This window comes from Salvia hispanica, chromosome 2 (assembly GCF_029641045.1).
Source record: "Salvia hispanica isolate PSC_SH4W2 chromosome 2, Shi_PSC_v1, whole genome shotgun sequence".
In the NCBI taxonomy this organism is placed as follows: Eukaryota; Viridiplantae; Streptophyta; class Magnoliopsida; order Lamiales; family Lamiaceae; genus Salvia; species Salvia hispanica.
Genome location: NC_142693.1, coordinates 61231739 through 61303381, shown reverse-complemented (window position 1 = coordinate 61303381; position 71643 = coordinate 61231739). Strand labels below are relative to the sequence as shown.

General features: G+C 36.0%; 7 protein-coding genes, 1 long non-coding RNA gene and 1 pseudogene across 13 annotated transcripts; 2 read left to right on the top strand and 7 right to left on the bottom strand.

Moving 5' to 3' along the window:
- Positions 1–4183: 4183 nt before the first annotated feature.
- ATJ1 (DNAJ heat shock family protein) lies at positions 4184–13404 on the bottom strand. Of its 4 annotated transcripts, none has more exons than XM_048100449.2 (19): positions 13302–13404; positions 13143–13221; positions 12931–13038; positions 12744–12835; positions 12467–12550; positions 12309–12347; positions 11780–11902; positions 11668–11709; positions 11492–11579; positions 11058–11122; positions 10852–10914; positions 10699–10771; positions 9111–9202; positions 7805–7876; positions 7633–7689; positions 5877–5925; positions 5733–5802; positions 5279–5365; positions 4184–4743 (listed from the first exon to the last, which is right to left on the bottom strand). In XM_048100449.2, the coding sequence occupies exons 1-19, from the start codon at positions 13350–13352 to the stop codon at positions 4713–4715; spliced, it is 1365 nt and encodes a 454-aa protein (XP_047956406.1). In that variant the 5' UTR covers positions 13353–13404; the 3' UTR covers positions 4184–4712. The 4 variants fall into 4 exon arrangements, with proteins under 4 accessions (XP_047956406.1, XP_047956407.1, XP_047956405.1 ...); XM_048100450.2 differs by having other exon boundaries at positions 4184–4740; XM_048100448.2 differs by having other exon boundaries at positions 4184–4703.
- Positions 13405–26756: 13352 nt separating this feature from the next.
- Positions 26757–28723, bottom strand: LOC125199488 (protein FAR1-RELATED SEQUENCE 5-like). Its single transcript, XM_089065253.1, has 2 exons — positions 27993–28723; positions 26757–27861 (listed from the first exon to the last, which is right to left on the bottom strand). The coding sequence occupies exons 1-2, from the start codon at positions 28625–28627 to the stop codon at positions 26757–26759; spliced, it is 1740 nt and encodes a 579-aa protein (XP_088921379.1). The 5' UTR covers positions 28628–28723.
- A 6368-nt stretch (positions 28724–35091) lies between these two features.
- LOC125198868 (bZIP transcription factor 44 pseudogene) lies at positions 35092–36037 on the bottom strand (annotated as a pseudogene).
- Positions 36038–43021: 6984 nt separating this feature from the next.
- LOC125209638 (uncharacterized) lies at positions 43022–44495 on the top strand. Of its 2 annotated transcripts, none has more exons than XR_007174341.2 (4): positions 43022–43106; positions 43248–43325; positions 44029–44123; positions 44295–44495. It is a non-coding gene; the product is annotated as an uncharacterized LOC125209638 (long non-coding RNA). The 2 variants fall into 2 exon arrangements; XR_007174340.2 differs by having other exon boundaries at positions 43248–43353.
- Positions 44496–50605: 6110 nt separating this feature from the next.
- On the top strand, positions 50606–54247 carry LOC125211392 (HXXXD-type acyl-transferase family protein). The gene is made up of 2 exons (XM_048111160.2): positions 50606–51130; positions 53191–54247. The coding sequence occupies exons 1-2, from the start codon at positions 50696–50698 to the stop codon at positions 54136–54138; spliced, it is 1383 nt and encodes a 460-aa protein (XP_047967117.1). The 5' UTR covers positions 50606–50695; the 3' UTR covers positions 54139–54247.
- Positions 54248–57685: 3438 nt separating this feature from the next.
- LOC125205409 (uncharacterized) lies at positions 57686–59305 on the bottom strand. The gene has a single exon (XM_048104320.2). The coding sequence runs from the start codon at positions 58710–58712 to the stop codon at positions 57846–57848; it is 867 nt and encodes a 288-aa protein (XP_047960277.2). The 5' UTR covers positions 58713–59305; the 3' UTR covers positions 57686–57845.
- A 716-nt stretch (positions 59306–60021) lies between these two features.
- On the bottom strand, positions 60022–61225 carry LOC125205416 (eukaryotic translation initiation factor 1A-like). The gene is made up of 2 exons (XM_048104333.2): positions 60912–61225; positions 60022–60412 (listed from the first exon to the last, which is right to left on the bottom strand). The coding sequence occupies exons 1-2, from the start codon at positions 61164–61166 to the stop codon at positions 60230–60232; spliced, it is 438 nt and encodes a 145-aa protein (XP_047960290.2). The 5' UTR covers positions 61167–61225; the 3' UTR covers positions 60022–60229.
- Positions 61226–62359: 1134 nt separating this feature from the next.
- Positions 62360–66294, bottom strand: LOC125205399 (BTB/POZ domain-containing protein POB1-like). Of its 2 annotated transcripts, none has more exons than XM_048104298.2 (6): positions 65917–66294; positions 65065–65208; positions 64284–64405; positions 64136–64199; positions 63547–63826; positions 62360–63434 (listed from the first exon to the last, which is right to left on the bottom strand). In XM_048104298.2, the coding sequence occupies exons 1-6, from the start codon at positions 66164–66166 to the stop codon at positions 62606–62608; spliced, it is 1689 nt and encodes a 562-aa protein (XP_047960255.1). In that variant the 5' UTR covers positions 66167–66294; the 3' UTR covers positions 62360–62605. The 2 variants fall into 2 exon arrangements, with proteins under 2 accessions (XP_047960255.1, XP_047960264.1); XM_048104307.2 differs by having other exon boundaries at positions 65065–65187; positions 65917–66293.
- A 3432-nt stretch (positions 66295–69726) lies between these two features.
- Positions 69727–70746, bottom strand: LOC125204498 (uncharacterized). Its single transcript, XM_048103175.2, has one exon. The coding sequence runs from the start codon at positions 70710–70712 to the stop codon at positions 69915–69917; it is 798 nt and encodes a 265-aa protein (XP_047959132.1). The 5' UTR covers positions 70713–70746; the 3' UTR covers positions 69727–69914.
- Between the last annotated feature and the right edge of the window lie 897 nt (positions 70747–71643).

Here is a 71643-nt window from a genome sequence, read left to right as displayed (position 1 = left end):
TCCATACACTGTCACACTGACCTCCTCTATTTCGATTTTGCTATCATTTCTATAAATATTCTACTAACTTCATCTCTCTCGAAACTTCATCTAATCAATGATTTTTATAAGATGTTAGTGCATATATATATTATCGCATGAACTGAAATGGGTAATGGAAATCGAGAGTGGCGATTATGAATATTAAATAAAATGATTACAAGATAAATCACGAGCTAGCCAAGTCACGTATTTTAAAGTCTTGTCAAATTAATGACATATTGTTACATGTTCATGTTACTTATTTCCCACCTAATGTACATAAAATCAATTCAAAATCTACCTAATTACTGTTTAAAATTTGTGATAGTACACAATCGGTTAAATTTACGCATAATAGAAGCTTAATAAAATAATAGTATTAGGAAAAAGTGTTGTTTGAATTTATTTATTTTGTAATTGTACCTCAACGAATCTGAAATTAATACGTATGTTATTCATTTCCATTGCTAAATGACGAGTAATTGTCAATGACACTATCAATGCTAAAAGTTGTGAATTGCAAATATGAGACTATGAAAGTTTGAATTTTTTTCCCTTCTAATTTCATATTAGTAGTATATGAATTTGTTCATTACTTCATTTATAATATCCATAGTCTTTGTGAATTAATGGGTGAATTGGATGTGTATGTAAAAACAAAAAATGGCGGTCACCAACTTTGACTAGAAAGTAGAGTTGTATCATGTATGGCACCCCTACCACCACGACCCTACCCTAAACCCTACTCCAATCCTCTCACATTTTGATTTTGTCGTCGAATGATGGAGTTGTAATTGAACCCAAGTTGGTAATGAAGTAATGTCAAATGTCGGCTTCATAATACTCCCTACTTAGTTTAGTGAAACTAGCAAGTTAAACCAACTAAATCAAGATATTTGGTTCGTAGACGGATACAAAAAATAATACTACTATTATCGATAAGGGTTAAGTTTTCTAAAAAAAAATTTAAAAATTTAATTCTAGATGATTTAAATTATTAATAAGAATTTAATAGTAATATATGTTAAATTTGGATAAATATATAAAAATTTTATAGAACAAAAATAAATTAAAAATAGTAGTTTAGATGAGGGCTCAAGTCCCTAGTGAGCACCATATATATGGCTCTGTCCATGTAGAGTGGAGGGATTTTTATTTAAGCACATCGGGTTCATTTTATCTAAAAGCATATTTCTGCAAAGAAAAATTAACTTATTATTATTTCTTTTAAATTTATTTTTAAACAAAATTAAATTGAGAATAAATGGAGTATGAGAGAAATGAATAAGAAATTAAATAAATAATATCATCCACCAAAAACAGTTTTATTGGCGGACAACATGAGTTTTGACGAAAAATTGGTAAAGGACGAGAGATATCAATATAAATCGAGTAAAGTATTAGAGTTAAAGATAAAAAATAGTAAGCATAAATTGAGAATAACTTTCCATTCTTAGTATGCGACTAATTTTAGTAGACAGATAAAAATAGAAAGATGAGACTATTTTTCGTGGAATGTGAATAGAGAAGAGAAGTACCTGCTCCATTAAACATTGTAAAATAGTAGTATTCCTTAAAACAAAAAATTGATATTGGTTAAAAAGTCTGAAAATAGTGCAAAAATACTCCAAATATAATTAAGTCTTTTGTTTAAAAACATCTAATGATATACTATTTTTATACCAAATAGTAATGAAAATATTCCCACATTATCAAAAGACTTTTTTTAGTTGTTCGTTTTTTATTCAATCAAAAGGATGCTTTGCTGGATATAAGATCATTTGAGCACTCATAATCAGATAATTTTGTTAATGAGAAAAATGATTCAATGTTGAATCCATAACAAATTTACCAAATAAGAAAACTTGCAAGTTGATTCAAGCAACGTAGTAATGATTATCTAAAGCTCACGCGTCACGTCTGACTTTTTGACAATATGCAGACATAGCAAAAAAGCATCCTTGCGACCATGCCAATGCTTCCCTTTTAGACCAAGGATTGCTTGGAAATTTTTTTCTTGTCATCACAATTTGTAACTATTAATTTCAATGCATATTGGGTTAAAATTATACTTTGGAGTAGTATATCACATTTACAAAAAAAAGTGCTTCTTAATCGTAACGATATTGAAGAATTTTATGCCTAGAAAATAAATGTTTTAATGATGAGCTTTTAACTAAATAACATATCACACTCTTTTCATTTATTGTATTGCATCGGACACCGAACTTTTTTTAATATTTTAAACACTCCTAAAAATACATAGTATTATTAGAGCATCTCCAATAGCGGCTAGCCGGTGGGCTAGCCGATTCGCATCGTTAGCCGGTCGGCTAGTCGAACTATTGGAAACGGCCAGCCGCAAATCGGCGAAAAAATCGGCGTGGGGTAGCCGATTTGAGGGCGCTGGCCGATGCGCTGGCCGCCATTGTGGCGAGCCGATCGGCCAGCGCTATTTTTTAATTTTTTTTATGCATTTTTTTATTGTATTTTTTTAATGTATTTTTTTATGCATTTTTTATTGCATTTTTAATATATTTTTTTATGAATTTTTTTAATTATGTAAGTTTAAAATAGGCACACAGAAGACGGGCTAGACCCAATACAAAATTAAGACCTAAAATAGGCACACAGAAGACGGGCGAGACCCCCGTTCGGCTAGCGACAAACTATAACGGATTCAAGGCATACTAACATTTTTAATGTATTTTTTTAATAAATTAATGAGTAGAGTGGGGCGGTGGCTCGTGTGTGGAGCCCGGATTTTTTTTATTATGTAATTTTTTTTTTTTTTTTAGTTAATGTACTTTTTTTATTTAAATAAAATTAACGATTTTTTCCCGTATATGTGTCTTAAATTTAATTCTCTATTTTGTGTTTAATTCCGTAAATGTAGTTGTTTTTAAGGCTAGCCTATTTGAGTAAAATGTTGATGTGGCAGGTAGATTTTTAGTGCTGATGACGTGGCAGAGAGAGAGTGGCCGGCCTATAGCTGGCCTATTCTTATTGTGGATGCTCTTAGTAGCCTTTTCAACTTTTTTGATAAACTCATTTTACCTTTTTTGTCAAATTCAACATAAGAAGAATGTTGAGCAAGTATTCCAAAATATTATCAGATTAAATACGAAACACGAATCAAATCTATAGAGCAAGGGAGAAATCGGGAGCACAAACCAACAAAATGAAGACAAAAAAGCTCTTCCATGATCTCTCAGTCTCACTGGTTTGATTGAAGTAACCCTTTTAAAAATGTCAATAAAGAAACTCATTGTAACATCCAACCTATCTTCAACCCCATGTAAAATTATTAATTAAAGAAGCTCATTATAACATCTAACCCCCTCTTTCAATTCATTATATCTTTATTATAAATCCATGCAAAAATGTAGTAATGATAGATTAGTGGCATTTGATGTAAAAAAAATGTAACCTTTCCATTATAATAGATTCAATCTCGAGCAAATTAGATAATAGTGTTGGAAATTGCACAATGATGAGTGTTAAAAAAAAATTGAGAGGGAAAATGCTCATCAGAACATAAGAAAAATCATCCATTACAATGTCGCTAAACCATCTAGGGAAAACTTCTATCAAACAAGTTGAGGTAGATTATGGGCAACTCTATTTGCTGATATATGTATATATCAAACGAAAGATTTAATCAATAATTATAGTTTGATAATTAAGCGGGTTAGTCTCATAAATGATTATCAATCTTTGATATTGGTATCAAATTGATTACTAAAGGTTTATTTATTTCAAAATAAATAGTAGTAGTACTAAAGTATACTACTTTATACTAGTACTTATAGTTTAATTCAATTTATTGAATTATTTTTCATATGACAATTAAAGTGACACCTAACCTTTGTAAAATATGCCTAAAGTTGGGATATAAAATGCAACAGTTATTGAATTAAAATAATTATTATATTCTTATTAAGAATAACAATCACTTTTATTAAGAATGACAATCACTTTTGTAATAATCAATTTTAATTCTCACCAAATTAATTTAGAAGACGTGATTATGTATTTATTGGAGTCCATACTAAAACCTTCACTTGATCAAAGTGAGTTTATTTCCTAAAAACTAAATAACCCAAACTAATCTATAGGTAATCTTTTAAGTCATGACCATTACGTACCAAAGAATAAGAAATCACGATAAAACTCAGGTACGTCATTAGTAACACCAATTTACAAGACAATCTCTGGGATTCCACAGCTTCCAACGGGGCGTCCCGGCCGCGCAGTATGGAACAACAGAAGTTTCATGTGTATATCAGTATATCATTCTTTCAATGTGAGAGTCGTACAATATTTGTATGAAGAAAGAATGAAAGAATCCAATATCAATGTACAAGTGAAGCAAGGCAAAATGATGTTGTTGGTTACTCTTGATTCTTACAAGTGAAGCAAACCTCTTGAAACCGAGTCCTTGATGGTAACTGTTCAAGAGCTAAGAAGAATTTCACCACTTCCTCTATTCGTCAAACAAAATTTTTGTAGACAGAGATGATTGTGTAGATTATGCACTGGTTTGCCACTCAATCTCTATACGCTTGTGCGTGTAGTGGCCCTAGTTCAAGACTTTGACGAGTACTAGCAATATCATCGTCAATACGGAGAACTCCAGTACAAACTCAGGCCAAGCGGAACGTCTCACCCAATACTGCCACCTGTACAGTTCAACCAGTAGATAGCCGCTGATAAAGCCTGCTAAGCATTTCCAGATTATGCACCATATTTAGAATGGTGACTATAGAATGAGTATAAAAAATTTGGGAAAAGTTCTGGCAAGTTCCTAGGTTAAACGAACCCTAAAGTGATAATAAGCTTCAACGACTTAAAAGCTTCTGAAAAAATAAGTTCCTTACTCCCATCTTAGTTTCTCATGATATTATAAGCAACAATCAATTTTAAGAAGAAAAAAACCTACTATGATATGTCAATTCCAGCATATACCCTTCAAGTTTCATATTTCTGTAGCTTATAAGCTCAATTATTCAAGGCTCTTGAACATGCATATAACTTCTTTGAAAATCTTATAAGCTGTCTAAGATAGCCTTAAGCCAAACACCCTCTTAGTCATGCCAAATTATGTGCATGTCAGCTCATATAATAAATTCCTACCCGCGATAAATGTCAATGCTTAAAGACCATGAGTCCCAGATGCCAAAAATTGAAAAATGAGAGAGAGAGGGAAGGGGTTCAGTATGCTGAGTCGTTATAAAAACATGAAACATAAACTTACCAACTGCTGGAAGCAGATCTGCTATCTTCATCAGATTGTTCCTTCTCAAATTCTTCTAGTATTACACGTTGTCTCTCAGTTACGGTGCTGAGAAATGACACATCGAAAAAAGTGGAGCTTAACATTAAATCTACTTCTCTTTTCAGAAGAATTCTTAGAATCCAAGAGTAAATGCACAAATTTTCGCAAACAAAAATGCGAAAAAGTATAACACTTCAGAACTAGAATGATCACTGTTGTGGTGTTCTGGAGGAACGATTTTCATTGTTATCAAGACAAACTAAGAGTGAAATATTTGTAACCGATTATATGAAATCTCCTAGTCAGAAGACTGTCTAATCATCTGTGATTTTAGCATACACAATAAGTCCATAGCCCCGGTGAACCTGATGCTTGCTTTCGCTTCGACTAAAAATAAAAATGCACAAGAAAGTAAGAAGAAAGACAAACTTACGGAGGAAGTTTTATGCAGAAGCGTATGTACTGATCTCCATGGGTCACCATGAAACCACTCTTTGGCAATCCTATAGTGCATAAAACCCATCAGCAAACCTAAACCAAAAGCAAAAGGTAGGCCAAATCAGGATAGAAGCCATACCTTGGCCTCTTAACTTAACCAATTGCCCATGTTGAACCCCCCGAGGAATCTGCAATGACAACAACCGTTGAGCAGAAGACAAGATTTAAATTTTAAGCGTTACCTGGAAGCACTGATCAGATAAAAGAGAAAACTCTCACCATAAACCGAGTGAAATATATGAAAAATGAAAGGGTGGAGCAGGGTTTTAACAATAATCCAGTCTAGAATCATTTCTTTTGAATAATTTTGTAATTCATATAATTAGGCTAAAGAGGACTTCTATTTTTTTAGGGTTTCATAAATAACTTATTAATTCAAATTATCCCACTAAGGTGGTTCATGTAGTTTCCAGTGAAACTGCTTTGAAATCTACTAACACCTTCATTTCCACTTTCGCATATATATTTCTCCAATTTAGACCAATACTGTAATGGTTTTAATTTTAAGCTTCCTCAAAAAGGTCCAAACATATGGAAACATTGGTATATACAAAGGATCCTCGTTATGTCCTATGACTATCATTGAAAGTCTTTCGTTGCACACAGAACACAGAGAATCAGACTGATACCTTCCTCCTTATGTATTACAATGGTGTTCATCTTGGAAGCAACATTCAGGTGAGATAAGTAAAAGGAAATGATGAGAATAATATGTACACTTCCTCCTTTTATCAAGTGAGAGAAGTATAACTAGATAATCATAAATAATTCATCAGGAAGCCTAAGGATTATCAGGTTATCCTTTTTAATTTGGAACATAAATTCTGCATTGGATGTAACTGAAGACTTAGATGAGGTATAACAGTATAAAGAGAGATTTAATTAGGTCACATCAGATCAGCAGATCTTGGTGACATTTGGATGGCTTGGTACTTGGTAGCATTAGAAACGGGAAATACTTGCATGCTTTTACCCACAGACATGTTTTGGGTACATTCAAAATACTACTCCTCATGGAGAGTGCTGCTCATGGACCCATTGCCCTGGAGTCCTGATATTGGCCTAACCTCTAGATTTTAGGGATTCATAAACCAATATTAGAGTACACTCCAGTAGCATTGACATAGAAAAACAGAGTATAAGGCAGGAGAATACAATGTATGGGAATGGCAGAAAATTATCTGGACAGATTATGAGTTTGATGCAACAAACTTCTGTACAAACAAATGGCTTTCGATGAATGTCTATCTGTCATGTCAAACGCTTTAAAAGTTTGGACTCTGATTTTACTAGCAAGTAGCAACTGCCACCCACATGGCCTGGTGACTTGAATTCACACATATAAGGGAGGGGGAAGAGAGAAGAGCTAAGCCAATCTCCAAGGACAGGAGAGCTAATCTCAGTTACTAGGCACAAAGAGTGGCGAATTTCCAACACCATCCCACGGAAAATTGAAAGTAAAAGATCCAATTACAAGCAAAAAAAACCAAGGAAAACCTGGTTTAGTGATTGGGAAATGAACATAACTTTTCTATCTCAATCACAAACTGTGGCCCCATTCATGATTAACCAGATTAACTTCTTAATGACATTCCACATCAGTCTGGTTATCTTACTATGTAGGTATCTAGAAAATTATGTAGCAAATTATGTTAAAAAATCCAAGATATTAAATTCAGAAAAAAGGAAGTATAGAGAACACATATATGTAAAATTAACAAGGGAAAATAAAATAATGCAATTGAAAACATGCATGAAATCTAGAAGAGAGAACTGGTATCTTGTATAGACACATAACAAAAGTGCCATATCAGAAAGGGAAGTAAGTATCTTACTGTCAATTGCTTTTTTCCGGAAAGGGTAGGCACATCAACACTGCCACCAAGAATGGCCTGCATGGCATTAAAAGAAAATTTCAACTCGACTGCAGTAGAAAAACAAAAGCAAAAGGGAACCCTTCCTATATTAAGACGAAGCAAAAACAAAAGAGAATCTGAACAAACTGACTTGTGTAAGGCTGATATATTTGTCAACATAAAGATCAGCACCATCTCTGGAAAATATGGGATCTTCTGCAACCTGAATCAAGAGATTACCAAATACATAAAAAAAAATCAAAATAACGAAATAACATTTAAAATTATTGACTTGAAAGCATGGCACCTCATCAAGTAATATCATAAATCATAATAGAAGTCATCTACACCAAGCCAAAGACCCACAATGGCAAAGCAACATGCAAACAAGAAGTCCAATAAACAATTTGTTGCATAATTCCTTCCAAGAAACATTGTTGGAAGTAACCAATAAGTTGAAAAATCATCCAACTAACAAAACGCTGGAGAACCTTCTTCAAGCCTTCAAGGAGAATACCAGAAGCAAAAATGTTTGATCTAACAGTTAAAACTGGTATCTAACATCATTGGAACTCAGCCAACCTAGGAGAACTGGAGAATAGGAATTCAGTTTTAACAATAACTTGCCAATCCTACAATGTTGGCTGTATTGACGGTAAAATGTTAATCTAATCTTATGCTAGTAATCTTTCAAGCTTACAGAGCAATGATGTCATTCTCAGAGAAAACAGTTGTTCACTCTACCTCTCTCATTCCTAGTTCAACAATATGTATGACCTTGGAGAGAATAACCACAGAATCTATATACAGATTGCACCTACAGAATTCATATGATTCAACTTAATATCCATTGTAGTATTTGTGTGCATGCTTCGTTAGAGCCATAGGCAAAGATGAATCACACACCAATCTTCCATAATTCACAGTTATTAAATCAACAAGTTAAGCACATATACCATGCTACATACAGAAAGTCTATCATAAAACAACAAGAGATGCTATATGCATAGAATAGTTTTGCAGAAAATCACAACTGGCAACAAACTATATTGTACTTGAATCAAATCCATCTAGGAACCTCCCCCGCCCACGCACAGACCTTTTCCATAAAACTATGCTCAAAGGAAACCCTTTGGAAACGTACAACGAAGATCCTGAGAGTTTCTCTTATTCTATTTTTATGCTTTCAAGTAGGCTTTTCCTTTGGCCACCTAAATGGAATTAGTGTAGTGACACTAGGTGCTCGCTCACGTTGTAGTTCTTTTGTTCTTTTTCTGGAGAGATTCTTTTTCAACCCAGAAAAGAAAATCCATATGCCCAAAAGGTTATTTGCAATCAAAACATATTTCAAAAATACAATTTAAACCAAATATGTTAGGTGATCATGTAAACTTAAACAAAGTCTGTTTTTTTGTTAGGTATTGCAAATAGAAAGGAGAGCTACAGAATGGTGTTGCCTTTATTTTAATAATTAGGTCGCCAGAAGTGCTTCCCCATGCACCAGAATTACCAGCTCTTGCTACACGAACTGTATCACCAGCATCCACACCTAATCCCAAGAAAATACAAAAAAAACGCAGTGAGCACAAGCATCATGCATACTTCAGTGAATATAGAGAAAGTACAGGGGACATAAAGACATAGACGCTGAAAATTAAAGTAATAAATCCTCCCCCTCTTTTGAAATCTACTGGTCTACTGAATTCCAGGAAATCAATGCATCATTCACTACACATGGTTTGCGAATTAAGTTACTACATTGTAAAATAAAGTGTATCATTCAAGTCCCGATGTTCATCTGTGGAATGCTAGTGAGGAGATATTCTTAGTCAAGATTAACTGCAAAACATAGTAACCTACAAAACTTTAACATATTATGCAATTTAATCCTTAAAATTTTAATTTACAATTATATTCATAAGCTTTCTATTATTTTTAAAATTAATACACCATTGATATCTCTCCATTCTCCAATCAAAAATCATACGGCGCACAGGCACAGTGGCATTCAGTCCATGCGTGCATGTCAACTCAATTTGTACAAACATCAAATAGTCTATCAACTAAGAAGCTTGTGAATATAATTGTAAAACTGAAAGCTCTGGATTAAATTGCATTTAGTGGCAAAATTCATGTATATTTTGGCAATTAACCCTTCTGGAAAAGCAAATTTACAAACTGAGGACTCAGCAGTTTCCCTTCATATTGTTTAGTTTACCATGCCCATTCTATTGCTTCAAGTACAAAAGATAGAGGACAGTGCTATTCTCCTGTCGGCTTTGCTGTGAAACCTCAGCAAAGGTTCTCGGAAATGTCCCATTGCTGTAACTTGATGAATATATCCCTCTGAGACGAGAAGGCACCTAGTATGTAAGCCTTGATCTAATTAATTGTCCTCGGGGACATTTCACTTGATTTATTCAAGATATTACTAAACGCCAGGAGTTGTTCCAACAAAAAACCTATGAATTCTATCTAATCGGCATATATACACGGCCTTGGTTCTGACTCAAAGTGCTAGCCACAGCTTATGTTTCCAGATAGATTCTTGAGGGCATCCTAGCATACTCCTAATCGCCCACTAAATACAGGTAGCAATTTTTCCATCAGATCCAAAGTGACAAAGTTACATAAACTATTAAGTAGTACTCCCTCCGTCCCCCAAATTTTGACACACTTTGACCCGGCATGGGTTTTAAGAAATGTAATGGAAAGTGAGTTGAAAAAGTTGGTGGGATGTGGGTCCTACTTTTAAAGTATTAGTTGTATAATAAAATGTGAGTAGAAATGAGTTAGTGGAATATGGGGTCCACTACCAAAAATGGTAAAAGTGAAGTGTGTCAAATTTTCAGGGACGGACCGAAATGGTAAACTGTGTCAAAATTTGGGGGACGGAAGGAGTATTAAAAATTAAAAATATAACTAATGCATCAGAAATGGTTTGCTAGATGTATCAACATCAGAATTATAAGATTGCTAAGATAAACAAAAGGAAAGAAGGATGTGTGAAACTATCAACCAAATTAGTGCTTATGTAAACCTAACCTGCCGGTATAGTTACTCGGGCATCCCTGACTCCTTTACACGCACCTGATCCTCCGCAAGCTGTGCAGTATTCCTATACATGATTTTGTTTCTTACTTCTTTTGGATATACAAAATATGATAGAAAAGAAGAAGTAAAAAACTATGAGTAGACCTTGATTATTCGTCCAGCACCTTTACAAGTACTGCAAGTTGTGGTAAAAGGCGGTATTGTCACCTAAAAAACCAGTAACAAGGTAAATGAAAGCCATAAATAAGCGCTCGTACAAATTTGATATTCAACGGATATCATATATACAAAAATAGAAAATGTAAAAGTGAATTGAAATGCTCCGAGAGTATCAATCAGAGAGTACTCACTCTTCCAATGCCTCTGCAAGTTGGACACATAATTGTCTGAGCATCCAAGGGATGGCCTCGGCCACCTGAGAAATAAGATAAATTGGTAAAGAAAAGGTCTTAAGCCCAGAAGTGACAGCAGCACTAGTGAGTTCTACAGCAACAATGTACACCATTTAATAGAACAGGGAAATTAATTGCAACCTCTGTCCAAGAACTATGGACACAGTAACTCTTTACACGGAGTAGTGGAACTGGACAGGGCAGGGATCACCACATAGGAATTGAATAAGCTGTTAATTCTCCATTACTAATTATCTATCCACAAGTGAGACACAGAGCATTGGTAACGCTATTGACTATCCAACTCAAAAACTTTAATTCAGGGGACATAAGTTCAGTTATAATGTTTTAGCTAGTAGTAATAACATGTAACTGCTCCACGTTCTACTCACCGCAAGAATCACATGGCACATCTGCATCAAATGAAAAATGCTTAGTGCATCCGTGAGCAGCTTCAGAAAATGTAAGCACAAGTTCCACCTAGGATCCCAAAAAATAAGGTTTAATTTGCAGACAGCTGAAATTACATACATGAGGCAGCAACAGTAGTAGTATATAAATAATGTACCTGAATATCGCCACCCACATTTTCAGTTTCATTTTCAAAAATCTGTGGATGGAAAAGGTGTCATCAGAAACCCTTTTTAATCTATAATACAGCAACAGAATCACAATAGTACCTCAGAAAAAATTTTGTGAAATGAATCAGAGAACTGAGCTCCATGAGCATGTCTAAAGCGACTCGAGCCGGTGTTAAAATTATCTGAGCTCCTCGTCCCATTTGTTTTTGAACTCCGTCTCAACTGTTAGAAAATTCATTTGCTTAATTTCAACACATGCATATACAAACTTTAACACTAAAAACAAAGGATAAACAACAATAATCAATCAAAACATGAGTAGTCATCAGATAACATGTCTGCTGCAAGAAAGTAGCATGGACTAAAGAATAAACTCCTATATTTAAGTAAATCTGAGACAGACAGATAACTAAACTCTTTTATGCTTTTGGGCCCAAAATGCCACCATTGTTTGATACTTCCTCACACTCTAAACATGATTTCTCTTTATCCACAAATGTTATCCAATTCTTCGCCATAAAACAAATAACTTAACCATGGAAAGGTAGGAGAAAAGATATCGTAGAACAACTAAACACAAAAACAATCTAGTAACTAACACCAATGGAAAGAAGAAAGTAGTATTTACCCTGTCATAATGTGTTTTCTTATCAGGATCTTTCAAAGTCTGCAATCACCTTCCACAATAAAATGGAACAGGTACATTATTGTCATAGAAAATCTATGCATGACCAAATAAGTTCTCGGTTTAATTAAGATAGAGCAAATGTTAATAGGACAGGGGACCTCATACGCCTCTCTTATCTCTTGAAATTTTCTGCTTGCGGAAGGATTATTCTTATTGGCATCAGGATGGTACTTCTTCGCCAGCTACACAGCACAGAGAACCAAATTGCATATGGTCATTGTTCATATAACTTCATATAAACATACTGAAAGATGAAAAAAGAAGTAATCTAGAGATGCTAAGCATACAATTTCCACTACTGAACGGAGAAAAGTACTATATAGGACGAGATAACAAATAACAACTAAAATACCACAATGATCAAACAAGTCTTACAGCACGGAAAGCCTTTTTAATCTCATCGACCGTGGCATCTCCAGACACGCCAAGAATCTCATAGTAATCACGTGCCTCAGACCGACAAGCTCCTATTGAAATGTATCACAACATGATCATCAAAATCCAAATCCTACTACAATATAAAAAAAATTCAAACTTTGTCTGTTGACTTTGAAATCAAAACCTGTGGCGTGGATGAAACGCCTTGAAAACAGCATCTCATTATGTGCAAAACCGGCCAGACATTCCCTATAACCGAACTGATATGCAGCGGGTGAATGATTCCATCGACCTTGACATTAGTGATTATCAACAAAATGTTCTACTTTAGTTGCAGAATAGTATCAAATTGAGTAAATTAGTACACCTACTACAGTCAGATTTAGCAGTTCTTACATGGAGAATGAAGCAATGCCCGCTGTAAATTGGGTATTTTCCCACATAAGATTCCATCGGAGGATTTAGCATAAGTTTTCTGCCGAAGCCGGAGAAAAGGATGAAATTTTGACAGGAAAGTGATGAATTGTTAAATTTTAATGAGATTAAAGCAATTACCAATAGTTTATCGGCGAGTGATTTGGGCGAAGACGCCAGCCATCGACGCATGCTTGAGCTTTACGGCAATATAGGGAAAATGAAATTGGGGAGGGGTTTAAAGCTATGCTTAAACCCTTTAAGAATTTTTTTTTTTTACTTTTTAACTGAATGATTATTTTTATGAAGATATTTTCTTTTCCTTTTAAATCTTACTATTCCCTCCGTTTCACTATAGTTGAATCATTTTAGCATTTCGGAAAGTTTCTTCATAGTTGAGTCATTTCATTATATGGTAGTAACTTTTTCCTCTTTCTTACTTTACTCTCTCTTACTTTATTCTCTCTACTTTATTCACTTTATACTTTAGAGCATCTCCAATAGCGGCTAGCCGATTCGCGTCGCTAGCCGGTCGGCTAGCCGAACTATTGGAATCGGCCAACGGCATTTCGGCGAAGAAATCGGCGAGCGCACACCGATTTCCAGGCGCTGGCCGCTGCGCTCGCCGATGCGCTGACCGCCATTGTGGCGTGCCGATCGGCTAGCGATCGGCCAGCGCCCATTTTTTTTTTTTTTTTAAATTTTTTGAAAAACTATATATACGTGATTTTAGTTTCATTTTCATTTGCACCACTTGTTTTAACGAGTTTTCTCTCTCTCTAAATTTTTGTACAAGAGCAACATCGAGCGATGAACAACAACAACGAGTCCAGTCCGGCGACGAGCGGATCTCAAACTCCCACGGTACCCGTGGAATCTGGATGGGGCCAGATGGGCGGGTAGATGGGCCAAGGGTTTAACGTCCCTTGGCAGCAGTTGATGGGGATGATGGCGGGAGGGTGGGGGGGGGATGCAGTGGGGGATGGAGGGCGGGGGGCAAGCCAGCAGCGGGCAGGCAACGCCGGCGTGGGGAGGTATGCCCCAGATGCAGCAGCAGATGCTGCAACAGATGATGGGGATGATGACGGTATGGCAGGGAGGGATGCAGCCCGGTATGCATCCCGGGATGCAGAGATCACCAGGGGGGACACGGTCTATCGTCCCTCTCTTGATTTTTTGACGGCTTCGTCTCACACGTCGACCCCAGTGGAGACGCAGTTCACTGGGGATGACCGTTTCTCATTGCATGAGCTGGGGATCGATATCGGGGAGGCGGACACTCCCGTTCCAACGGGTCGGGCCGCGCCAAAGAAGAAGAAGACTAAAGGGAAGAGCAAGGTGGTCGGCGAGTCGTCGCAGCCGGCTGTTGACGACTGCCCCACACGGAGGAAGTGGACGGAGGATGAGTATGTTGCCCTGGCCAAGGCGAGGTTGTCGGTTTGCGACGATCCGCTGGTTGCGAACAACCAAAGGATCGTCAACATGTGGGCTAAAATTAGAGCAGCCTACAGGAGGTACTGCCCGCACAGAAAGGACTACAGCGGGAAGGAGTGCCGGAAGGGGTTGGAACACATCAGGGCCGCGGTCGGCCGATTTTCAGGGTTGTACACCAATGCCCTCCGCATGATGACTAGTGGGCAGACTGAGGAGGACGCCCAGAGGGTAGCGGAGAGTCAGTTCCCCGTGAAGGGGACTTATAAGGAGTTCACCTTCTGGGAGTGATATCTGGTGCTGAAGGACTCCGAGAAGTTCCGGGCGGGGGTCGAAGCTGGGTGGGCAAAGAAGCAGAAGCTGAACTACTTCGGCGATTACAGCGGCAGCAGCGGCGGATCCCACGACCTCCCTTCGGATGCTGAGGAGTTACCGACCCCTCCATCCTTTGCTCGTCGCCCTCGCTCGGTTGGCCAAAAGCGGACGCAACGGACAGCGAGGGGATCCTCCCCCCTATCGCCCCAGGAGGTCATCTCGGCACCCTCCCCCACGCGCGTACACATTATTCTCGCGTCAAAAAATGGAGGAACGGATGTACAAGGTCTTCCAAGAGTGGAGGGTCGCAACTGACCCCACAGAGAAGAGGTTTCTTCGCTCGATGCGCGACAACATGCAGGTGGATTTGGATTCCACGAGGGCACTGATGGGGGGCTCAGACGCGGGCTCAGATACCCCCACCGATGTGGAGGTCCGGGGTGGCAGCGGCGAGGACGGCAGCGACGGCGGCGATGAGGAGTAGAGAGCGTCGGGGCTCGTGTGTGGAAGCCCGTTTTTTTTAAAAAAAAATCATGTATTTTTTTTATCTATGTACCTTTTTTTTAATGAAATGAATGAATTTTCCCGTATATGTCTCGTAAATTTAATTCCGTAATTTATCGTAAATTTAATTCCGAAATGTAGTTGTTTTTGAATTATTTTTATTGCGGCTAGCCTGTGGCTAGCCTATTTGAGTAAAATGATGATGTGGCAGGTGGAATTTTAGTGCTGATGACGTGGCAGTGAGAGAAAGTGGCTAGCCTGTGGCTGGCCTAAGAGCATCTCCAATGCAAATAGGCCAGCCATAGGTCAGCCACTCTCTCTCCCTGCCACGTCAGCAGCACTAAAAATCCACCTGCCACATCAGATTTAGGCCAGCCATAGGCCAGCCGCAATAAAAATAATTCAAAAAATACTACATTTACGGAATTAAAATTACGATTAAATTATGGAATTAAATTTACGAGACATATACGAGAAAATTCATTAATTGCGTTAAAAAAGGTACATAGATAAAAAAAAATTACATAATAAAGAAAAAAAACTATCGCCGTGCAATCCTCCGTGCCCACAACTCTTCAATTATATCCTTTTGGAATTGAATATGAGCATCCACTTGGCGCATGTCGGCAAATTCCTTGAGGCGGCCGGCTTCATTGAGAGGTACCCCACGTCGTACGCTAGAGGTGGCCGTTCCGTGGCATGGACCGACTTCATCGTCATTGGCCCAACTAGTCAGTTGTACGCCTTCGTCTTCGACGATCATGTTATGCAGGATAATGCAGGCGTACATTATTTGGAAAACGCATGTGACATCCCACAAACGCGCTGGACCCTTAATTGCCGCCCATCGAGACTGGAGCACACCAAATGCGCGCTCCACATCCTTGCGCGCTGACTCCTGTCGTTCCGCAAAGTAGGCCTTCCTTTCATCACTTGCGTGCCTGATCGTCTTCACAAAGACAGGCCACCTAGGGTATATCCCATCCGCCAAGTAGTAGCCCATATCATGCCGGTTGCCGTTGGCCACAAATGAGACGGCTGGACCGACGCCCTGACACTTCTCGTTGAATAGGGGCGTCGAGTTGAGGACGTTGGGGTCGTTGTTCGACCCGGTTACCCCAAAATATGCATGCTAGATCCACAGCTGGTAATCAGCTACGGCCTCAAGGATCATCGTGGGATTCTTTGACTTGTAGCCGGTCGTGTAGGCCCCCTTCCAGATAGTCGGACAGTTCTTCCACTCCCAATGCATACAGTCTATGCTGCCTAACATCCCGGGGAACCCATGCTTCTCCCCGTGCATCTGCATCAAATTCTGACAATCTTCGGGAGTAGGGCTTCGAAGGTACTGCTCACCGAAAATGTTCATCACGCCCTCACAGAAATACTTTAGACATTCCAGGGCTGTCGACTCACCGATGTGGAGGTACTCATCCCACATGTCTGTCGCGCCTCCGTAAGCCAACTGCCTGATTGCCGCCGTGCACTTTTGAATAGGGGTGTGGCCGGGTCTGCCAATCGCATCGTGCCTGGAGCGGAAACACGGATATCGACGCTCCAAAGCGTCAACGATACGCATAAACAACTCCCTGCGCATTCTAAAACGCCGCCGGAACATGTTTGAGGGAAACCGCGGGTTCTCTGAAAAGTAGTCGTCATACAGCCGCTGATGTGCAGCTACGTGATCCCGATCAATCACTGCTCGGTGGTGGATAACCCGTGGAGGGCGAGGTTTCACCTGTTGTTCCACCCTACGCATGCACCGCTCCATCTCGCGGTTCATGTAGACATTCATAGCCTCGTTCATCCTCCGTTCGTACTCCTCAGCATCCCCACCACTACCACCACTGCTACCACCCGCGTTACTCATCGCTCGATGTTGCTCTTGTACATAAAGTTAGAGAGAGAGAAAACTCGTTAAAACAAGCGGTGCAAATGAAAATGAAACTAAAATCGCGTTTATATAGGTTTTAAAAAAAAATTAAAATTAAAAATCGTCGCTGGCCGATCGGGCCGCCACAATAGCGGCCAGCGCATCAGCCAGCCACACGCAATTGGCTAGCCTTGGCCGGTTTTTTCGCCGAAATTCGGCTAGCTTACTCCAATGGTTCGGCTAGCCGACCGACTAGCCACGTGAATCGACTAGCCGGTTGGAGATGCTCTAAAGCCATTGGAGATGCTCTAAAGCCATTGGAGATGCTCTTATTCTCTTTACCTTTTTCTCTCTCTTACTTTTTTATCTATTTATTTAACACACCCAACATTACTTTCTAAAACTCCGTGCCGAAAAGTTTCGCCTCAACTATAGTGAAACGGAGGGAGTATTATTGATTTATTTGTGGTTGAATAAAATAATTACTTATATGATGAATTTGATAAGGTAAAACCACCCATTCGCATGTCTAAATTAGAGATGACAATGGGATATGTATTCCCTCGTTGTCATTTTTAAACTCAGATTTATTTAGTAAAATTTAGATGCTATATTTGAATTAGTGAATCATGCTTGATAATCAAAATCAATAATTAGCTATCAACTTAGTTTCAATAATAATTTTTTAACAAAATACTGTTGAATTTTCAATCAAATTACTATGTTAGAATACATTTCACTATTTCTCATTCAACTAAATTTTTCTTAGCATTCCACCTTTAGAAACTGTGAATAACTAGATTAAAGGCCTAGTCCCATTGTCACACCCAATCCTATTGACGTAACTACTTATAGTAAATAAATTCAAATTTTAAGATAAATAATCCACTCGTCATGTAAATAAAACACATATTATATAAGTTCATAATCCAACTATTTATCAAGTACATATTTCAAACATTTTAAACTGTAGTGGGACCCTCTTACCACTCTATATACTATACACTTATTTACATGCAAAAATGATGAGGAGGAGAGGGTTGTTAAAACGCGTCAGCCGCCGACCCTGATAACATGTGGAGTTTGTATAACTCACATTAACCGAAACATCACTGATATCTTATTCCTGAAAAATATTAGTGGTTTATATGAGCCACAACTCAGTGCATATAAATTTTCACCTTTAATTTCACATTCCAAATATCAAACACATTCTTTCACCAACATATATCACCAAAAGTAATAAATATCATAAACAATTTAATATTCATATGCATATGCCTCTCCGTCCTTTTCATTATTCTGTGACAGATCAAGCCTGGTATCTGCCCGGGATTTCCATTGTACATGACCCGTAGGTCCCTTATATTTATTTGACCTTTCCACGAAGGTTCCTCTTTGATTTGACCTTTCCACGAAGGCCCCCTTTGCATATTTTGACCTTTCCACGAAGGTCCCTCTTTGCATATTTTGACCTTTTCACGAAGATCCCTATTTGATTTGACCTTTCCATGAAGGTCCCTCTTTGCTCTTTGTATTGACCCATATGTCTATTATCATTGTATATGACCCATAGGTCTATTTTCATTTCCATTGATATCAGATCTAGGGCAAGATTGTCACATATCATCTTTAATTCTATGATTCAAATAATTCCAATACCATGTGCAAACATATCAATTGCATCAATTACATATTTCTATCATATAATTAATCAATTAACTCCAATACTATGGATAAATATATCTATTGCACAAATTACATATCCACATCATATTACACCATCAAAATCAAATTACATATAACCATTTTAGGCTCACATCATATAGTTCAAATATTCACTCCAATTTAAAATATAACAATCATCCATATATAACATGTAAAATTAAAAGTGTGATTTATACACACCTGACTATGACAAATAAACTAAGCTCCTGATTCTGATTTTCAATCCACGGCCCTCCATTCCTTGAATAATTTTCCTTTTCCTCTACTTTTTTTTTAATATTGTTATTCCTTTCTTTCTCTACTGATTCTTTATTTGGATTATTTTTTTATTCTTACCACTAACCCTTGATAGACGTGTATATATATATATATATATATATAGAGTCCCATTATCCACAAATCCACTCTTAAAGACCGAACCACCGAACCCTACCAAATTAGGGCTTTTAGATCTATTTTTTTATGGATAAGATACAGAAATTTATAAATTATTTTCGTCTTCATCACGAGCCTATTTTAATTCATCTGAAGGTAAATAAGTCATACTAACATGCTATGAAGATTTAACTTCGTTCCAGAATATATTAATTCATTCTAGTAGGTTTTTACTTCATTCTAGTAGGTTTTTACTTCATTCCAGTAGGTTTTTACTTCATTCCAGTACGTAAATGTGGTTTCGCCGTCGCGTGCCGTTCTTTCTCTCTACAATATCAATCACCAACGCCATGACGCTAATATGGTTTAATAAACACATGGAATAATGTAATAAATTATTGGAATGAAGTATGTGTAGAAGCATTTGAAGTACAGAATGAAGTAATAAACCTATATAATGAAGTAAAATGGGCTTGTAATGAAGCCGAAAAAATTTTCACAGCAGCACATCTCATCAAAAAAACTAGATCTAATGACCCAGATTTGGTCTCTAGTTCGGTCTTTAAAATTGGTTCGACATTGATCACAACTCTCTCTCTCTCTCTCTCTATATATATATATCTATATATATATATATATATAGGGAGATGATCAAAACAAGTATGTGTTTAAATCCAGAAATGCAACCCAAATCTTGGCCCTGGGATTAGATGATCTAATGGTCAATAATTAACCCAAAACACGGAAGGTCATAATTAAGTAGTTTTAGGTCATATTATAAGATTTGGGTTTATGTCATGTTAAGATCATTTTAGGTTATGCTTTGTTAGCATAACCTAAAAATAAACTTAACTATGACCTAAAAATGCCTTACGTATGACCGTGTTCTGCATTTCTGTATTTAAATCTGGTCTTCATAGATCAAAACCCTATATATATATATATATATATATATATATATATATATAGGCAGATGATCAAAATAAGAATGCATTTAAATCCAGAAATGCAGCCCAAATCTTGGCCATAGGATTAGATGATCTAATGGTCAATAATCAACCAAAAACACGGAAGGTCATAATTAAGCAGTTTTAGGTCATATTAAAATATTTGAGTTTATGTCATGTTAAGATCATTTTAGGTCATGCTTTGTTAGCATGACCTAAAAATACACTAACTATGACCTAAAAATGTCTTACGTATGACCGTGTTATGCATTTCTGTATTTTAAATCTGGTCTTCAGAGATCAAAACCATATATATATATATATATATATATATATATATATATATTGAGTCCCATTATCCACAAATCCACTCTTAAAGACCGAACCACCGAACCCTATCAAATTAGGGCTTTTAGATCTAGTTTTTTATGGATAAGATACATAAATTTATAAATTATTTTCGCCTTCATCACGAGCCTATTTTAATTCATCTGAAGGTAAATAAGTCATACTAGCATGTTACGAAGATTTAACTTCGTTCCAGAATATATTACTTCATTCTAGTAGGTTTTTACTTCATTCCAGTAGGTTTTTACTTCATTTCAGTACGTAAATGTGGTTTCGCCGTCGCGTGCCGTTCTTTCTCTCTACAATATCTATCACCAACGTCATGGCGCTAATATGGTTTAATAAACACATGGAATAATGTAATAAATTATTGGAATGAAGTATGTGTAGAAGCATTTGAAGTCCTACGGGAATGAAGTAAAAATCTTATCCAATGAAGTAATAACGTTTCTGAATAAAGTAATAAACTCACTTGAATAAATTGCATTTTTAAATGTTAATCAAGCAAAAACCCACGTCAATGAATTTGAATGAAGCATATGTTGAATCATTTCAAAACCTATTGGAAGCAAGTAAAAACATGTTATAGTTTCAAGGTATTACGTACAGAATGAAGTAATAAACCTATATAATGAAGTAAAATGGGCTTGTAATAAAGCCGAAAAAATTTTCACAGCAGCACATCTCAGCAAAAAAAACTAGATCTAATGGCCCAGATTTGGTCTCTAGTTCGGTCTTTAAAATTGGTTCGACATTGATCACAACTCTATATATATATATAATATATATATAGGCGTGTGATCAAATACTAACTAAGTTACGGTAATAACTAATAACTAATATCAATTTTGTATGTTAAAAACATCAACACAAAGACATAAATTTATCAATCTTCTTGTGTTGATAAACTTATGTATTTGTGTTGACATTTTAAATTTACATATTATATTGATATAATTATATCTTTGTGTTGATAATTTTAACACACAATATTGAAAGTTATTAGTTATTACTGTAAATTAGTTAGCACACTAACACAACCATATATATATATATATATATATATATATATATATAGGGGTGCACTAGGGTGCCACCATAGTTAAAATAACATCATACCACCAATATAGTCCGTTAGATCTCATCTATGGACGCCTAGGATTAAGTTTCGTGAAAATACACGGGTTTGCAGTCTACTGCATTAGATATTGCAGTCCACTGTATTAGATATTGCAGTCGTGGTAAACTGCAATATTGTTGTGGTAAGACTGCAATATTCAATGAACAGCACTGCAATCTGGAACGTAAAATTAGAAATTTCCTATTTTACCCCTCCGTGTTTTTACACGTGGCAGCATGACAAGCACACGATTTTCAGATCCAATGGCCTAAAATGGTGGTATGGTACCGTATTACAATAAAGAGGGTTGTCATCTTAGTACATCCATCTATATATATATATATAGGGGAGCATTAAGGTCCTATTACCCCCTAAGTGTCTTTCCTCTTCTTAATATCAACCATTAGATTGATGGAATGGATGGAGTAGATTAAAAGTGACAATATGATCCCGTATTGCATTATTTGTCCATTTTCGTGCATTAAAAGGGTAAAGAAGTAAAACAACATAATACATAATCGGTTTCAAAACGACAGGTCCGAAATTAACGCGGCATTTTCATCGACCTCTCAACTCCCCTCTGTCTCACTCCATCCCATCAACACTATTTCTGAAATATTCTCTCCTAAATCCACAAAACCCTAGCCGCCGATCGGTGAATTAGAATCAAGTTCTACGAACGCCGGCCGCCTCGAACGCTCCGTTGGTGCACCATTCCCGCCGTGGAATCTACGTCGCTGGACGATTCCCTACTTGAAATCACTACGCGCTCTTCGTCGTCGGAAGTCGAAACATCTCCTCCCAAAATCGAGGTTTGGTTCTATTTTTTTTGTTTGGTAGGCACAAACAGTCCTAAACATCGATTGAAGTCACAAACACTCTGAAACATCGATTCTTAGTTTATAAACGAAATAATGCACAAAATTCTTTGGCTCGATCTTGTTGGGAAAGTTGAAATTGCGGTTGGTAAGGATAGGGTTTTGTTCATCTTTGATATAACAATTACTTCTCTGCTTTGGATCTGGGTTTTGCCGTAGGTGTAATGCAAAAAAGACGTTGTTGTTTTGTTGGAGACGTTGGTATTGTGAGCATTCCATTTATTGTATTCTTGTTTTTTCGGGCATTTTTGTACATTTTTCAGCATTTTTTGGGTGAAACCGCACGGAGTTAAGGGTGAAAACTCACCGATTTTTCCCTATCGTCGCGCAGATATACAATGACTAAAAGACAACGCCTTTACAAAAGCCAGCCAGAACAGAATGAAGGTTATGCATCATTCCATCATTTTTGTGGATTATTATTCATGTTTGTGCATTACATCTTGAGTTCTGTCCATTACAAAATAAAAGGCTTGCAATACTTACTTAAACGCATAGAGTAGATGCAATTTATGTTCTGTGGTAATGTGGCATGTAGTTGTTGGATGCATCCCTTTTGCATTGGAATGCTTGGGTTTATGCATTATAGCTTCAGTTCTGTGCATTGGTAAAAAGATGACATGCATTACTTACTTAATCGCATAGGGTATTTTGGCTATTTTGTTATGTGGCAGCTTGGCATGAATTTGTGGGATCCATCCCTTTAGCAAATCATATGCTGGAATGTTTGTGTTTTGTGAATTACAGCTTCATTTCTGTGCATTGACAAATACATGGCGTGCATTACTTACTTCAACGTATAGATTGTTTGATCCAAAACATCTTTTCACCTGTTCTGGGCAGGTTCCAAGCACCGTCGGACTGAGTTTGACCAAGCCGTAGAGGATGTTATTCCCATAGGATTAGCTGAGAAACTGCGGAAAAGGTTAGCCGAGGAAGAGGCTGCAACAAGTTCACGCAATGAAGAATTGGAGAAAAAGAAACCCAGGGGGAAGAAAGCCGACCACCTTTACTGTCGTCAAAACCCAACCGAGTTCATATCGTGTATACAAAACCTGACTCCCGGTTAGAAGGAAGCTGTGATCGAACTGGGATTCGGCGCTGTCCTAGAGTTCAACATCAGGGAGTACCCAGGTTACCTAGCTTACCGGGTGTTGAAGTCGTTAAATCTGGCTTGGTGTGAGATTCCATTATCTGGTGGCGACCGCCTAACACTAGATGAGGAGGATGTCCACCTTACATTGGGCTTCCCGAGAGGGTGGATTCAGATTGCACGCAAAGAAGAATATCAATCAAACTTCGAGTTCAACGATATGGTTGCTGCGCGGTGTAAAAAGTCTCGGTACAAGCTGAACGCGACAGATGTTGCAAATATGATTACGGAAGAAACTGATGGTGGTCCGGTCTTCAAGCGTCTATTCATGTTCTTACTTGAGAATGCCTTGATGGAGACTCCGTCAGATGGCAATTGCAAGCCAAAAATACTACACTTTATCGACGATGTGGAGGCTATCAGTGACATGAATTGGTGCGGTTACGTCTTATCCGTGCTGGAAGTCACTTATCCGGGCTGGGACAAGGGGGATACTGCATACTTCACCGGGCCAATCCATTTTCTTTTGGCAGGTAATTGTGGCATTGCATTATATGTTACACTACATGCATTACTTTTTGCTGCATTAATGAACCCAATATGTTGCATTAAAATAGCCTTTACTGTGAATTGTTTTTGTGTCAGTGTGCGTACGTGGACCGTGTGGTTCACATACGGAGGCGAGTCGAGCGTGCTTGGCCCACAATAAAAGGTTGGACAGCGGAGACCCTCAAGCAAAGGGAAGATGCAGAGCTTGATCAGTTCGGAACGGGGAGGTTAGAGGGCCGCATTGACAAACATCAGTATCTTATCGACGAGGAAGCAAGGAGGCTGGACGCTATGGAAAGGGGAGTGAGTGGAACCCCCAGCAGGAACAAGGCGAAGAGACTCAGAGATCGTTTTGTCGCTTCGAGTTCTTTGATGGGACACGCCATTTCGCGGTGGGTCGACGATTTTAAGCAGATACCTATTGAACTGCTTGAAGATGGGTGCTTCCGATTGGGGAGTCAGATTGGGTTGAAGTTGTTAGGGATGGAAGATGAAAAGCCTGTGGAAGATGAGGACATCATGACGACACTAACACAAGTGAGGGAAGACGAGGAAGAGTACAGTCCCGAGTGGATTGCTGAAATGGAGAAGATGATGCAGGCATACGACAAAAAGAAAACAATAAGCCGGGGATTTGATAGGCCATCGTTCGTCTTGGATGGATTTGATTTTCCGGACCCTTTTGCTACGCAGAAAGAACAACGGGCAGAGGGTTCTTCTAGGGAAGAGGAAAACACTAATGCCGAGGAGACCGGAGCTGATGGTGTTGGAGGTGAGCATGATGGTGTTGTTGTTTTTTGTAAAGTTTACAACGCCTTGTAAACAGAGGTTTTTGCTTTATTAAATCATAATTCACGCATTATTTACTTTTGTCAGGAGACAAGCCTAATTTGGATGTTGGATCTGGAGAGGCATCTGGGACAGCCGCAGGTGGTGTTGAAATCAGCCATGGGGTAGGAAAATTACATCATTGAATGTGTACTAATCCTTCATGTTACAAAATACCTAACTGTGATTCCATTGTTTACAGCAGGATGAGGCTAGAGGTGATAGTGAAGGAGGCTGCGGAGATAAAGGCAAAACAAAGAAGGCGAAGGGAAAACAAATCCTGGAACGCAGTGAGATTCCATCTGATAAGGCTGTAGGTCGTAAGGAGTTGAAGGGAAAACGGGCTGCCAATACAAAAGTAATTCCTTTAATAAAATATTATAATAATAATGTTGTGCATTATTTGACAGGTTGCGTGCATTGAATTCAACTGTTCATTCATTAAAAGTATTCATTGGTTGCATTATATAGGCTGTATTAACCATAACAACATGGTGTGTATAATGCATTACAAGGTGTTGTTAGTGCGCATTATTTAGATTTTTTGTTGAAGTATACAATACTTGTTATGCATTAAATGCTGCAAAGGGTATTGAGATTGGTGTGGGGGAAAAACCAAAAGAACCTGAAGTTCTTGCTGGAAAGGAGGCTGCTGGAAAGGTGGGTGGCGGAAAGGGAAAGGGTGTTGCTCCACAGGTTGTGGCTGGAAAGGGAAAGGGTGTTGCTGTGTCGGGCTTGGACACTCCAGATGGTGATTTTGAGGTATGTTGAATTTTAAAAGTGGGTTTGCGGATGAACTGTATTAACCCTGTCACCTATTATTGCAGGATCCCGGGAAGCTGGCATCATCCCGTTTCAAGACAGCCAGTCTGGCTGCCCGTTCTCCATTCCACAACCGGGCGATTACACTAACGGCAAAGCCAAACTATCCGGACAAGTCGCTATACTATTGGGTGTTGAGCACAGCCGAAGTGAATAAATAAGTTTTTTAGTTTTGCTCGACTATTTCGTGTGAAATGGGTAACTTATGCACACTTTATTATTGTGCAGGGAGACGGTTGTCTACGTAGACGACTGTATCAAGACAATGCAGCTTGAATTCTTGTCGCTGGCGCCGTTCAAGCGCGTGAGCTCATCCATTGTAGACACTTGGAGCGCCCACTTGAATAACATGGAGAAGCTCAAAGCTCCCGAAACAGTTGCTAGGGTCTTCTTCTCGACAAAACCATGCGTTAGTGAAATACCTTGTCCCCTAGTTGCTATTCAGTATTGCAATTATAAATAATTAACTTGTTTACCACATTACACTGTAGAGACACACCGTGATTGATACCCCGGCTGAATGGTCAGAGGACCAGTTGAGGGAGACATTCTGGACTCGGTTGTTCGATGATGTACTTGGAACGGGAATCTTCAGATGGGAGAACTTTGACATGGTGAATTCTATTACGCTTAAGCCATCTGATGTACATACGTTAACCTAATTTCATTTGTACAGTTTTTCTTCCCGGTTTGGGGTTCTACACATCAGTATGTGGTGTGTTTTGATCTGCCGGATGGCAACATGAACATCATCGACCACACATTGGCTGACTCCCACAAATCTTTCAAGGCAAAATAAAACCGTAGAACAGGGATATTCCTTGATTGGTAACAGTCTGCCTATCGTCAACGGTGGACCTTGTATCTACGGTGGACATTGTATCTACAGAGACATCAAGTCCATGTACGGCCTTGGCTAAGGGAGTCTTCATCCATCGGCTGTTGCAGTACATCTCTGGAATTTTTGACACTTCATTGTTCCTGAATAGGAAAAAAATATGGCAACACAAATAGCCCTGCCTACCGAACAATTTGCAGTCGCACGAGTATGATTCGTCAGTCTTGTCGTGTGTCACGGAATACGAATTCCGTCGGCTATCCCCAAGCTTGTAGGTGTCAATCGTATCTGTTGATGAAAAACTAAGCACACGGCATCTGTCATTCCCATCAACAATTTCTTCTTGTATCTTCCTGAACATACTATCTGTGTAAATCGTCGCAGCATGTTTCTCGAAACCCAACTTAGTGGCCAGTATGGGCACGGAAGTAGCATCGTTGTAGTCCAGCTTTGTTCTAGCATTCCGCTGAAAGTCCAGAGCATTGTTGAAATACAAGTATAATTCGGCAAGGTTCGCTCGGGGCTTCATAAAATGTTTGTAGAAACTGTTTTCAGATTCTGATATGGACGTAGTCCTAATCATCGAACCAAGTGGGAAATCTCTGAAGTATGCTGGTATCCACATCTGTCTATACTCGTACAATGTGTTCAACCAATCAACGTCTTCCAGCTCATAACGCTCAATCACTCCATTCCACTCCTCTTCAAATTCATCGGGTTCAAGCAAGTCCGACCAAACGCATGCATTGAATTCCTTCTTGAAATCTTCGTCCCTAAGCAACCTGCCTGGAACCTTGGAAGCCAACTTGTGCATTATATGCCACATGCACCAGCGGTGTCGAGTTCCTACAAGAACCTCTTGAATAGCTGATCTCATGCCCAAGTCTTGATCGGTCACAATCATTTTGGGGGCTACACCCATGCATTCGACGAAATGTTTGAACAACCAGGCAAATGCCCCTGTTTTCTCGTTGCAGACCAAACCAGCAGCAAATGTTACGGGTTTACCATGATTGTCCTTCCCCGTGAAAGGTGTGAAGATCATGCAATACCTGCGATGCACACAGGAATGTAGCATTAGCATAATTAATTCGGAATAATGCATAACGATAAAGTTGTAATGCACCTTTTTGGCTTTATAATGCACTCAGTAAAGTACAAATAAACAGAATATAATGTATACCTGTTTGTGTTGTAGGTGGAGTCAAACGCCACTATGTCACCAAACATATGGTAGTTCATCTTCATCAAACCATCACACCAAAAAAGGGCAACCAACTGGTTAGCAGCATTAACTTCGTAGTGATATGTGAAGGCATCCGACAACTCCTTCTTCTTCGCCATGTCGTCCAACACCATCTGCACGTCACAACCGTGTGCGAATGCTTTGATGTCGCGAGATGTATTCCTGATATCCCCAAGATTGCAACCGACTAGATCAAACCCACCGAGGATTTCCTTCAACACCTTAAAGGTAAGGGTGGGGCCTATATTAGCCTTGGAACAGTCAAGAATGAATTTGTGATGTACGTCATCCAACTTCCGGTTTAGTGTCATAAACTGCTGATGCTCCGACTCCACCATACAATGGTTGTGAACCTCGTTGAACTCGTGAATAATATATCCCGGTATTCCTGCTTCGGAAAAGTACTTGAAGGATATAGAAGCTTTACAACCACATCGCTTGGAAAGCCGCCTGCGTTTAAGAGTAAAACCAGAGCGTGCATTCACATCGTCTTCCTCGTTTGACCTCTTGCAGCCCTCCCTATTGCATACCACATAATACCAAGTAGTAACACCATCCGTCGCCTTCCTCATACCTTGCTTTCGCGTATCAAACCCAACAGCGCGGGCATACACATCATAAAACGCAAACGCAAAATCTAGGGATTGGAACTTCTGACCAATCACAGGCTTCAATTGTGGAGAACATTCAGGTATAACAAACACTGTACATAAAACGAAAGAAAAAACATATAAGAAATTATTATCATTACATGATACAAATCGTACATTACAACTTAAAAATAGTGCATTAGAATACAATATTTGAACATTACATACGACGAATATTACCACACTGTAGCCGAGACAATAACTAAACCCTAGACAAAACAATGAAACGCGTCGACTCCTAAAATGTCAACGAGATGAACGAACTCAAAACCAGATAAAAAAAACAAGCATTCGTGAATTAGGTTTCATTACATGATATAAATCGTACATTACTGATAAGAAATAGTGCATTACAGTCTAATATTTGTACATTACATACGTCGATAAACACCATACAGTAGCCGAGAAAATAACTAAACCCTAGACAGAAAACTGAAACTCGTCGGCTCAACAACATATTACACCATGACCACCCATTACTGCTAAACCCTAGAAGATTATATTAAACTCGCCCAATACATTCACACACGACAGAAAATAAACAAAACCCTGCGAATGATTAAACGCAAAACTCCTAAAATATGAATGAGATGAACGAACTCAGATTCATAATAGACATGTGAAGACCTTAAATTACCTTCTTCCATTGTTGGAGAATAAGAAAAAAATCACAAACGATGGAACTTTTTCAATTCTTTTGATTCACGAATTTCTCCAGATTTACGATGCATCCAATCTTATTAATTCCTCAGTGATGTATTGATACAGAAAGATTTTTTGGAGAGAGAAGAAAGATTCTGCTAATTCCATGAAAAAAATCGATGAAGTATATTGTGAAGAGAAAATCAAGCAAGTTTCCATAACTAACTCCATTGTGAATTCCTAAAACACCCTACACGATTTTTTTAAGCATTTTAATTAATTACATGTGGCATTATTTATGGTCATAAGATCTTTAAATTGAATGACCAAGATTAAAAAGGAGAATAGAACATAAAACCAAAAAAGGATATGAATACATCCCTATATATATATATATATATATATATACATATAGGGGTGCGTTAGACTCCTTTGCACCCTAAGTGTCCTACTTCCTTCTTAATCTCAGCCCTTGGATCCTTGAATTGGATGGTTGTGATCAATGCATTATTAGTCTATAATGTTGCATTATTAGTCGTTGTGCATTATTAGAATGAAAATGTGCATTATTAGTCTATAATGTTGCATTATTAGCCGCTGTGCATTATTAGAATGAAAATGTGTATTATTAAATGACACGTGGCATTAATCTAACCGTCAGATGACAAAATCGTGGGGCTAAGATTAAGAAGGAAAAAGGACAAAAGATATGAAAAGGATTTGAATACATCCCTATATATATATATATATATATATATATATTCATAGGATCGGTGGAAATTTTAAAATTAAACCGACATCAGACTAATCAAAAATATTGATATGTGTATACACTGCACGTATTTCTTAGCATTACACTTGTGATGTTTTTATCAGTTCTATATACACACAAGTGGCCTACACATATTCATATATAATATTTAAAAGTTATGTATTAGCATAAAACAACATATATACATGTCAACTTTCTTTTATTACGTAACTACACTTAATTTCCATGCATTAGATACAAGTTTGCACATATATATAATGTCACACACACACACACACGTAATTAACATGCACATTTAACTTTACTATACTAAGGCAAAAATATATGTTTCACATATAATATATAATTATATTTATTTTAAAAATATTCTAGATTCAAAATTCTCTATAAATATATTCAACTATCATCTTATCAACTGATACATCCTCTATGACACACTTAATATTTCTATAGTACAAAGGACAATATAATGTGCAATGACAATAAAATATGCTAATATGCAAAATAATGTATGTTTCGGGTTAGGGATGTCACAATTCTTCCCCTCTTTAAGAATTTTGTCCGCAAAATTCATTCCTCTCTATGTTAACGTACTCAAAGAAATTGCTAACTCGTAAATAAATGTGAATATTTCTTTCTCATCTTTTCCTCTGTTTCCCATGTCGCCTCTTCGACTCCATGATTTTGCCAAATAACTTTTACCATTGGAATATCTTTTCTTTGCAATTGTTTCAGCTGGCGGTCCACTATATTGATATGTTCTTCTATATAACTCAAATTTTCAGAAATCTGTATATCGGTTTCTTTCAGAACATGTGAAGGATCAGATCAATAAAGCTGAATCCTACTGATGTAGAAAATATTATGAATCTGTGCCAACTCTGGAGGTAATGTTAACCTATATGCCAATGGTCTAACTCTTTCAACAATATCTCACGGTTCAATATAATGAGGACTCAACTTATCTTTTTGCTCGAATCGGATGACTCCTTTCTGAGGTGAAACTCACAAAAAGACTTTATCAAGACTGCGATAGTAAATCGCGGATCTCTGTCAATATATAAGATACTAGAATACTATATAAGCGTTCCTGCAGATAATGATGTCAAATCTTCAAAGCAAAATAATGTCGCTAATAACAGATTTTGAACAGAATAAGAAACTCCATGTACTTGCGATTGTTACGACGCATAAGCAATAAACTTTCCATTAAGTCAAAAGATAACCAATTCCATGTTTCAACGCATCACTATAAATAACATAATATCTTGTACCTGCGGAGATAACCAAAATAGGTGATATATTCAACCGAGGCTTCCACTCATTAAAACTCTTTTGATATGCTTCACTCCATATAAAAGAAGAATTATGTCGTACTAGCTTCATTATCAATTGAATAATAATCAAGAAACATTTCCACTTGAAAACCAGTTCAATCTTTTGTAGATCCACTTCTATTCCACGACTTGACACCACGTGTCCCAACAACATGTTCTAGCAAAACCTCACATTTACTCAACTTAGCATAGAGTTGTTCATCTCGCCGAACTTGAAATACTGATGTTCCAGTAATGGTTGAGAGACTCTCAAGTCTTTGATTCTCGATAATGAATATTTATTCTTCATTGTCACTCGATTGATTGCCAAACCAGAACCGAACCGTGATGGTATTTCGCGTTTCCGGTTCCAGTTCTGGTTCTAAAACCGGTGGTTATGGTTTCAGTTCGGAACCGCCGTTTTTTTGGCAATTTTTTACGATTTTTCACGGTTTCGAACTACCGGTTTCCGGTGGTTTTTTGCAGTTTCGGCTCGGTTTCACGGACCCACCCGGAATCGGAGGTTCCGGCACGGTTTCGGTTTGGAATGGTTTCACGGTTAACCATCCGAACCGTAAACTTTGGGCCTCTCTAGTCCCATGCCACAACCGTGGATGCCGCTGTTGTTGTTCGACCATTGTGTGTGTGTAGTGACAAGCCTATAGCCTTCAAAAAACCACGCAAAGACATATTACTTATGTTTCTAACTCTACTATTACTCCACAAAAATAGATATATATGTCATATGTGTTAGAGTTTGTATACTAGAAATCACGTTTCGAGTGGTTGAATACTGTAAAACTCTTATTTTATTTTCCAATGAATAAAACAGATTATTTTTGTCATAATGTTGTTATGTGTTACATTTAATGGATGTTAATGCATGTTTAAATGTATAAGTTAACTTAACAAAGTCTAAGTCTTTGTTTTAGTAGACCGGTTGTTGGCGCCGTCCACTTTAAGGTAACACAGTCAGTTCTAAACAAAGAAAAAGATGAATTTCACAACCTAGTTGGAATTTGACTATCCATCGAGAAAGGTTGCACTGTCAATCCGCATATTTCTAAGCCTTACTGAAATAAGATGACATTGGTGTGGTATAGCACTGAACGGATCTAACAGCAAGACTTGCCCTTATGCTATCTACTGAAAGGCGATGTCTTGATAAATATTTGTTTCTTAATCAATGTAGGTTAGCATTGAGCATACGGTATTGATTATGCATTACTTTGACTTATCAAATGGTGTGGGTTTTTCGTAACCCAATGATCCTGATATATTGGGTAGTGGTGATCAATACCTAGCGGTGCTAGGATTGTTATTATATTGAATCGTGCGCGAGTTGAGTCTTGTTTGATAATGTCCTCAAGAGGAGCGCGAAACAAGGTTTTATTATTCGAAACCTAGCTAGTTGGAGTTTGATTACTCTATGAATAATAAATAAGCTTTTCATGCTAAGTCCACTCTTGGAATTAATAAGAAGTTAATTAATTAAGTCTATAGCAGATATTAATTAATTAATGGACATTTTTATCTTAAGCGCGGGAAATGAAAGATAAACGGAAACCCGGATTACTTGTAATTTCGGATTTGGATGGGGAGAGTTCAATATTACTTCTATAGTGGCTTCTCGTAATATTCCAATTATAACTTATATTAAATTGTGGGTTCAATTTAATTAGTAAAAAGTAAATTGGATGAGCCCATATCCAAAACCTTCCATAAATCTCTGTCTGGGCCCAAAAGGAACTTAATATAAATAGGAGAATAAAGGAGACAGAAAAAACACATTTTATTTTCTCAAAATTTTTGAAAATTTTGAAACTCCCCAGCTGAAGGAGATTTCGAATTCTACTCCTTTTCCCAAAAGGATTTCTTCTGTCTTCTTTATTTAAGTCCTAGTATTCTGGTGAGATTAGCCCACACTGATATCGGAGTGAAGTTCGGGAACCAGAGAGAAGATTTGTGCTCTAGTATTCAAAGCGTCACGTGGAGAAGCAGCTACCCATCTTCAATTCTTTGGAGAATTAATTAGGTATTTTTCTGCTCCGTAGAAAAGCATGTTTTAGATTTCAATATTCTTAAAGGATGATTAATTCAAGTTATGAGCATGATACATGTGAGAATTATGCGAATAGATTTTGTCTAAATAATCTTCTAAATAGATCTGATTATTATGTGATTTATTGGTGTGATTAATAATTATTAAATTATGATAATCCATGCATGTCACACCGCTTCCGCTGCCAGTTCCATGAATATGTGCAAGGCGTACCTAGGTGGAATCGGACAACATTGGTCAATCTCACTGCTTGTTTATGGCTACACTAAGGGGGTATTCGGTTGGCAAGATTGTATCCGGGATTAAATTTGTAGTGTGTTTGGTTCATGAGATTCAACCCCATGACTCAATCCTGTGGATAATCATGGGATAATTAGTCATAGCTAACCCCCTATAACTAAAATAATCTCACAACTCAATCCTAGATTATATCTTTGTATTATTTTATCTTGCAAACTGAACACCACCTATGAAAACTCCACTAATCGACCTCTAACTCCGAAGCGTCACTATTTTCACCTTAACCTTTTTTTTTAATTTTATTGTGTGTTTTTCATAGTCTCACCATGGTGTATGACCAGAACATATCTCTTCGTTTTGTAGATAGAGATACTTTTATCGTTGACAGTTTTGTTCTAGTAATTGATATTCATTCTTACTATTTGAGCATTATTGCCTATCATTCAAAACGAGAGCATATTAAATTTGTAGTAACTTTATATTCTCTTTCTTCTTATACTTAAGTAGTGACAATTGATTAGTGTTGAACATAGTCGATTAGTCACATATTCCTAATTTTCTACAATCACGTTGATGTAAACCAAACTAGTAGTATTTCAAATGGAAGAAAATTGAATTCAGTAGGTAGGAGAGGCGACAACAAAAGAAAAAAAAAAAAAACTTCCTTAGTTCAACCAACGATAGATGACGCCGGCCTTCTATGTCTAATACAAATTTGAATCTCGTTTTATTTTGTCTACCTATATTCGTACCATATAAAATTTGTTAGAGGTCAAATGTCTAAATTTTACTGTGACGTTTTTCTTAACTACAAGGATATATGTATTCGTATGTCAAAAGTGATATACTACTATATTATGTACTTTAACATTTTGGGAGGAGTTTGAAATCCTTTAAAAATAGCCTCCAAATTCAGAAAAGGCGACACTATACACTGACGGATGCAACTCAAAATATTTATTAGTTGGCTCATGACGATGAGTTAATTACACGGTCAAATCTATTTTATTTGATCAATATATATACACTTGTTTTCAGCCATTTCAAAATAAGCGTCTCGCCACCCCGACTTCATAATAAAGTAAAAATAAATATCTTATTACATTTGTTTAGTCTATTACCCGTACTAGTAAATAACGTGTTTCATCTGATTAGACAGAAAATTTTATGAACTCAAAATAAAATAGTATGAAGATTTAAAACCATCTTAATTTATTTATGGGAAAAGATAAACGTACATAATTGTACATGTACATAATATTGTTACTTTGTTGATTGTGTTGTCTTATAGTTTTTCTTTTTTTTTTTTTTTGTTTTTTGGTTCGCTAATTACATTAATAAAACTATAGAAATATTACTGAAAATATCGACAACAATCATTAATAAATGATGATATTCAAATACAACAGAAGACAACCACTAATTAAAAAATAAAACAAAAACCCCCAAATCACAAATCCATCAATAATCAAACATCTCCGCCATGATTGGGTGGTGGCTCAGCCCCACCGAGTTCCACGCCCCGCCGTCGCCAAACTGAAACTCCTCCGACTGAAACATGCATCCTCCGACACCGGAGCTAGCCGAGCCGATGTAGCTGAGGATCTCATCGAGAGATCCGAGCCTCTGCGTGAGCTCCATCATCTGCGCGGCGAGCACCGAGTTCTCCGCCTCCACGCTCGCGCAGCGCTGCGCGGTGGCGCCGATGCTGCTCAGGATCCGCGCGTTCTCCTCCCGCAGCTGCTGCGCCTGCGCCATCAGGTCGTCCAGGTGCTTCTGCTTCCGCATCCGCGACCGCCGCGCCGACTCGCGGTTCGACTGCATCCGCTTCCGCTTCCGCTGGTCCATCGCGCCGTCCAGATTCTCGATCGACGACGTTCCGCTCGATGTAGCCATTCAATTTCAGAGAGGAAGGGGATTGATTGATTGATTGATCGATTAATTGAATTAATTAGGGTTTGGAAATTGGGGGAAAGTGTTTATGAGAAAACGTAGAACCAGTAGAGGAAGACGACGGAGAAGGATTGGACGAGATGGTTGCGGCGGCGGAGGGAGGAGCCGATCACGAAACCGGATCGGAGAAGCTCGCTCAGAACGGGAGACATCAATTGATCTCGAACATTACCATTTAATTTTATATTTTTTTTTGAAGTGATTGTATAGGAAAATGATGTGTGGTTGATGTGAAATCAAGCAGAGTAACGATGGGATAAGAGAAAAACAGAGGGAAAATCAAAAATAATAATGCAGGGGAAAGAGAAGGGAGGCTTTGGAGAAGGGTGAGGGGTTTGATTTATAGAAGGAAAATGTGCAGAAAAATAAAAGAAAAGAAAAAAAGAAATGGGAAAAATGAGGGAATCTGTCTCGTGATGAAGCATGTGGGGCGGAGAAATAATGTCATAAACGTACAAGTCCAGCTGTATACGGTCACTCAAAACGATGAATAATTGCATTCATCTCAACAAACTAGGATTAGTTTGTTTGATGTTTAGTCTCAAAATTTGATCGGTTAGAAAGGGCTTTATTAATTACCTACTACTCCCTCCGTCCCACTTAAAATGCAATATTTGAGAATCGGCACGGGATGATCGGTTAGAAAGGGCTTTATTAATTACTTACTACTCCCTCCGTCCCACTTAAAATGCAATATTTGAGAATCGGCACGGGATTTTGTGTAGTATTGTTTTGTGAGTTAATGAAAAGAGAGTAAAGTAAGAGAGATGGAAAAGTAGAGATAGAGTTGTTTTCATTTAAGGAAACGTTTCATTTTTAATGGGACAACCAAAAAAGGAAAACGTTGCATTTTTAATGGGACAGAGGGAGTAGTTAGTACTCCCTCCGGCCGCAAATAGGAGTCTCGTTTTTTCATTTTAGTCTGTCCGCAAATAAGAGTCCCGGTTCACTTTTACCATAAATGATAATAAGGTCTCACCTTCCACTAACTCATTCCATTCACGTTTCATTTAAAAATACAAGTGGAACTCTTATTCCACTAACTTTTTTCCATCCACTTTTCTAAACATTTCTTAAAACCTGTGCCGCCCATAAATGAGACTTCTAATGGCAGACAGAGGGAGTACTAAACTATTTTATAGTTAAAACAAGGCTACAATATACTTTAAAAATAATAGATCGAGTTAGACCGAAAATTAAAGTTAGAGAATATGACTCAATAGAGCAAGAACAAAAATTAAAATCAGAGAGTATGATTCAATAGAGTAAGAGCAGAGTGACAGTACCATCTAACCACTCGGCCGAGTGGAGAAGGTCAATTAGTCTAAAGGTGAAGATTCGGGCAAGTGGGATTCCTAAACTATCACGACTTTATAATTTTGAATTTTATCTAATTTTGATTAGATTGAATATGATTAAAATATTTATTTAAATTTATATTTTATGTTTAGACTTTGCTAATTATTCTTGTAATTTTTAACTGCTTATAAGGTTACGACTTAGGAAATAATTGACACCTTAATTTTATAAAGTGGACATATTTGATGTTTAGGAAGCATGTATCTAATAGCTGAGCTATTAGGTATACATGCTAGTGATAAGACAAATGTGTTGATTCTAGAAACCCATGATTTAGGTGATCCGATAGAAGGTATACACTGAAATAGTGACCTTTTTAATAAAACTTGAGTCATAATAGATGAACATTAGATGTATTTATTAGATCTAAAGAGTGGTCATTTAAATTGAAGTCCTAAGATTCCTCCACATTATCTATTTGGATAGCTTTTATTTATTTGTTTATTTTACTTATTTAGTCAAAATTAAATATTTTTATTGATTACTTAAATAACATAAATTGATTAATGTCGTAGTACTGCAATTGATATATTATAGTCGCAACGTTCAAAAAATAACAATTTGTAAGTGTAAAAATTATAGACTAATAAAAATACATCAATTAGTCAATCAATTTTCATTTTAAAAAATCTTTATTATCGTTCCACTGATCATAAATTGATACCGGTTGAAGGGTTGAAATAAACCCACAATTAATTAACCCTATATACTATTTGTACTATTAAATGTTATCGGTGAAGTATTATGATTCGAAAGTAACAATTTATAAGTATAAAATGCCAAACTACTGTGATTCTTTCACGATATTGTATTATACCTAATCATCTTAATTCCACATGTGAAGTGTCGACTATGATTATATTTTAATTAATTTTTAAATGTACCACAATGCTAAACATGGAGGGTCAAAATTCCTTAATCAGTCAAAACAACCTTTCGGAATCGCCAAGGAAGACTATTTTTACAGTTTGCTACTCACGTTCAGTGCACCATCACTATCACTCCTAATTAATTAATCAATTTTTATGACTTACTTTTCAAATTTTCTTGCTAACCATCTTCTAAATGCAATATTACACCTACCCGCCAAACTATTCATATGTACTATCACCGACTTTTGATTTTTCTCCATTTGATTAATTAGCCTTTGATGGATTTAATTAACACAAAACTTATCACGTCTCTTTTTATAATACTATTCATATAGTACTATCATTTTAACAACATATTAATTTGTTTTTCATATCAACAATTACGGATTTTTTCTTAATGTGTATAGCGAAAAAATAAAATAAAAAAAGGCGTTTCAATATGATTTGATCTGGATCTAACACGTTCAGTTTAAGAATTATTTATATATGGTTCAGCCACTTTGTCCACAGCTGAGGCAACGAGCACATTATGATTCAGGAGTATATTAATTAAAGTGTGACAATTAAAATGGCAAACTAAAAAAAATACTATAAAATTGATCAAATTTTGGCCTATATCGCAATTTTAAAAAATTAGCTAAAATTACTCATTTATTTACAGTGAATTTATTGATAAAAATTGTACTACTCCACACAGAAAATGACATCTTTTAGTTGAATATATTATGTACGTGATCAAATATTTTTCTCATTAATTAATTACTGCAAACAAATCAAATTTTATGATTTTTTTATCATATTTTTAAAATTATTAGACAAACCAAAATTTAATTAAATTTTCATAAATTTTCTCGTAATATGCTCTGAAATTAATAAAGCAATTTGAATCACCAGACGATTTGAACAAATATATTGGATTTTTATATCTTGCTATACAATAAAAGTTTGTTGACATGCGAAAATTCAGAACAAGGTTGCAGATAACTTTTTTATTAATTATCGTTTTAATTGTGAAACTGTATTTAATATATTGAGTTACCCATAGTAATTTGTTTTATAATAATGACGTGCAAATTACTAAGTGAGACGACCCGTCAAACGTGACACTTCATTTTCCAAAGGGTTAATTTTGTTCCAATTATTAACACTTCTATAGAAACGTGACACGACCCGGTCAAACACTAATGTTTATTTGCTATGGAAAATAGGAAAATTATGTTGCAAAACGTTTATTTTTACTCCACACCCCAAACTTAATCGCATTATTTTTTAAAACGTCAAAGTAAAATACACCTACACATACACGTCAATCTACAAGAGAGAAAAGTAGAGTGCTGCACTTAGATTATTTTCTTAAATTATTTTGATTTTTATGGAGTTTCGCAGTGTGGTTTTTTGTGAAATATATTCATGTAATTGGCATTGATCACGTTAGCACAATTTATTTAAATAAACTAAACTAATAAAAATGTGAACCTAATTAACGAATTTAAAGTAATAACGAGATACTAACTGTATTTTCTTTTAAAATAAAATTTTCAATTAACCCAAGTACGAATAAATTTTCACCAATTATTATTAGCTTGCCGATTACTAAAGTTAAAGTTCTGATTACAAACTACTAAAAAAATACAATTAACTTGTCAATTACGGAGTATTTTATGGGATATATACTATCTTCGTCCACAAAAAATAATCCTATTTTTTTTTTCCGTTTGGCTCGTCTATAGAAATTAGTCCCTATCTATTTTCGGTACATTTCTCTCGCTAATAAGGTTAATTCAAATTTTCACTAACAATACTTCGACCACCTTTTCTCTACATCTTTTTCTTTATCAATCAATATACTTTTCCACCCGCGACAGAATCCAATAATATTAAAATGAGATGAATAACTATATCGGCATGCCAATCATATAAATTTCATGTTAATTTAATCAGTTGCCAATATAGATTTCATTAATAGTAGATACTACGTATATTGAAAGAGTATCTCCATATTTTTGCTTACCCAATAAGTTACATTGCTTCTTATCTAAACAAAAAAGTTGTGTCTTTTCGTACTTTTTTTTTTCTCTATTTGTTTCGTTAATAGTTGTTTTGTAGTGATATGATGGCTGGCAAAATCTTAGGCTGTCTAGAACATGTTATATGTATCTCGACAACTACGACAAAACGTGATCAAAAGTACTAAAAAAATACTTATAATTGTTCTCTTTCACAATTGATAGAAAAATCAATTAGATTTATTGAGTACTCTTCGTTCAAAGATCGCACAACCATGAATGGATTAACGAAATTTCTATTAGCACCGTCTATTATCCACTGAAACTACAACCAAGGAGATGAGCTTAGAGGTGGCATGATGGGGCTCTCAATAGAGCAACCAAACCATTATACCTATTAAAATTGGAGAATTGGTCGAGGGCATTGCGTCCGAATGCCTCTAATCTTATCGATATGAAGTTGTTGGGTTGTTCACCCCGCATCATGAATAGAAAATGTTAGGTGTGTTTAGATCACCCTTATGCACACAAACATTAAGGGTTTTGATTTTTTTTTTTAATGGCGACATCTAATTTAAAGATATATGCCATGGCAGATTCACTGTTAACATTGATCTACTATAAACTGGTAACCGGTGACAATTATAGATAAATCGATTTTTACAATTTTCTTTTTGAAAAGATGATTATTTAGTTTCCTTAACTGGACAATGTTGAGATTCCAAAAGAGTGGTCCATATAAATAGCAAATCTTTTGCAGTAAAAAAGAAAAAGAGAACCAAATATCTCAATTGAAGACAGAGGTCCACAAATTTGCAACTTGGTAAAAAGCCGTTTGTAATTTAATGCATGGAAAAGACAGTTCTATTTTACAATTTGGTGTTGAATTTCACATGTTGCATTTCTGTTGCGAATCTCTTTCTGTGTGGGTAGGGGGACCTCCATTAATTTTGCTAACCTAATCTAGAGATTTTGCCTACTTTATTTTTAAAAACTAATTAAAATGCCTTAGGGTTTAGGGTTAATCATACAAGGAAAACATCATACCAAGAAACAACATTTTACTATTTTAGATTTGAAGTTCTTGCATCCTATGCTGGCTAGACAATTGAGCATATTATTTTTAGTTGCAGATTCTCGAGTAGTATATGGTATCACTAATTTGGGCTCTTGAACCTTTCATTTTGTATGCCCTGTGACTTGACAAGAAAATCGGGAATGTCATGGTCTACATTATCGTATAGTCTATTTGAAATATCAAAAAACATAGTCGCCTTTCAGGATAACAAGTCAATATGAGAGATGATAAAACAACACCTTCTTGACGTTGGGCACGAAGGTTGGTGTTCGAATTTTCCTTTCATGAACCGTAATTGACAGACAAATGATGCACATAGGGATGACAAAGGATGGATGGACACTCCTTTCATCAAATTTGATAAAAAGTTGTGGTGCTCCCTCTTCTATGTGACAACATGGTCCATTTGGTGGCTGAGAAACAAAATTGTTTTCCAGAATATTGTCCCAAGTTGGAAAACTGAGAAGAGACTCTTGCTGTGGAGGCTGGGTTCGTGGGTTTAAGGGATGGTGTCCAGAGTTTCCATTTTTACCGGAACAAATTTATGAGGAGCTGAGCCTGGTTAGAAGATGGATTGACATCAAGCATAAGGCTAAGTTTGCAATCAAAGACCACTAATGAGGTTCGTCTTGCCCTCGGTTTGATGTAATGCTTTGTTGGCCTTGCTTTCTTGGTTACTTGGTGGCTTTTGCCTTTGGTGTGAGCTGTGGTGTGGGCTTTGGTCGTTTGATTGTTTTTGCTTTTGGTTTTTGTGGGTGCTTAGTTTTTTCGTTGGTCGTGGTAGGTTTGTTTTTTTTTTGTTGGGGTATTGTTGTTGAACCCTTGCTCACCATCTTTTGGTTTGAGCCTATTTTTATCAAAAAAAAAAGGTAAGCATAGGTTTTTTGGATAGAATTTTCTTTATCTTTTGTTGCATGATTTTGCGCTTGTTAGCATCTCCAGTGGGCGGATGTCCCCCACGGACTTCCACTAGGACTTCCCAAAAACACCTCCTGCCACGTCACTAGGACTTCCCATCTCACTGCCACATCACCAAGACTTCCCCTGCACAATCCGTCCTTCCCATCGCCCTTCCCAAAAAAAATAAATATTAAACTCGGACGTCCGCGACACGCCACAATGGCAGACGTCCGCCCGCCCGTCACCCTTACATCCAAGGATATCTGGTGTCCTCCCCGGAAGTCCGTATCCGCCATGCTTCGTTCCAATGGCGGACGTCCCCGGCGGACGTCGCGGAAGTCCGACCGGACGTCCGCCGTTGGAGATGCTCTTACATACTCTTGCCCCGTTGCCCGTCCTCTTCGAGCTTTTTACCAAAAAAATATCTTTTTCCAGTGTTAAATAAATGCCTTATACTCCGTATAAATTACAGTTAGGAATTCTATGTTAAGCATTCATAATGATAATATTCAATAATAATATTTAAAATTTGTTTAATATATCCACGGTAAAAATATTCTAGTGAGGCTCACTAGAACACATCATTCTGATTTTTTTTGCATGCCATAATTAAATGATTTTGCAAAGTTTAGGCATTTAAAAAACAAACTGTAGAGGAATCTAATCATCTTAAGCATGTGATGTTCCATAGATATTTTACAAGATTTCTGCCAAAAGGTATCAGAATATTATTTACTATCATTGACCGTACAAGAATTGTACACTTGAATTTAGTACCGGAGTATCAAATTCATTATAAATAACTGTCAAAGTTTATAATAATAGGATAATTAATCACAGTTCAATCGATAAGATGTTAATGTTTTATTAACTGAAGGTTCAAATTATCGCAATGAAAGGAGTATTTACTATTCATTAAATATGGAGTATCTCATTTTGTGATTCATAGTAAAAATATGGAGTATTTACTATTCATTAAATTTGTTGGAGGGTAGAGGCTAGGATATAAAAATGGATACATAGAAAACGACTTTACTTCTAGGCCAAATATTTAATTTTTTAACAATTTTTGTAGGCTAGCCAGAAGCTTAAAATTTATTGAATGAGAGAAACAGTGGCGTCCAAAATATAATTGACTTCAATATATCATCATCCAAAACCGACACAAAAAGTGTAGCTGGTGAGATTCTCATTTTTGCCGGTAAGATTTGATTTCAGCTTCAAGTCGATTGAAATATGATACAATTGAAAAATATAGTAACCGAACTAAGAAGAGACTTATTCTTTGAAGGCTTGTAGCATGGACTAAAGGATGGTGTTTGAATTTTATTTTTTTCACCAGGCTAAGTGTGTGAGGACTTACTTAAAGTTAGAAGATGTACGAAGCATAACCACAGAAGCAACTCTGGTAAACATAAAGGTATAATGGAAGTTCGCCCTACTTCCTGGTCAGTTTTTACTTAATGGCTTTGGTTGATGTTTGTTAGTTTTTGGTTTCCTTATTTTGCTTTGAGAATGATTTTCTTAGTCCTCTCTTGGTTACCCTTTGTTTAGCTTGCTTGTTTTGGTTTGAGGTGTTTTTTCTTGTTTTTCTTGGACTATTTTGTTTGTTCTGAACTTTGGTTACTTTGTTCACCAATCTTAAAGCGGTTTGAGCCTTTTCTCTCTTATAAAAAAAAAAATTGAAAAATATAGTAATAGATCGTTTTATGCATGTATATTCTTGAATTTAATTAGAGGCATAAAAGAACCTTTGAGTATATTCATGAGCTTTTTCTTTGCATGATGAATTTCAACTCTCCCCTAAATGCGCTTATATAATAAGATTTGCTTATCATACACAAAACCAAAATTATGAGACACGGCGCAAAAATAAAAGATACAAAGTCACATCCTTATCCTAATTTGTTGGGTATATATATAGAGAGGGCCTACCTCAAAATAAGATCTATTTACAGCTAACGAACTTTGATTCACAAAAAAAGGTATATTTATAAAACTTTGGGTAAACACCTTCGTGAAAAAGTTGGGAAGTTTGCTTGTTTGATACCGCTGATATAAGACTAAGACCATTTATAGACTAAAAATCCGGTCATATTATACGTGCTTGTGTGATTATGTAGACCTCGTATCATGTGTTATATGCGGAGGCAAACGTTGTAGGATAGAGATCGATCGGGGCGGAAAATGGGCTCGAGTAGCTATCGAATTCGATCAGGTATAACGACGTATTGATCTAAGGCATTACTCTATTAAATTGGCAGAATTTGCTTCGCTTTGAAATTCCCTTGTAGCTGGCGACTAGAAATGCTTATTTAATTCTCGAAAATTGTCAATTGACGTAGTTTAGGGCTTTAATTTGGTTGATCTTTACCTCGTGTGTTTTTAGGTTGTTGCTTGAATCTTCTCATACGTTTTAGAGCTATTGTGAGATCACTACTCTCAAATGGATGAGGTTGACGAATAATGTCAGGACGTAGAATGGATGTTGCACCTAGTTAAAAAAAAATATTGTATTCCTATGTCGTTGTTTTTTAAGTAGTTATGATTAGATATTTGCTTTTCCTATAGATTATGGATTTTGATTAGATCCGATTAAGCATAATAATTTATTTCATTAATTCAAATCCAAAAGAGATACCAATACATAATCAAAATTATATTTCAAATCTAATCGAAGTAAACAAACCCAAATTAACCAAGAATAGTTACTAACTTTAATAGTGATCCAAAATCAAGTCGTGTCCAGTCTAGTTAAATTTTAAAATGTTGGCCCATCACAAAATAATACCACTCCTAGTACTAGTACAAACTTTTAAAGTTGTGATCCAAATTGTGCTTATTTTCTCTCGTCACAACTAATCATTTTTAATAATATGAATTAACCATTATCTATTTGACTTTACTTCAATCATATTTTCTCAATTTCTTAATTACTTTACTGATTTCATATTAAAATTCGTATTATTTTATGAAAGTGGTACGATAAAAATAAATAAAAATTTTTGGGTGCACCTATATCCGCCGCTGACTATGGATTAATAAATTGAGTTAACCTTTCATTAGCATTCGTTTGTAAGTTAAAATTATCATCAAACATATCGCCACATTTTTTCAGCTTAGTGCTCTTTAGTTAGTCGACAATAAATTTAATCCAAAGTTGAAATATTCTCATCCAAGTCAAGATATACTAATGTTTTTATTTATATATGATCTCCCACTAACTAACTAGACCACTTTGTAGATCCACTTGAAAGATGCTCTTGACAACTTTTTTCATGCTTTTCTTTTATTTTCAATAACAAAATTCTTACATCAAGAGACTTTTTGGTGGGCCGACATTCTTTTCCTTAAATTAATTAATCAACCAGATCTAGGATAATTTTAATTTTGACATGCGTTGAACTTCTTTTCCCCTTTTCCCTACTATCATTATAATTTATTTATTTTTATTTTGTTTATGAGTATATGTGTTATGTATGTATTTGTGGTATTATGACTGTACTTGTTATTAAAATAGACATACACCGAAATAATTTGGTAAGGTTGTTCATAATTTAGTTTAAATCGTAAATTAAATTGGACAAACTGTATTTGTACGGTTTAGGGGTGAGCAACCGAAAACCGAATATCCGAACCGAACCAAACCGAAATTTTGAAATTCGGTTCGATTTTTCGGTTCGTTTCGGTTTTAAAAATACAAAAATTTCGGTTTTTCGGTTTTGTTCGATTTTATTTCATATATACTAATAGAATATAAATATATATAATATAAAATTAATAGAATATATATAATATTTATTATATAAAAATATATTAAAAGAATATATATTATATATATGATATAATATACTAAATTAATAGGATAAATATATATAATAATATATTTAAAATATAATTCGTTTTTTTTTTCGCCCAAACCGAACAAAACCGAAAAACCGAAATTTTTGTATTTTTAAAACCGAACCGAACCGAAAAACCGAAAAAACCGAACCGCATTTCAAAATTTCGGTTTGGTTCGGTTCGGATATTCGGTTTTCGGTTGCTCACCCCTAAACCGTACAAATACAGTTTTTCGGTTTTTCGGTTTTGTTTTTAAATTTCGGTTTTTCGGTTTGGTTAGGTTTTTTAAGTTCGGTTTTCGGTTTTTCGGTTTGGTTCGGCTTCAATTTTAGCCTAAATTCGGTTTTTCGGGTTCGGTTCGGTTTGGGCGAAAAACCGAACCGAAACCCGAATGCACACCCCTAGTACGGTTTTATTGTTAACAAAAATATTAGTATTTGGATTGTAATTAACTTCCAAAGGAAATTATTTAAATTGATCTTATGTTTCTAAATTAAATTTAATTTTAGCTTCATATTTTTCCGTTTAGGGGAAACTACGTACATTTATGTGGTTTGCGGTCATTTGTATAATTTTAATTTTTATCGATAAATAAAGAAAATTTTAAAGGTTGTATTATGATACGAAATCTGTAAAAGTCTTGGAGATGATTATGCGTTTTATTGCTGGATTTACTTAGAGTTCTTATCCTACTTCTGATGTTGACTCTAACCTAATTGAAAACAGGAATTAGGTATATTTTCTTTAGTTTGAATTCTCATTATGATGTGACTTTATTTTCTTTTTTTGCGCCTGTTTGTTGAGGGGGGAAATGTGTCTAGTTATATTATTTTGGATGTGGTAAATTACGTATTTGTGTCTGTGGTTGAATGACGTGTCAGTTCTTAGTCTCTCCGATAAAAGTTTTGTTTTATTGATCAAAATGTAGTTGTCAATATTAGAAAGAAATATTCTATTCTAAAGATAATTAAGTTCCAACTATTTTAGAACTTCACTTTCCCAATTCTAACTTAAATCGCACCAACGCAAAATACGACCATGACAGTGAATCACAACTTAATTAAATGATACTACTAAGATGTTTCTCATGCATTTAATAAATTGGGAATTTGAATGATCACAAATACTAATTCTTTTATTTAATTGATAAAACTATTTTCTACACTCAATCAATTGGGAGTCTAATTTATCATAACAACTAAATGACTTAACTATTATTGATCTTCTTAGAAAGACCACAAATTGAGGTGAGAGCAATAGTCATTAATTCAATATGGAGAAGTAAATAACCAAGGCCAAGTAAATAATGGGAAAATTAAATAGTAGTAATTGCCAAAAAAAAAATTTATAAATTTTAGCCAAATTTTAATTCGATCCACAACTTTTTAAAGAATTGGTTGTGAACATATTGAATTTTAATATTTTTCAATTTCCCTACTAGGTATAATTTGAGCGATATTGTATCTGGTTGGATTCTAAGAAAATATCTACAAGGAAGAGACAATTCGAAAATTTTGTAATTTTCCTCAACACACTAAGCAATTAAATCAACCAGGTCATCAATTTAAAATAAATGTGTGCCAAATCAACATGTTACAAATAGAAAAACAAAATATTTTATCATGATAAAGTTGAGAAAAATGTTAAAATTATGATTTCTATGGCTGATTTTTAAAATTATGGGATACACCAAATCATAAGTTTCCAGAAATTTTTCCCTCTATTAAATTACTCTCTATGCACACAAGACTCAAGACCTATATATATTTAGAGCAAAACTAATACTTCCTCAATGTAATAATACAAAAAATGGACAAATATTAAGGAACCTATTTGTTTGGCTATAAAATGGGAGAATCTAAAAAGAATTTTGATTATTATAAATTGAAAGGAAGGATACGTCATTGCTTAAGCCATAGAAATGTTCTTCATAGTTATTGTACAAACGCATTTGTACCATAGCTGTCAAATAAAAGCCCACCTGAAGAAGTGCAAGTACCAATCTCTCCTTTTCTTTGAAAAATGTTAAAAGTAAGTTATGAAATGTTAGTGTCATTTGTATATATTAATTTTTAAATAAAATATGAGTGGAATGAGTTAGAAAAATATGAGACCCTATTATTTTATCCGTTCTTTATAATTTGTCACTATTTGATCCAACACGGATTTTAAGAAATGTAATAGAAAGTGAGTTGAAAAATCAGTGATTTATGGGTCCTACATTTATATAAAGTATTACTTTTATAATAAAATGTGAGTGAGAATGAGTTAGTGGAGTACACCAAGGGTGGCGAAACGGGTTACCTGCGGGTATCCGTACCCGATTTTAGCCAAATTTATTGTCCCAATACTTGTCCTTCAACATACCGGGATTACCCGATACCCATGTCGGGTATCCGGTATCCGACCCGACCCGAAATCCTAATAAAAATTTTGAAAACCATAATAGCCGTAAATGTTCCCTAATTTACTTTATTAATATTGATGATAAGCTTTGAATAGATTGAGAATAAAAGTGAGGGGATACTCTATAGCTAGTTCTGGTGAGTTTTCAATTTTATGTTCATTGGAATATAAAAATGTTTCAAAAGAACTCTTAGATTATATAAAGTACTCCCACTATTCTGCCTTAATAGAGGCGTTTCATTTTCTTCCCTTATTTTAGAAATATAATAATATAAATACTCTTCTGTATATTATTATCTTATTACTTTACTTTTTCTCCATTTTAACTGTTTATTTTAATTTTTCAAAATGAGTGCGTATATGGATATTATTGTTTAACTATTTACTTTTTTTTCCACTTTAACTATTTGAAACGCCTCTATTAATATGGAACAGAGAGAGTATTAAAAGATGGTATATGGCTAATACTAATAATAACGGGTATCTGCTTATACCCGCTACTCGCAAAACTCTAATATACACTACCCGATCCCGTCCCGTTTTCCGTTATCGTCGGGTAGCGGATACTCGATACCCGGTGGGTAACGGGTCGAAATAGGAATTACCCATTACCCGCTACCCATTTTGCCACCCCTAGAGTATACTATCAAAAATGGTAAAAGTGAAAAGTGACAAATTTGTAGGGACGAATGAAAAAGGAAATAAGCGAAAAAATTTCAGGGATAGGGGGAGTACCATTTATGAAAAAAGTGAACCATGACTCCTATTCGCGGACGGTGTAAAATAGAAAAAGGGGACTCCTTCGCGAACGGAGAGAGTATAGGAAAATCTGTTGTTTAGAGTAGGATCGAAAATACACGAAGCTAATTGTGAGCTTGACTCGAAAAAAGCCCGTACGAAGCTGGATTCGACTGTAAACAAGCCGAGCTCGAGTCTGATTTCAAGCTCCAGTCAATACACGAACCTTTAGTCGAGTTCGAGTAACACGTTAACCGAGAGCATAACTTGAATATTCTACTTGAGTTTTGACCACTATTTATATGTATATAAGATCGTTCGAGCTTGAGATACAATATTATCTAATATCATACGAGCTAGGCTTGAGCTCGACAATTAGGTGACGTACCGAGCTCGAACAATAAAATAGTACTCCCTCCGTCTCCTAAATATTGTCTCACTTATTTGACCTGACACGTGTTTTAAGAAATGTAATGAAAAGTGAGTTAAAAAAGTTAATGGAATGTGGGTTCTATTTTTATTTTTATAATAAATGAAATGTGGGTTCTATTTTTATTTTTATAATAAAATATGAGTAGAAAAAGTTAGTGGAATATGAGGTACATTATCAAACATGATAAAAAGTAAAATGAGATAAATTTTGTGGGATAAATGGAAATATAAAAAAGTGACAAACTTTCAGGGAGACGGATGGAGTATCTTGAATCGAGCTCGAATACCCGAATATTTACGAGCCGAATGCTTATTGTCGGCAGCTAAAATGAATAATTATGAAAATTTTGGTTTATCATTCAAAAGTATAATATCCAAAAGGTTATCATTAATGCTAAGTAATCATAAGTCATAACATGATCAAATCCATATGAACAACCACCTGTCAAATTCCACATGCTAATACTCCAACATGATTAAAAGTTGAACATTCAGCTTTAAGCTTTCGAAATTTCAACACTTTTCCTTAAATCATGAAAACTTTCCAACCAATTCCCACATATATTTGAAGCTTAATTAAACTGAACCATTACATGCAATTCACAACTCATGACTACAAAGCTTCGTATTTTGGATCTGTAAGTTAAATATGGTCGATATATGACTAAGAACTTTCGTGATTGTAAATTCTAGGTAAAATATGATCATAAATGGTTTGTTAATTCAAGACAAATCAATAAGTTTAGATAAAATAGTTGTAAATCAATATTGACAATTCAAAACTAAAAAGTCTCAGGTTGTCATGTTCTTTATTAGTGACCGTTATGAATTAGTGAAATATAAACCTCTTCGCATTCTATGTGTGGATGAACCAAAATAAAAAGATTATTAAGTTACAATTAAAGGTAGTACAATGTAAAGAACACTATAGTAAGATCAGGAAGTGATAATAACATGAACCAATTTCGAAAAACATGTGGCTGTCCGGCTCGTCCCCGATACTTATTAAAAATGAATGACAGACAAAAAATAGAAATAAACACAATTTTGAACGGTTGGACCAAAAGCACCATGATCAATAAAATTTTTCCAACACTCATGGAGCGGCAGTGGAATCGGTCGACCCTATACCCCACATAAATCCGCCATTGAATGAAATTCACCAACATGTGAAAGAATAACCTAACCACTCTCCCAAATCATGATTATAATGCATGATGTAAGATATTTAAATTAATTAAGTAATTCAAGTAGATACATATATAGGGTCTCCAACACACTTGACAACACAGACCAACTTTCATCCCCATGCTTCTACTTTTCACACATTAATCACTTCATCTTCTCTCACAAATCCTCTAACTAATCACCATGCTTAAATCCCCAGAGCTTCCGGATTGCATCTACAAAGGCCAGCCCGTGTTAATCAGCCCGGCCCGGCCCACTCCCAATCACAGGCTCTACCTTTCCAATTTAGATGATCAGAAATTCCTTAGATTCTCCATCAAATATCTCTACCTTTTCGCCAAATCTCTCCACACCGCAGCCCTGCGAAGCTCCCTCGCCCGGGCTCTCGTCGAGTTCTACCCCTTAGCAGGCCGGCTGAGGCGGCGCGTGGGCGGGGACGATCGGAAGTTGGAGGTGGAGTGCAACGGAGAAGGAGCGGTGTTTGCGGAAGCGGAGATGGATTTGAGGAGTGATGAGTTTGTTGAGTTTGTGGGGAAGCCAAACAGGGCCTTGATGAGGAAGCTGCTGTACAGAGTTGAAGCTGCTGATTTCTTGGATATTCCACCTCTCATAATTCAGGTATTAATTTGCATTTTTTTTTGTTTTGTTTTTGTGAAATACTATTATTAACAAAAATCCAAAATGATTTGGTTTCAGTCTTTTCTGGTTGAATGGTGTTTGGGATTGGGCAAACATGTTACTAGTCTTCTTTATGCTAATGTGGCTGATTTGGAGGAAGTTTTGTTTTCTTATTGGTTTTGTAATTTATATTATAAAATTTAATTAACTTCATAAGATTTGAAAACTGACTTATTATATTTTGGTTGTGTTTCAATCGTCTTATATGTGAGGAGTGAATTTTGAGAGCAACAAGGTAATTTGAGTTAGTTATCATTATTGGATATTCAGTTTATATTATTTAATCTTATTTGAAGAGTTTATCTAACACATTAAAGTATGATCAATAATGCGAGGCAAAATAATTTAACTCGCATTCAAAACAAGTAAAATAAGGACAAATAGTTAAATACTAGTATTGTCCTAGTGAACATAGCAACCAAACGGCTCATTTAGAATTGATCAGATTTTGATCCAACTTATCATTCAAATGATCACTATTAGAAAAATTCGATTGTGAGTTGGGGAGTTTTGTTTGAAACTTATATCTTCTGTTCACGAATAGTCAATAATTTGTCACGCAACATTATTCCCTGAAAAGGATACCTCGATGTTTGTTTCTTGGATTATTATTTTTATTGGCATGTTTAATATGAAATGGAAATAAAGCTCTCTTGTTTAGATCAAGTAAGATTTTGTCGTTTATTGTGCCTAATATTTCAACGAGGAATATCTTTTGCACCTACAATTTCGTTAACGGACATTACAAAAGTTTTAGGATTTATTACCAATAAAAAATTACAGATTATAAGTTATTTGAGAATAATTTGTAGCAAATTTATAGAGATAAATTTATTTTATTTTTATCTTTTAGTTTCTTAAGTTTAAAACAATGTTGTCTAGTTATCCACGTCTTCACATTAATACACGTTTGCGCTACTATTCATCCACGTCATCAAAATTTTACACATGTTTGCTAACTCAACATCGCATTAGCTCAAGAATATTGTCGTGGTACGTTGTTGTTTCAGTTTTTAAAAAATGTAGGACAGATTGACCAAATTTCAGAATTTTCGATCCTAATCTGAAATTTTGGCATATTTTGAACTATGATACGCATGAAAATGGATTGTTTTGGGTAGAATTGAAAAGTTCACATACTATGTATTGAAATGTTGTATTTTACCTAAGTTGGGTGAATGAGCTTTCTCTTTCACTTATATCCAACATGTGTCGGTTCCCTCGGCACTCATTCTTGGCCTCTTTTCCCCAAGAATATATTCCAACATCTTCTTTTTATTTCACAATCTTTTTACCTTTTCACTTTTCTACCCATCTCATTCAATGGTCTACATTTCTCTACATCAATTTTACATCAAAATCAATCACCAAATCTTTTCAAATTTGTCTTCTATTGATACTTCGAATTCTTATATTATTATATGCATATAGTTATGTATGTCTTGCAAGATTTCATCTTTATGTAATTAGCTAGATAACACGTGTATGATTTCATTTTATCCATAAAATTGTTGGTGGTGTGCTATTAAAGTAAAAGTTTCGCTTTAAATATGTTAGTGTATCGTAACTTGTTTAGATTTAATAATTTTAGTGAAAAAGGACAATTTTTGTGGACAGGGTAAATGGCAAAACGGTTAGACTTTTGCATATAGAGGAATATATTGTCACATCGCATATATGATGGTACAAATTATTTAAAGAAAAATCAAACGACTATATTTTTCTATGACGCCAAATTGAACACTCCACCAATTTATCAAAGTGAATCGTATTGTATTAATAGATAGATATTTCACCCCTTACTTAAGGTTTGGAATGTTTATTTGATAAATTAGATAAAATTGAATTTTATGAATATTGTTCAATCAAATAGATCTTGGAATAGTAATGAAATTGATCTGGCATAATCTTTAGTTATTCAATCTTAGACGATCTTGAGACAAGTTACTGTTGAGCAAGACATCTTGTTTATTGACAAGTAAACATTGTACTAATAACAGGTGACGAATCTCCGAGACGGTGGAACGATTCTCTGCACCGCAATAAGTCACTGCATTTGCGACGGAATCGGCTCGTCGCAGTTCCTACACGCCTGGGCCCACATCCACCAATCCTCGTCGTCCCCGAACTTACCGATCCCACCGTTCCACTCCCGCCACGTGTTGGAGCCTCGCCACCCGCCACAAGTAACCTTCCCCCACCCCGGATTTACCAAAAACACCCCTCCAACGAACGAACCCGCAGCGGGCCCCAATGTGTTCAACTTCCTCCAATCCCAACCGCTCGTGACGTCATCCGTCACATTCTCCCCCTCCCAAATCCTCCACCTGAAAAGACAATGCTACCCCTCGCTAAAATGCACCACCTTCGAGGCCCTCGCGTCCCACACGTGGCGCAGCTGGGTCCGCTCGCTAGGGCTAAAACCGTCATTTCAAGTCAAGCTCCTCTTCTCCATGAACATCCGGGACAAGGTGCGGCCAGAGATGCCCCAGGGGTATTACGGGAACGGGTTCGTGCTAGCGTGCGCCGAGGCGAAGGTCAAGGACCTCGTCTCGGCTAACGTGCGCCACGGCGTGAAATCAGTGCAACATGCTAAATCAGTAATTAGTGATGACTATGTTCGATCCATGATTGATTTGTTGGATGATGAGAGTGTGGTGACGGATTTGTCATCGAGTTTGGTGATCTCGCAATGGTCGAAATTAGGGTTGGAGGATTTGGATTTTGGGGGAGGGAAGGCTCTTCACATGGGGCCTTTGTATAGTGATATCTATTGCTTGTTTCTTCCGGTCGCCGGAGAATTCGACGCGGTTAGGGTTCTCGTGTCGATGCCTCGGAGCGTGGTCGAGAAATTCGAGTTTTACATGGCGGATTTTGATGGAGTTGTTGAGAATGGGGATGCAAAGAATCAATATGAAGTAGATAGTTTGAAGATGGTTTCAGTTTAAGAAATAGTGTCAACATTTTTTATGTGACAAATGCAAGAACAACTATACTTTTGAGTGTATTTATGTACTTGTATCCATTTTAATACAATCAAGTTTATATTTCAATAAACGCGTCATTTGTTTACTTTCTCGTGTTTTCTGTTTCTTGCTATTTGTGATCGTTCGATCATTTGTGCACTTATGTTGTTTGTGCTTGTGTGTTTTGTCTTTTGTCCGTTTTCTTCCTTTCAGTTTCTTTGCATGTCGTGCGTTTTGTGATTGTTGTTTGCAATTTCTCAAATGATTTGGAGTTGTGAGACCATTACTCTTTGGTGGATGAGGTTGACAGATAACGTTGGAATATGTTTTTTTCCTCGGTTTCTATTTTATTGTATTCATCTTAACATTAGTTTAACTTTTAATTAAAAGTGCATTAGCATTTGATAATTATTATGCTATTGAATGGCCATATTAGGACTTCCCACATAAGCATAGAAACAATTTAGAGAACCACCATATCATTCACACAACATGTTTAAGTTCAATTATCATCAGTATACGCAACTTTTTAATTATCACCACCATCATTATTTTCATCATCATCTAGTCCATTATAACATTGCTCTATAGCTAGTGCCTTTTAATTAGTAGATAAGTTGATAAAGTTCATTTACAATAATTGCCCCTAAGTTGAAATTCACATAATTTTCAGAGATATGTAATATTCTATATATTGTCCACTAGTCAATCCACTACTAGACTACTTTATAGATCTATTTGAAAGATACTCTTGAAAACTTTTTCTTTTCTAATTCCCAAATATTAATATTTAATGTAATAGTTTAGGTGGATTGAACACTGACGCATGCCGACATTCATGTATCTAACTAATTATCGAGATAGAGAATTACTTCTAGTCAAATCAATGGATTGTTATGGCTTAATTTTTCCCTTGTCCCTTCACATTCTTGCATATATGCAATACATAACGTGATTGGAAAAATTAATACTCTCCCATCTAGACCACATTAATATTAAGATATTTTTTGTGTATTAAGTAGGAAATACTAGAGAATAAAGTAGATAAGATATTACTAAAATATATTCCATTTTGTTAAAATAAATTATAATCGTACTATTCTAAAAGAAATAGGACTCAATAGTGGTATATATTGAGTATTAAGTAGTTGTGCTTAATATATATTGGTCTGAATTTTATTTTTGGATATGTGACACTAGTAATTATTAAAATCATTAATAGAACATTTCGTTTGGATTAGAGTTGCATTAAACCCAATACTCGCAGACGGATGAGGATTAACATATAATGTATTGATTTGTGTTGCTTGTTTGTTTTTGCTTATTTTTTTGCATTTGTTCGATTTTAGATATTACATTGCTCATTAATTTTTTTGGTTTGAACATTTTATATTATACTAAAAAAATCTTTTATTTCTAACTTGGGATTGGAGGTCTTGCTTGATGCCTCACTCAATCCTTTGGAAATACTTATATTCTAATTGGTATGGAAAATATATTTATATATTTAAAAAGTGGACAATATATCATCGTCCACATTTGCCAATATATTGTCGCTGACTTTGCGCTTGGTTGGAAATGAAAAAGAAGTCAGATGATTAATGGAATTTGATTTGCTTTTTGCTAGTAATCTGTAGAAAAAGCTTGCCATCCGATGTGATATATAAAAATAATTTAATGGAATCATGCTACTTTAAATTATTTAATCGTGCCTACCTTCGAATTTATTACACTTGACATCATGAAAAATATATACTATCTTGTACCATCATCTTAAATTCTTCATTGTGTTCATACGTATGAAAGCATTCCACTCACAAATTCAATAAGAACAAAAAAAACATCATACATGGTTATTATTATTTTGATGATTGACACTTACACATTGTTAAAACACTTAATACAAATAAAAATATACACTCAATATATAATAGAGTTATTTACTTAAAAAATAGTCCTCCCTCCATCCTATTTTAGGAGTCTCGGTTAGTCATATTTGGGTGTCCTACTTTATGAGTCTCGGTTGAAATATTCCATAAATAGTAATAAGCCCCACGTTCCACTAATTAACCTTTTTCCACTCATATTTTACTATATTACTAATATACAAAAGTAGAATTCACATTCCACTATTTTTTTTCACCAACTTTCCTTTACATTTCTTAAAATTCATGCTGAACTCAAAGGGAACTTCTAAAGTGGAACGAATAGAGTACCACTCAAGATGGATTGACATTTGCAGTGGAGGATGGGGCTTATGGCCTCGTGTATCATGACACCATGATTACCAACCTCCTTTGTTGCATTCGTCAAAATATTCATGTGCCTAGCTAGAAATCATAGCCTTCAGCGTTGTACAATTGTATTTCAGTTTTATTTTTTGGGTGGATATATTGTCAACAATCTGGGTCTCTAAGGTTATTGGTCACTTTGAGATGTTGAGCGACTGAGAATCCACGTGAAATGATAATTGAAGGCTGCGTTACTATTTCCCTAAACGAAATATCAATTAGATATATCTTCGTGATGATAAGGCACAACTCAATTGGTAAAACACTTCGCACCAATCGAATGAGTCATATTGGTATTTCATTGGTTGGAAAGTCCAATAATAGTTTGACAATTCAAATGTAAATTTTCAACATTAGAAATATTGATTCTTGTACACATTTTGTTATCACTGTTTGACATTTGAGGTTATCAGACTAATGCATGGTCAGCTCGGTTGGGTGTCATTGGGCTTATACCGAATTTATATTTCATTACCTACCAAATCCAAATGAGTTTTCTCAGAATGAACTTGTCCTGAGATTTCTCATTATTGAATGGGATCGAGATTAGACTATAGAGTGTTATTAGGTGAAAGTCAACATTATTAACAAATCTAATTCATGCAACACTAAACTAATTAGAAATAAATGTGTGACACAAAATATTCACTATTATAAGCAAAAACTATGTGGTGTACAACATATAAAAATTATTGGTCAAAGCATCTATATGGAGTCCCAAAAGACATTTTAGACATATTGTTTGTGTCAGTGGTTTTTGTGACAATTTTAAAGAGGAAAAACTTTGGATCAAGCTCCAGCTAATTTCTGAAGTAACATTATTATATTGTTGAAGATTACACTATCATATTTCACAGTTTTAATCTCAAGTTCAAATGTTTGATTACTACACAAAAAATCAACCAATGAATTTTGTCCCAGTCTAGATTGATTACAACAGTATCTTTATTACACAAAGAAATCTATGACCAATCTTGTCTGCAGGTTATAAATATCTCCTTATTTTTTCAACCTTTATCATTGCCATCAATCAAGGGGCTAACAACCATATTATATATCATGCAATTGATATTCACATGTAACAAGACAAAACATACACATATATTGGTCTCTGTCAGCTTCACTTTTTCCACAAAACTATAAGCCTTATACTTCCCGAATCAGAAAAATACAATGTCCAAAACATTTGAACCAACAAAACTTACTTAGATTGTAATAAACTAACATACAAGAATATATAGTATAATTAATGAACATGGTAATTCCCAAGAGCCAAAGGACAAGTTATACAACAACTAGACATGAAACATTAACATAAGACACATCATCATTCAAGAAAACACATCACATTTTGTATGAACAAAAAAATTCTTTCATCCACAAGATTGATAGAGAGACTTAAGGAAGATGACTATTTTCGAGAACTGGCTGTGTTCTAATAGCTGAAGCAAAGGGCATTCTACTTCTCCCAATCCAAGCACACTCCAACCCTTCACTCCTCTCTGATTCTTCCTCCATTCCCTTCATCTTCCTCCTCCTCATCTTCTTCCACAAAAACCCTAAAACCACCAAAATCACCCCAAAACCCCCCAAAACCACCCCCATCATCCACCATTCCCAATCCCTCTTCCTCTCATTAGGAACGACGAGGGAGAAGTGGCCCCGCCCCCTCACCACCCACCACCCCTCCCTCGTCGTGCTGCTCAACTCCATGGTCCCATTCCCATCGAACTTAACACACTTCGCGGCCCCACCAACGTGTTCATAACTCTTGAAATCCATCACCAAGTGTTCATCACCTAAAGCCCTAATCTCAATGGCCCCATTCCCACTAGAATCATAAGGTAGAAACCCTAAAACTGGTGCAAGAAATGTGTGGTGGGGCACATTGTAGTAAAGAGAAGACCAGTTGCCAAGATTTTGATACACTACATCAACTCTCTTTGTGAATGGCCATGGCAATGTCTTTAGTGGGATTGATAAGGGGCCGTGGCTGAGCCCTTTGCGCCATAGGCTGCTTGTACGGACTCGGGCCACAGCCAGCTCCATGCCAGAGAAGTTGGCCGGAGGGGGGACTGAGTACACCTCCCCCGACCGGAGTTTCTTGATCTTCTTGAAGGCGTAGTCGTAGAGGAATGAATCTAGAGAATCCCTATTTGATGATGATCCATCAACGATATGCCAAAGCCATGAATTCAGCATGATCAGAGCGATGAGGCAATCCCTTTTGCAATTGCACCCCATCAAGATTGATGCCATCATCATTGGTGCTTTGCATGATTGTGAATCGAGGGTTTCATGATATTGATTTCATGTGTTATACATAATACTATAGCTATAGGAAAAACCATAAATCTCGACAAGGTTATGAGAAAGCAAAATGAAATGAAAAGGGAAAAGAAGGGATTTGTGTGAATCACTGAATTGTGATATGTTGTGTGTCCACATTCGTGTGCTGTCTATTTTAAGCTTTTGTTTCATGATTTTATGTACAGCTTTCTTTTTTTGTTTTTTTGTTATCAATAATAGGGAAATAATTGACTCTACGTTTACATTTGGAAAGATGTTGTCACCTCCTTGAATGTTTATGGATACGTTTGCATGTTTGTCGATCGTGGTATCTACATTATAATTTAAAATGCTACTAGACGGAGTACTATATCATTATTATCATGTAAATTATGAAATTATTTATAAGTTACTACTATTATACATGAATTGTACGATACTCCCCCACCCTCATTACATGTTTATATTTGACTCGGCACGTATTTTAGAAAATGTAAAAGAAAAGTGAGTTGAAAACATGAGCAGTGGTTCCACCTTTATATAATGAAATATGAGCAGAATAAGTTAGTGGAATGCGAGACCTAATTACTATTTTTAGTAAAAGTGAAAGTGAACCTTTAATGAAAGACGATAGAAAATGGCAAAAGTTGACACTTAAAGAGGAGGGAGTATGTCAAATGAAGAAAGGGAAAATAATTATAAGCTTCATTTTATTATTTTGATACATTAAAAAATTCTCATTTTATTTTACCTATAAATAATAAATAGATTATATATTTCATTATTTCATGCTACTAATATTTTACTCCTTACGTACTATATATATAGAAGTAGAATTAATTGCACTAACTTTTTCAAGTTATAATTCTGAAAATTATGGTGTAGTTTCACACAGAAAGTAAAGTATCATTTTCACATACTCAATAATCGGCAGAGTGAGAAATATGGAGTTTTGAAATAATTTGGGTGTATTTTCTCAAGACACTCAATAATTTGAAGAGAATGAGAAATGGAGTGTTAATAATTGGGGTCTTTATAAGTGAAAGGAGCGCATAAACTTCTAGAAAATCTCTACCATCGAAAATGAAGATAAAATTAGGACCATTCCATTATAATTCAAAAATGGACTTGGAATTGCAGGGACCCACGATGCATCAGTTACAAAAAGATAATTATGGAGTAATATTTTTTAAATTACTTACATTTGAAACTACATGCATTTTACTTGCAAGATCTCTATTAAAAAAAATAATGGTGAGCCCAAAGTTTAAGATGGTTCACAAAATGTCAAGCAAATCAAGTGTATATATATTGGTTCAAATAATTTTGAACAAAGTACAAAAAAAATGTACTCTGCAACTTATAGACCAAATAAAGCTTTCACCATATTACTGAAAAACAGTAGACATGAAGAGATGGAAAAACCACATGAAGAATACAAAAGGCAATCAATGTGTTGCAAGAAATGGCCCTTACAACAAGAGGTGGAGGCTCTAGAGTTTGTCAAGGTCTTCGTCCTCGAATTCAATGTAATCATCACCAGGGCCATCTTCTTCCTCGTCCAGCCCAGCAGCGATGCCCTCGTTCAGCCTGGTGTTCTCCGGCAGCTCCCCATAAGCCTTCAGCAGCCTGGCTTCGTCGGGCATGTATTTCAGGATAACATCAGCCTTGTCATCCTGTTGCAATCCACAATCCATTCATCACTAACACAAATCTATATCTATATATACATGATTAGGACAATGCCATCACCACAAACACAAACATATGATTAGATGAACATTGAGTATATATCAGTTCTTGTTATACTCCAATTTGAAGAATGAGGCATGATTATGACCATCAATCTTACTGTTTTGCAACATAAAAATTAGAGATACGAACAGAGTGTTTTGAAAGATGAAAACTTTGGTATACTAAACAAAAATGTCCAAAACTAATCCCTAACTTAGACTGTAGATTTTCAATTAAAAGAATTAACAAAATCCCCAAATCAACAAGGAAATCCAATCAAACAAACCATGTGTATCTATCTGCATCACTACTTATTCCATAAAAACCACAAAACTACTAACAATCAAACAAACAAACACACCATGTGCAAAATTCCCCAATTCAAAACAGGAACAAACCTAAACCACCAATCAGAAAAAAAAAATTACTCCATGAATTAACCTGATAGTCGCGGAGGCCGACGAGGATGATGTCACCGGCGCCAATCCAGACCTTCTTGTGCATCTTGCCGCGGATATGGCAGAGGCGCTTGACGCCGTCGATACAGGTAGCCTCGCAGCGGCCGTTCCCGAGCATACGCATGACCTGGGCGTATTCCTGGCCATCTTCCTTGAAGACGAGCTCTCTCTTCTCATCATCGGCCTCGTTCTTTCCCCTCTTCCGATTCTTCCCTCCCTTTCCCTTGTTCTTCGGCATCGCTGGAAAACCTAAATCGGACGGCTGCCCCCTTTCTGCTGCTTCTTTCTTTTGCAAAAAGGCGTGTTTGGTTTTGCCTTTTTTATGGTTGGGCTTCTCGGCCCGATACTGTTAATCATGATCGAATTCTTTAAAATTAATTACGAAATTATGAAATAAATTTGCAAATTATGTATTACCAAAATATTGGGATCATGTAATACTCCGTAATATATTGTGGACATCACAAATATGTCTTAAATTAATGACACGATTGAATAAGTAAATTCGGGTAATTACACTATATATAAAATATTTTATTATAGTTTCATATTGGAACAAAAAGATGGATGTTTGCATAAATAAGTTTTACCAATATGAGATACAAAATGTTTCAACATTATTTTTACAAAAAGTTTTATTATTATTTTATTTTGATACAAAAAGTTTTATGGCTATTTCATATATTCTATAGACTGTCGGTGAAAAATTAACTGCATCCAAATCCAAACGTATGTAACAAAATGTCGCGAATAAACTTTTTTTTAGTACTTATTTATGCAAATAATAATTTTTAGTACCAATATCAAACAATAGTAAATTATTTTATATGAATGGTGTAATTACCATATTAAAATCCGGGTTACTAAATCGATTAAGATTGTGAATATAAAATTCTTTTCGAGATAATTATACTAATTTTAATCGATTTCTCCCCACCTTGTAATTTAAGGAATATTTTCTTTTTTCTCTTAAAAATAACTGTGAATTTTGATCGAGTTTTTGTCCATCTTACAAATTTAAAAATCAATGAAGAAAATAAAGTTTAACATTATTCGCAACAAAATATTGAAGTCTGCCTTGCGAGTTTTAATGCATTTGAAACATTTGAAACAACACAATTTTTAATGCATAATTTGACAAAGTAAAAGAGAAAGAGAGAAAAAAATAATAGAATTAATGTTAGTAAATTACGAGGTCCACTTTATTAGTGGTATAAGTGATAAATAAATTAATATATAGGAGTGTAAATATTTCATAAAATAAAAAGTTTGGAAATTGTCATTTTTTGAGGAATGGACTAAAATAGAAATAGTTACTATTTTTTAAAAACGGAAGGAGCATGAAACAATAATAAATATAAGTATATTACTGAATCGACGAGACTATGAATATAAAGATTCAGGTAAATATATAAAAACCCAAATTTCAGCTGATGCATAATTTCACCCAAATCTATTGAAGCAAATTAGAGCTCTTCAAAAAGGGTAAGGCCTGTCAGAAACAAACAACCCTATTTACAGCATTCAGCATCACAACAACATCTCTATGTATATCACACAAAAGTATACAGCCTGACTCTTCAAAGTAATTGCAACATTTTACTTAATTATAAATCATCTCTCTTGGAGCTGAAAGGAAAGGGATTTCAAGAGCTCTCTCTCTCTTTCCGCCCTTCTCTACGGTGCGGCGACGTCGCGTTTGATGGTGAGCTCGGCTCGGAGATGGAGCATGTCGTTGATGAAATAGAGACTGTCGTCGGCCATGAATGAAGTCCACGGAATGCTGAACAGGTTGCGATATCCAACTGCCTTCCCGCCGGTGAATGTGTAGTTACCCTTGTATTTGCTGATGTATTCTTCTGTGGGTTTGGATCTGGCAGCGAATTCATAATCAACAGCGAATGAGACGGAGCCCTTTTCTTGCATCCCGAGGAACAGGCCGAAGCAGTGAAACGAGCTCCCTTGATCCATGTTGCAATGCGCAGATAGGAAGAAGCCTTGCCCGCCCAGGTGGAACGCTTGAGAATACACCCGCCCTGATGGGAACAGACCAGCACACTCTTCCCGCTTAAGATCTAAGTAGACTACGCACTGTTGGCGCGGGTGTTCAAACCCAACAACCTTGACCGGCCTGTATTTGTAAGATCGCTCCACAAACCGGCGGCTAGAGGATGATGACTCCTCTATGGCATGCATTCTCTGACGATGTGGGGCCTCTGCCTTGAAAAATAGGGCATCAAGCACAACTTTAGTAGCAAAATCTTGATCGAAGTCATTGCAGGTCAGAACTTTCCTAAGCTTCCGGGAATTCATGTAAGGGAAACGGATAAAGCGACCCAACCGGGTGCAGAGGATATCACGCCGCTCCTCCAGCTTTTGATAGTGAGTCCTGGTCCACTTTAGTGCAAAGTCGTAAACTGCATCCTCTGAAGCCACCTGAAGATCATCGCTTGACAGGATTGCTTCGATTCCAGCAAGAGGCAAATTCATAACCTCATCTTGGAACCTGCTCTCGGTATAAAAAAAACATAAGTGAATGTCCAGCAGGGGCAGAGTAATTAATATAGCCAATAGAAAGTCAAATGATGATTATCAAAGGGAGGGGCAGCAGAACTTACTTTGATATATCTTTGTAGCGTGCAGCTAAGAATTGTTTTGCTGCATCAGTCAGTGGTTGAACTGCATCAGCCATAAGGACACTAGAAGGAAGATCCAGATACAGTAACGCAGACTCTGGAGTCATGGGCAATGTTCTCAGTGAACGACTACAATGTCTCATACATGAAGCAACCTCAAACTTATCAGCAGCCATTAGCACGTCTAATAAAGCAGGAGCTGTATTGGTGCTTAACTTGTTGCTATACATAAAATTTAGGAGTTCCATAAGTGCAGCTTCTTCTGTTACAATGAAAAAAATATGTTACTTAAGCAATGCAATTGAGCAATAAATGCAAATAATAACCTGGATAAGCTCCCTTCCTAAATGCAAGAGAGCAGTAGCTAACAATAAATCAGTAACAATATATGGAAAAACTAAAAAATAACTGGAAGAAAATGCTCAGTCAAAAACTGAGGGTCCCAAATATCATCTTGAACTGAATAAAGATATTGAAAAAGCATCTCTGGAACCAAACTTGCAACCAAGAGTTATGTACAAGAAGTAGCTATATGTTTTTGCATAATGCACTAGTCCGATCGACCACATACCTGAGGCATTAATTCTTAGGGTGACATGTCTCTGTTCTGATTCCATCATACCATTTGAGAACAACTACAAAATGAAGAGTAGAATAAGAAATGTGCACATTAATTTTTATAAAGGAAAACAAATATTAGAAACTAAATCTATGAGTACCTTATAGAAAAATGGACTCTTGGCTGCTAAGATGGGAGAGCTAATATGCAAAGTTTTCACTCTAATTACTTTTGAACCATCTTCAGACCAATTTGAATCATCACTTTGAACAGCTTCATCGCCTGCAATGGCAACATACCAAATATAAGTACCAACTCAGAGCAGAAGGAATAAAAAAGACCATTAATTCTCTATCGGTAGTTGATATTCAAGAAGTAAGCAACTTCATGAAAACATATGTGCATTTCCGTCTCATGAACATACTTTCTCAAAGATTGTGTTCAAAAAATATGATGTGTGATGAAAGTAAATCTCTGGCATACAAATGAAGATGAGTCACAATTTTAATAGGATAACCGTATGGGAAGAGATTCCTAAATTTAAGGTAAATAGAGACACAAGTTCAGCAAAGTCGATATGTGACAAATCAATCATGTAGTTTATGTTGCAACATTAACAAATTGTTCACGGGGTTTTCATTCATTAAGCAATATGATAATCATGGAGGCAATTTATTTCACTCAATTTCACCAAATTGGCTACACTGAATGCACCTATACATAAACTTGCTATAGATCTATTTGCCGAAGAACATTTCCCGTATGTACTTTTCTGCTGTAATAACTCATATTCTCCATTCAAACTTAAGGCTAATCATATAAATGTCCTAGAATGCTAAAATAATTAATTACCGTGTCGTATTATAATGCTCAACTGAAAATCCAAATCATGATTACATGACAAAGTGTAAGCAATGTAGAAATTAATTTCAGTTAATTACCTGATAGATTATCTTCTATCATCGGAATCTCTTCCTCATCATGATTCTCGTCACCCACGCCATCTTCAGCTTCTGGCTGACAGTCTAAAATCTGCTCTTCAGGACAATTGTTGATATCCAAAGCTGCAAACGAGTGGTACATGTCTGGTTAAGATGAGCACAACCCATACCATTATAAGAAAGAGTATAAACCAAATACACGTGCACAAAGGGTATCAAGAAATCACCCATGCAACGCACGTCACTAATTGTCTAACAGAGAAGACGCGTTAGTTAACAATAGAAGCATTTACATAGATCATTCATAACAGGATAAATACTCAACGCCAATTAATTCCAGTTTTCCTAGTTGAAAGGACAGCTCGATCGTTAGATACTCAACTCTCTAGAGTAGCATTTCGCATTTCGCGCTATCTACAAATTTAATTTCTGAAAAAAAAAACATGCTAATTTAATTTCTAAAAAACATTCTCAACTATCCTATAGTTAGATCTCTATAGGAGTTCACCATCTACAAATTTAATTTCCAAAAAAACATGCTAAATAAAGCAAATCTCCAGTACCACATAAGAAACAGCAGCTACAAAGACCAGAGCTATTTTTGTTCAGCATCATTAGATTCCTCCACAACATAAAAATTACTAGTCAACATTTAAATGATCCACCTCCAGCAACCCTAGCACAAACTTCAATTTACAGATGCTAAGCTATTTCATTTGTCGAGCTACACCAAATTCAAAACAAGTCAAATCACATCTCATGAATTTTAATTTCATTTCATTCAAATAACCAAGCAAACAACGCGATTTCACCAACAACAATAACTGAGCTAAGTTGACTAAATCAGCTCACCACTTTCCTTCTTGGTCGCATCGCCGCGTCGGCGCTTGCTCTTGCGCAGCGCCCAATCAGCTAGGGTTTTGCAGCCATCGTCCTCGGCGGAATCAGCGAGAATCTCGATTCGGAGAACTCGGTCGGAGAAGTTGCTGTCGTTGAAGGCGAATCCGAAATCGGGGTCGCGGCTGGCGCTGGGGGAGGAGGTGTAGGCGGAGTCCATGACGGCGGCGGTCGGGTCGAACAGATCCTGACCCGAATCCCTCATGATTCTCTCTCTAAAACCTTTCTCGTTATCCACTGAGGAGAGTAGTGTATAAACTATAATGAGAGAGAGAGAATTCACGGATGCTTTGCTGTGGATTTCAAAGTCTTCTCTCTAATTTGCTTTCAATTTGGGTCCAATTTTTCTATGCGTATTTATATGCTTATTTCTAAAATATAATCTTTTTAATTTAGTAGAATATTTTTGGTTAAAATGTTTTTAGGAAAAAGTAAATTTTGTAGCTATAATTGGTTGGTAAAGTATCCTATTTTTGTGAATAACTATAGTTGGATAATCTGTCTACTTGTGTTTCTAATGTTAGAACTCCTTCAAATCTAATAGCTATATCTATATAGATATGATTATTTATCATGCAATGAATGTTTTCATTATTAATGCATCTACATCAATTCGTCTCAATAATTATACAGTCGGTTTTTTTTCAAAAAAAAAAGGACCAATTTGGTGAACTTCTATTTCGTGGTGCAATTTTAGAATTCGGTCAAAAAAGTAAACCATGAAAGTTGAATTTGTTCAGACATATTCATGATGAAAATCCGATCACCAACTTGCCGTATACGACATTGTCCATTAATGAATAAAACAATATCATTGGGATGAAAAGTATCAACAACAGATTGCATTCGATGTTTTTGCCGTATACGACATTGTCCATTAATGAATAAAACAATATCATTGGGGTGAAAAGTATCCCCAACAGATTGCATTCGATGTTTTTGCTATGTGATCTTTGAGAATAAATCCAAATTGTATAAATTTGTCGATTGACTTTTAAAGTTGTGAAACGAATCAGAATTTGATCGAACTTCGTTATTTTTTGGGCAAATTGCTTTAAAATGGTCAAAGGATGGATACATTACTATAATAACATGTGTAACATTTATAAAATTAAATGTAGTTCCAGATTGCTTACTTTTTCCTCAAAAAATGAAGAACAAAGAATACAGCCATATAGAAAGTTCCAAACTGCAATTGGCATCAATGAAAGGGTCCATATTGATGGCAATTCCACCACCAATTTATAATTGTGATAATTTATATAATTGTGATAATTTATTATAGCAGCCATTATACCATTTCAAACATTAAATAAATGTTTAAGAAATCCACTGGGAGTTTCATTTACAATTAGATAGTTGTTCTTTTCAACTAAATAATTTTGTTGATTCCAAAATTCCAAATTGAATTAGATAGAGGTTGTTTCCAAACTCGAAGTTAGGGTTGATAAGTTGTTGAACAAACTTTCAAAAATTATATAAAAGGGTTAGGCAGAGTAAAGGGGTTAGAATTTGAATTGACTAATCAATATAGTGGTAGATTTCTTCCACTTGCTTGACTTGGTAGTTTCTTTTCTGCTTGAGTTTAAATAATTATTTATTCATTTTGTTTTTTTAAAGTAGATAGTTGGACAGTCAACATATCTATAATTGAACTATGTTGATATTTGATTTACATCGTAATATTTAATTACTTAATATTATTTTTGCGATATAAGTATATGAAACAGTTTGGATACAAATTAACTAATTTAGCTTAGTTTTTATCCCCTCTAAAAATTCTAGTACTAATATAGTTGTGCTCGAGGTTTTTGTGGGGTCGAAAAATCAATTCTGTTAAAAATAACCAATCTTAACCACTCATTTAGTAGAGATTAACGGTGCGAATTAATTTGGTTATCTAATCTATAAAAATATATTTGCATGGTTATTCTTAAAGCTTGTGTATTTTTGCCTAACCATGTTAGGTAAAAAATCTCAAACGCAACTCGCAAGGCAATGCTAAACCCAAAAACCTAACCATTATTCTTCATTCAAAATCAAACTATTTTGTATAGTATTTTTGTTGAAGTTTATGTATGAAATTTTAATAGTAACTAAGTTCAGTTTGAAATAGGTTAATAATGAAGAGAGTATTTTAGTTCTTGCTTAGAGAGGTAAAATAAGATACTAACATATAGGATAAATTATTTGAAAAATTATGAACTTTGGCTACATTCGAAATTTGGTAAGAATTTTAAATTATGTAACTAAGATATCACCTTACAATTTGTTGTTTTTCACCACTTCTTTGGCAAAAGAAATCTAATGTACGTCAAAAACATATTTAGACAAATTATGTTCGAAAAAAGAACATAATATGAACTACTACAAGTCTTTTAATAACTTTCACAAGAAGTAGCAATAGAAATAAATGTAATTGGTTCAACAATTCCAACACAGCCCTTTGAAATTATAGCTGGATAAATGCAAGAATATATAAGTACTAGATGATCATGATTAATTTATATGGAAATTGGTATTAAATATACGTAACAGAAATAGAACCCAACACCCTATTTATTTCCTTCTAAATAATTAAATCCCAAAACATAATCAATTTCTTGGATCAATTAACTGATAAATGCATTAAGAAGAAAGATAGTTGGGCTGCCATGAGTAATTAAGAAATATGGACCGTCAAAAAGAGAAAGGAAGCACGTTAGGCCCATAAAAAAAAGCCCAATACCCAATTAAAAATTTCATTCAGGCCACACTACAGAATACAGATAGGGCGGACGACGAAGGCATTTTCCGACAGTTCTCCGGAGCCGGTGTTCGACTGACTCAACCTAACTCTGTCATTGATTAATTATTCAAATTATACAATAATTATATATTTTTTGAACATATGTCTCATATTTAATTCTCAGACTATTTTTTAAAATTTCTTAGAGCGTCTCCGGTGGCGCCCCTCTCACTATGGCTTCCCATAAAAACTGTCTGTCACGTCATCACTAGCCCTTCCCATTTCACTGCCACATCACTAGGACTTCCCCCTGCACTAGGACTTCCCACTAGGAATTCCACTAGGACTTCCTGCAATTATTCAATTTACGGACTTAAAATTTACGGAATTAAAATGTCGACACGGAATACGGGAAAATTCGAAAACTTCATTAAAAAAATTACATAATACTTTTAAAAAAAATTACATAATAAAAAAAATTACATAATTTTAAAAAAATACATAATTTAAAAATAAAATTACATAAAAATACATAATTTATAGAATTTAAAAAATAAAAATAAAAACGCGGACGTCCGACCTTCGCCACAGTGGCGGACGTCCGGTCGGACGTGGGGCTGAGGGGCGAGGACATGGGACGAGCGTGGGCGCCCTTCCCGTTCACTACAGCGGACGTCCGGTCGGACGTCGGCGACGTCCGCCATTGGAGACGCTCTTACAAGAGTATTTATGTTCTAATTTGAAAGTTTATTTCTCTAACAAGATGAGATTCATTTTTTATTAAAAATATTTTAATCTTTTTGTCTCTTGATTACTTTATCAATTATAATTTAAAATCAGTATCTAATGAAGAGTGTAAGATAGAGGACGTATGGTAAAAGATAAATTTATTGTTTCATGCTTTATAAATATACATTCTGAAGAGAACTCCACAATTGACACACCAACAATCTATGCCTCCAAAATATTTAAAATTGTCTGTAATTGATGATAACTTTTACATTAACAACAAAACTCATAGTAGAAGGGTATAAGCATTTCGTTTACAAAGTAACTGTTAAATTGAATGAATTAAAAGAAAATTACAAACACAAATTCGAAATTATATATCTCCGACTAAATACACTTTCAACATTTGAAAATATCACTACACGTAAATGAAAAATAAGCGACTATATACTTCAATCAACGGTTCACCGCTATTCAAAACGATAACAGCCGTTCATCACCGGCTCCCTTCATCTTTACCCCGCCACGTGTCAAGATTCGATGGACAGGATGGGATCTTCCTCGCCAGCATCAGCCCGCACAGCAATCCTCCACCGTTCGATTTCGCCCCTTTCAATTTTCCCGCCATTTCCCGGACTGAGTTCCATTCCCTCAGCGCCGTGGATGCCGCCGCCGGCGACGACGCCGACGAGGACGACACCGTGGAGTCGGCATCGGAGAGATCGCACGAGTCTCCGCAGGAGGACTGATTGCTCCGCCTCGAATCGCCGCCGCGGCTGAGGCGCGCCTTCTTCTCCGTCAACGCGCGGAAGCTGACGGCGGAGAGCTTGTCGAGGATCGGATAATCGGCGGAGTAGTAGACCGCGGCGGCGATGTTGAGCGCGCCGAGGAATCGGCCGGAGGGGCGGCGGATCTGGACGGCGGTGAAGGCCGGGGGTCGGGTAGGGCTGTGGGCGGGGGAGAGGCAGGTGCTGAGGAGGAAGCGGACGGTGCCGATGAGGACGTCGGTGATGTAGCCGACGGCGAAGATGTGGACGGAGACGGCGGAGGTGTCGCCGGAGAGGAAATGGTCGGAGACGCGGAAGAGGAACTTGTCGTTCCAGGTAGGGTTTTCGCCGCCGAGCGAGTCGACGCGGGTGCGGAGCTTGGAGGCCGGGTTGACCCAGGTGACGGCGTAGGTTTGCATCTTGCGTAAGTTAGAGGGAGGCGGCTTGAGACCCTGCGCAGAAATCAGGTTGATTTCCAGAATCTGATGATCCATCACGTTTGGTCTCGCTCTATATGTTTCTTGCATGCATCACTATACACAATTAATCAAGAAGTTTGAGAGAGAGAGAGAGAGAGGGGATTGGGAGAGGAAAAGATAGAGAGAGAGGTGAAGAAGAGTGTGTGTAATGACTATGTAGCTCTTGAATTGGTAACGGGTTATGGGTTATGGGTTATGGGTTATGGGCTTGTGGGCCTGTGGCTTTGTATTTGAGCCGTTGAGCTTGAGCGTTTCACATACAAAATTTTTATTGGTGGTGTATGACACACAATTCTAGCCAAGTATTTCTTGGATTCTTAATGTTAGATATTGTAAATTAAAAAAAAATACACCAAGAGTACACGATATCCCAAAATATAGTAAAAAATATAATCGAACAAAAGGTAAAATTTAGTAAATATGATGATCAAATTATTAAAATAGATTGAGATGCATGCATAAGTGTTTTAATAATTTCAAAAGGCACCTACTAGTAGTACAATTTAATAAAGAGATTGAGATGCATAAGTGTATTAATAATTTCAAAAGGGCTTTATAAAAAAATAAAAAAAGTAAAGGTCAAAATTAGTCCTGAACATATGACCATTTTACGTTTTTTTTCCTAAACATTATCTTTTTGATTTTTTGGTCCTGAACATATGAAAATTTGATCATTTTGGTCCTCCGTCAACATTTTCGTTAAAAACTAACGGTCAACAGGTTTAATTTCGATTTTGACCAAATTAAACTTTTAATTCTGATTTTTTACTCCCTAATTAATTCCTAATTATTTTTATAAATTAATTCCCTAATTCTCTCAATCTCAAATTAACTCGGCAGAGAACTAATCTTCTCAATTCCTCAACAAACAATCCTCCAATCCATATCCACATAAGTGAATTGTTTTGGCGAAGAGAAATTAAAGAGGGGAAAGTAAAGAAGAGAATGGAGACCTGTCTCTGCGGATCAACCCTTTAAA

What these genes read in the sequence shown, in the direction of transcription:
- ATJ1 (XM_048100448.2), bottom strand. Translation starts at nt 13,352, where the DNA reads ATGCGTCGATGGCTGGCGTCTTCGCCCAAATCACTCGCCGATAAACTA. An exon ending in GCGTTTCATCCACGCCACAG is followed by an intron (nt 12,836 to 12,930) that starts GTTTTGATTTCA and finishes ACATTTCAATAG; the next exon opens with GAGCTTGTCGGTCTGAGGCA. An exon ending in GTGCTGGACGAATAATCAAG is followed by an intron (nt 10,772 to 10,851) that starts GTCTACTCATAG and finishes AATCATGTATAG; the next exon opens with GAATACTGCACAGCTTGCGG.
- LOC125199488 (XM_089065253.1), bottom strand. Translation starts at nt 28,627, where the DNA reads ATGAGGAAGGCGACGGATGGTGTTACTACTTGGTATTATGTGGTATGC. An exon ending in TCCACCTACAACACAAACAG is followed by an intron (nt 27,862 to 27,992) that starts GTATACATTATA and finishes TGTGCATCGCAG; the next exon opens with GTATTGCATGATCTTCACAC.
- LOC125211392 (XM_048111160.2), top strand. Translation starts at nt 50,696, where the DNA reads ATGCTTAAATCCCCAGAGCTTCCGGATTGCATCTACAAAGGCCAGCCC. An exon ending in TTCCACCTCTCATAATTCAG is followed by an intron (nt 51,131 to 53,190) that starts GTATTAATTTGC and finishes TACTAATAACAG; the next exon opens with GTGACGAATCTCCGAGACGG.
- LOC125205409 (XM_048104320.2), bottom strand. Translation starts at nt 58,712, where the DNA reads ATGATGATGGCATCAATCTTGATGGGGTGCAATTGCAAAAGGGATTGC.
- LOC125205416 (XM_048104333.2), bottom strand. Translation starts at nt 61,166, where the DNA reads ATGCCGAAGAACAAGGGAAAGGGAGGGAAGAATCGGAAGAGGGGAAAG. An exon ending in TCGGCCTCCGCGACTATCAG is followed by an intron (nt 60,413 to 60,911) that starts GTTAATTCATGG and finishes GGATTGCAACAG; the next exon opens with GATGACAAGGCTGATGTTAT.
- LOC125205399 (XM_048104298.2), bottom strand. Translation starts at nt 66,166, where the DNA reads ATGAGGGATTCGGGTCAGGATCTGTTCGACCCGACCGCCGCCGTCATG. An exon ending in TGCGACCAAGAAGGAAAGTG is followed by an intron (nt 65,209 to 65,916) that starts GTGAGCTGATTT and finishes CATCTTAACCAG; the next exon opens with ACATGTACCACTCGTTTGCA. An exon ending in CCTAAGAATTAATGCCTCAG is followed by an intron (nt 63,827 to 64,135) that starts GTATGTGGTCGA and finishes TCATTGTAACAG; the next exon opens with AAGAAGCTGCACTTATGGAA.
- LOC125204498 (XM_048103175.2), bottom strand. Translation starts at nt 70,712, where the DNA reads ATGCAAGAAACATATAGAGCGAGACCAAACGTGATGGATCATCAGATT.